The 71,448-nt window shown below is 33.6% G+C and overlaps 2 protein-coding genes across 2 annotated transcripts; one reads left to right on the plus strand and one right to left on the minus strand.

The window, feature by feature from the left end:
* Window positions 1-25,094: 25,094 nt before the first annotated feature.
* On the plus strand, window positions 25,095-48,388 carry LOC132555063 (uncharacterized). Its single transcript, XM_060219407.1, has 7 exons — window positions 25,095-25,122; window positions 44,564-45,260; window positions 45,510-45,655; window positions 45,948-46,110; window positions 46,654-46,790; window positions 47,514-47,661; window positions 48,097-48,388. Exons 1-7 carry the CDS (start codon window positions 25,095-25,097, stop codon window positions 48,386-48,388), a joined length of 1,611 nt encoding a protein of 536 aa, XP_060075390.1.
* Window positions 48,389-56,886: 8,498 nt separating this feature from the next.
* Window positions 56,887-60,613, minus strand: LOC132555415 (protein hairy-like). The gene is made up of 4 exons (XM_060219769.1): window positions 60,557-60,613; window positions 58,549-58,641; window positions 57,747-57,831; window positions 56,887-57,434 (listed from the first exon to the last, which is right to left on the minus strand). The coding sequence occupies exons 1-4, from the start codon at window positions 60,611-60,613 to the stop codon at window positions 56,887-56,889; spliced, it is 783 nt and encodes a 260-aa protein (XP_060075752.1).
* Between the last annotated feature and the right edge of the window lie 10,835 nt (window positions 60,614-71,448).

Raw genomic sequence — 71,448 nt, forward strand, 5'->3', positions numbered from 1 at the left:
TAAACACGTTGCATAAATAGCATTTTGACATTACAGAGCTATGGTCGTTTTTGTCTTTATATATATGATGTTATTCAAATTGCTGAATGCATAACTATGTGCAGGGATACAAAATACTGCTAGGGTATTCGATTTGCGTTTGACATCATACGGTAGTTTTAAACGTTGTCACTGCTACAGATCAACAAGTATGGAAATATATAATAAAGCAACACGCAGATATACTGACATATCAGCCAGAAGAGACTAAATGTGGCCGATGTATAAAACGTGATGTCATTGGAGTACTGACTTTGAAACAATATATATTTTTTATGAATGAACTCATGGGCTGCAGACTTCATATCAGTATTAACTCCCCTGCGTATATCCTAAGAGTATCACATCAAACTTTAGCTGATATCCTATTGTTATAACCCTTCCTGCCTTTTCTTTATCACTGGTAAATAATCAGGTTGGCCGAATATAATTCCAACCAAATTTTATTCAAATCGGTTTAATGATACATAGTTTGTTGCGCGTTTATATCTAATTGACACGTGATGTGGCTCTTAATTCTTAGTTCCTTTATGAATATTGATTTTCAGTGTCATGCAGTGGACTAAAATCGGTTTAATGATACATAGTTTGTTGCGCGTTTATATCTTATTGACACGTGATGTGGCTCTTAATTCTTAGTTCCTTTATGAATATTGATTTTCAGTGTCATGCAGTGGACTAAAATTATTATCATAATAGAATAACCTATGAAACCATAAATAGAACTCACTCATGCTAACAATTGTAAATGATCACGTTGACAAACTAAGGAATATCGTATGCCATCTCTATGATAATGAATCTTTTGCATAATAACGTGATTGACAATAATTTTCTTTTGTCGTGATTTTACAGCTTTGTTTTCTGAATATCTTTGACTTAAGTGAGGTAATTTCTGTCACATCAGTGTATTGATATCGCAAGTGACCAGTGGTCATTTTCGTAGAATGAAAATCCCTTAAAATGATATTGCATAACAACCACCTTGCCCAAACACTGGTTGATTGTTGAATATTCACGTTCATAGTATTAGGGTAGGTTTAACCATGATAGATACATAAGTGTAACATATAGTTCAAAGATGTTTATACTTACCACAATGGACAAAAGCCAAAGACATAAGGAGGAAGATGGACGGTATAAGCATATTGGCCTGAAAGAGATGTTGAATCTATGTTATCGATAAGTTATTATTATTATTATTACATTCTTAACGGCCCGTCAACTCATATAAGGTCTAAAACACACAACGATCCAAAAGGAAATAACATTAAACAAACCAAAAGGTAAAAGACAAGTGTTTATATTCTTAAATGGGTATGTTAACACAAAAGATTCAAATGGTATGTCATAGTCTATCATATAGACCAACATCTTTCAGGTATTTATTATATCAAATCAGGTAATTGGTAAGCTGAAGCAAATTCACTTGTCAGTATGAAATAGTAGTTTGATGATAAACGCATTCCAGCTCCTGATTAGCCCTAAAGAGCCTGAAAGGTTGACTTCAATTTGTTTAGAAAATCTTCATTTCGAAGCAGCCTTCTTTAAGACGAAAGTTTTATAATTCCTTAATTTTCCATTTTCCAATTGTAATGCTAAAATATTTCACATTTGCATTAGATAATTTTTTTAAGATACGTTTTGTGCCAGATTGACCACAAATACACAAAACAATTGGGTTGTATCTGGTCTAATGGGTTGAATTTGATAATATTTGCCTTTTTGGGCGCAAATACATTTTTGCTCGGAAATATACTCCTCCTGGACAGAGAATTTAAATTCCATCATCGATATTATTACATTCACTACACTAGATAAGTCTCTCTCCAAACAGAGGTGATACAGTTTACTTGTATTTTCATCATTGCCAATCCCCCATGGTCTGCAATGCATGCTCATTTAAGTACAGCCTCTCAATGCATGCGAGGTGATTGTTCGTGTTTGCCTTTCTTTGTAATATTGGACCATACAGAAGCATGCGACCAAAGGCCCTAAACAGGACATCCCTCTAATGTTTGTACATCTATATTTTTATACATATATGTAAATGATGCATCATTCTTAGTTCTCAAAAAACATGATTGCTGAAATATTTCCAGGACATGAAACTACTATAGTCTCTGTAGATACAAATGTTCCAAGAAACCTTCCTCTTACTGCACAAAAGACAGTGGCGGTTCCAACGATTTCATTTTAAAACTCAGATGATTATCTAAACATACCAAAATAAGTGAAGGAAACATGTTATTGTAATACAGATTTAGCTATTACAATGATATCCTTGGAAAATATTATATATGTCAACATTACAAAAGGAAAATGTAGGATCATAGAATGCAGCAGACTAAATAAAGTAACTCAATTTTTTAAATTTAAATTTTGATAGGGTATAAAATGTATTAAACATAGAAGAACAAAGCGTATCAGAAAGTATCATACCTTTATTGAAAACCAAAAGCCAAGTTGGCCTGTATCAAAAACCTGAATTTACGAAGGCTTTTTTTTTTAGAAAATGTTATTTTAGCAACTTTATGTTTCCAAGTTCTAATGTCTCATTTTGTTGCAAATATCTCGCTTGTGATTTTACATAATTTATTGTCTCTTCGTTATCAAGATGTTTATTTTAAGCGGTTGAAATGTCTGACTGCTGTGGCCGTAAAAGTGTATCACATGATGTCATTCAGACCACGACTAATACCCTTGTCGCTTTTTACATTTTAAGAGTCGAACATATTTGACTAATGTGACCTTCAAAGTGAGTCATTTGAAAAAAAAGTAACAAGAAATAAAAATGTCAAAAGCCGTTTCCCGGGCATGCTATATCAAATCATCTTGATGCATCGGTTGAAGAGCTCTTAAAAAGAATGAAAACCCGACGGACAACACATAATCATGCACCACGGCCTAGAATCACTTGCCTTTAAGGGAGGTGATCTAAATTACAACTCATATGCTTTCCTGCAAAATTTTACATGTTTATAAAAAATAACTATTTCAAAACAACGAGGATTATTTCATTATTTTTTTTAAGTTCTAGATGATAAATCTGCCTTTAAGAACATATGTTTCATAACTGAAGTGAAGTTTTACATTAAATAAATAAGAAAACAGTAAATAATTTCATAATTTAGCTTATTGTCACAACAATAATATCATTATGATTTGACACTTTTACAACACTTAGATACAGAAAGCCCCTTTTGAGCACTTATAACTGTTACCACAACTAAAATTAAGAACCATTTGTATACCTGCCACATACTCGAAACCTGTGTATTCTTCCAAGGATAATGTCTTTAACCATCACAGTTGTAATGTCCTTTGTTAACATGAATAATGGTATGGTCTTGTAATATTTAGTTGCATTAAAAACTTCATTGTGAGGTTTATTATTATTTATTTCTTATTAGTCTTAACGACCCTTCAACACATAGAGGATCATTAGAGCTATTAGGGTAATATTATCACAAGTATGCGTGTAACATAGCAACTGTATGTTATCTACGATTAACATCAGGAAAGAATTAATATTACCAGTATTTAGAAAAACGTGATTTCAATGTTATCACAATTCATAGTAATATGGATGGTTCAAAACCCTCAAAATATTTAATATCATTTGTGAAATATATCACAAATCGGAATATCCAACACTATTCAAATTCTAGAAGAAATATTTTCAGAGAGTATCAATAAATTATATGTATCATAATGCTTTTAAATATATACCATCATTTAGCACTGGTTGTGTACATTTTGGTTTCATTCTTGTTTAATTATTTATCTATTTTTATTTCATTTTCTGTTTTTGTTTATAGTAATAATTTTATTGGCATCTTTGTGTAAATTCCTAAAAGTACAAATATTTGATATTCATTCAGATATGTCTATTTGGGTTGTTCTGTACTGAGAAAAAACTGAATAATTTCAAAAATCATTACCCTAGAGTGTGATTGTTATATCAGATATACAGGATAACATGTACTGCGTCTTGCTTATTTCACCAACAATTATTGTTGTCGATCAAGTATGTGCAGGCTCAATTCAGATGTGTTAGCATGTAAGATACATGTCTTGGTTTTTGTGTAACCAGAATCTACAACCATGCTTCATTATTTCAAACATAAAAACATGGTACAATACAAAATAAATGAGTAAGATATGTAACGGAACGCGATGTTCATTTCCTACTTTTAACAATAATAAACATCTTTCACGATGCATGCTTAGAAGATAATCAAAAGATTCAACGTTAATGATATTTGGTTTCTACAGCAAGTGCCATTTTGACCTGTACTCTAAGAATATTAAAGAATGTGAATATTCTTTCTGGGGGACAAACAGCAAACCCCTAAGTAAACAAAAAATCCCTCTTAAATGAGACCTCTACCCTTATGAATCATTCTAGTGTTGATTTAGTATACAATGACAAAGCACCCAATAACCATGCTTGATTAACTTCAAAAATCGGAACAACATAGTTATTCTAATTCCCAAGTATTCATCTTAATGGTTGAAATTTGATAAAGCAAGGCTTAAAGTTCGATTAAATTCTGAAGTTAGTCTTCGCGTATTCTTCCATCTTTCCATGAAATGATATTATATATAATAATAATAATATAATGTTGATGATACTCACCATGCTGTGCGTTGTTTCGTTCCCAATTTCCTAGTGTTGCTTGGTGTCGAGGGACCGCGAGGATCAGGTTTTTATACCGAGAATGACGTAAAATATTTTTTAACCCGAGACACGTGATGAAAAGTACCACCTTCCAATTTTTTCTGCATATTGCGCAGGTAAAACAGCAATTTTCTATACGATAGTGCACAGATTTATGACCTCCGACGTATTTCACTTGCATGGGCGGCTGTCATAGACTCGTTTGGAAGTATTCGTGCATCTTGCATTCGTAAAAATGGGATACTTTTGTATCACTTCATGATTTAGCATCAAGACTACTCATTGAAATGCATATTTATGAGGAAGATATCTAGAACAAATGATAAACGAATTTGCTTTTAAAGCTAAGCCCAAATGTCTGTATAGAAAACAGACGTCACGTGCATTTGATTCAATCTGACGAATGCTTTGTAGCTACATAAAGACAAATCTAATGTGGCTTTAACATCCCGTTACACAGGGACGGTGTTAAATTTCTAACACGTTTTTACCGAAACTAAGTTTGATGTTTCCGACGGAATATATTTAAAATTGCCAGGACATCTGTTATAATAGGTCTTCCGTTCAACAATCCATTTGGGTGAGTTATTTGTTGGGTTTTTTTCCGCGCCAACGAGTAATGAAGTGCCTGCAAGTACAATAATTACGGAATAGCAATATACACTTCAGTAATATACTCCTCGTGATTCCTTTTACATATCTATGTATACATTCGATAGAATGAAATTTTACAAATCGCTCGATGAATTATTTTTTCTTCTCGGCAGTCTTCCCGAATTCACAATGCTTTTTGCCAAGGTGTTGGTTATTTGGCGAAATGTACTCAACGCTGTCTCTCTGAGATACGTTAAATTAAAAAAAAACTGGAAATAACCTCTAGACGTTTATCAGCAGAATATAGTGTTGCCTGGCTTGTTTAGTGATAAAAACATTTGATACTATAGTAATACGAGATGAACAGATTTGACATTTTTAATGCATTTAAACGGTTTGGAGCTCGACGATAATTGTTTCTAGAATACTGTGGATTTTTTACTTGTACTTTATAATTATCAAATCATTTATCATTACCCTTGAAATAGTTCTAACACTTTAATTAATATATTTCCACCCACAAGCGAAATTTAATACAGACACTATATTTCAGACTCACTGGACATTTTCCATATCAACTACTGTAGCACGCCTGCTATCAGTAACTAACAATTTATGTGCGATTGTGCAATCAACTTGGCAGCCGACAGTTTACTGTAACAGTGATGAACGCACTCCGTCTTTATAAAAATACATTAATTTTAAGCTTGCGTCGTTAATGTTTCTTTTGAATACACAATATATGATTCGTCTATGTTTACCTTTCTCTTTATAAAAACACAACGTTAATTGGATATGCATTTATATATTCCAAAGAAAAGGAACGAAGATTGAATACATCAAGAGACCTGTTATATTTTAAAATGCACTAAATATCGATATCAAGATGGAAGAACACAAAAAGTCGTATTGTGGGTGAAATCTGTCATTTCAATGTACACCGTAACCGGTTTATGAACACATGCATTACTATACTGTCATGATCCAGCATGTGTAAGGTATGTATGACCCTTCCGAAGACGGCCAAGGACAACAGGCTTAACGGAGTGCAATTTGTTATTGGTATATGTATTCCATTCCTCCCGCAACTGAGCTTTTATAATTTGTTTAACAAATGGTTTAAAATCGGTAAAAGGAAGTTTAAAAACAATAGGTGGTAGCGATAAAGCTTTCTTTGCGGCACGGTCTGCCTTTTCATTGACTGGTATTCCCGTGTGCCCAGGAACCAAGCAAAAAGCAATACGAAAGTTAAAGGCAAGTTCAAGATATAGTAGTAAGGTATTACGAATGAGAATATTTTCGATATTTCTATTGCTAAGAGTTTGTAGAAAAGAAACAGAGTCTGAATGGATAACAGCTTTCATTACTTTGTTTCTTTGAATATATTCAAGGGCGAGGTAGATAGCATCAAACACGTCTAGCTTCGTAGCGCACAAAAATAAGATAAGAAGGCCTTGGAATATCGAATCAACATTGACACGTAAACACCATAGGGAGATAGCTATCCAGAAATGGAAAATTCACCAAAGGGAGATTGAAATCATCACGTTTATTATGCAGATCGGAGGAAAGCTTTCCATGTTGGTTTCGTTTATCAACTTTTATGATAAATAAACTTAGCTTTACGAAAATATGTCCCATTCAGTAATAGTATAACAGGTCTCCAAATACACAGCTAACGTATGTGCATACAACTGTTGAAAAGTTTAGGTGAGGGACCATTAGTTTCTTAATATTTAAGGAAGTTTGGTTACTTTCTTAAATGTGCCATAACGAATCAAGTTCAGATAAAAAAAAATAGATTATTACACACGATATACGTACATGAACAAATAGGTATCGCTTTAATGCTCCATTTGCTTCAAATCAAACATACACCGATATTTGCCATGTCGTCACTTAGGCTACTACCATTGCTGCGATTAACATCACTTTTTAATTGCAAGACAACGCAATACTGAGAGAGAAAAAAGCTCGAAAAATTGAACACAAAGTCTCTGTTTAACGACTTTCCATATTTTGTTTTGCTGAGAGCCGTCTTTCAGTCATTCTTCGACACGAAATAACAATGGCATCTTAATAGTCCTCCTCTAGTGGTTTGTAAGCAATGCCTGCCGTTTATTCTCAAATAAGAGGGTCATGGTCCTTAACGCACATCTGATGTTCGAATCATACATTCCACTTGACATATTACAATTAAATTCAATATTATTCCGTCCTAATTCTTGAAGGCATTTTGGAGTTGTGGTGTTATTATAATCTTAGTTTAAACTGCCCTTAGGCAGAGAAGCGCTTATAGCTAATTTCAGCTAACGCTCCCCTATAGGGTCTCGTCCCTTATCAGCCTGGTGTGAAATCGATATTCCGAAAGTTAGGGCACCGCACCTTAGTCACAAGTGGTCGAATCAACTTTCCAAATTCAGGAACTGATTCCCTTCATCAAATGATGTTTCAGACTAAAGTTGGCTTAAATACAACAGAGAAAATTAGAAATAAGGAAGTAACATTTTAAATCAGAATATTGTCCCTGGGTGTTGAATCAACTTCCTGAATTTAAAAATTGGTTGTTCACCCTTTACTATATTCCAGACAAAACTTTAATGAAATCCATTCAATCAGTAAGGAAACGTAGTATTTTGAACTAAAACATTGTCTAACTTCCCTTTTTGAGCCCCATTGCTAGGTCCCTGAGGGTCGAACCAATTATCTGAAAATAAGTAATAATCTGTCTTACCCAATGATGAATTGGACCAAATTTGGTTGAAATCAATTGAGGCATTAAGGAAAGGAAGAGTAGCATTATAAAGCAAAACGTTGTTTAAATTCCCCTGTTGGGACCTCGCCTCCGGATCTCTCGCGGCGAATTTAGTAACTGAATACCCACCACAAAACGATGTTTCAGACTAAATTTGGTTAAAATCTACCCTGTCATTAAGAATTGATTGTAGACAAAAAATATCGCCGAACTTCCCATTTTGGAACCCCGTTTCCAAGTCTTTTGGGGTCAATCAAATTTCTGAATATAGCAAACGATTGTCCTCAACCAAACATGCATCAGACCAAATTGGGTTAAAATCTATCTAGGCATGATGAAGGAGTAGTATTTCAAGGGAAAGTTTACGGACGGCGAACGTAGCACAATAAAAATATGTCATCTGTCGATTTTTTTTATAAAGTGATTGACACATGTTTCTCAATTTTTTATCTGTACCTGTAGATGATGTGTTCTGCGTATCTAAGTTATGGAGATTCAAACTAGCATTGGAAGATACCATATCAAGAAATAAATCGTGATCAGTTTGAAGATTTTATTTATCAATGCATCCGATAATTCGCTGCTGCCCAGGAACGCGGACGACCTTCCCTTATCTAATCCCTTATCGTGGACGACTTTTATCAACAGAACATGTAATTCACCTGCTTAGTTTAATTTTTTATTACTATGAAAACTACAGGATTTGTGTTTATCTCGGAATAGATCGAATATATCATCAAGTAAGTAAGATATTAACCGAATTGTAATTGACTAAACGAAGAAAATGATGGCAATGAACACATACGACCTCATATCGAAAGTAACGTGATTTCGTGGCCTAGTGATCCACTGTAAAATGAAAATGAATTATATAATATTGAGTTGCTCACTCTGTGCCTCCATACGATAGGTTCATCATATACACCTGAGCAGCGAATCGGCAAACTGCGGGTGACTGTTGAAGTTATTTGTCAGGTAGTCTTTGTCGCCGGGCTACAAACACCTCTAAGTATGATCGTTACCTGAAATTTTCAACTATTTTACTGAACCAATGGTTTGTTCGTCCGTCCGTCCGTCAGTCAACAATATATTCGTGCTATTTTGATATCTTGGGGGTTACTTTTTTTCTCAAATTATATTTCTATGATTCAATTCGTACTTATTTTTGCGTTTCAAAAATAAATACTGACCGTAACAAAACAATCATTATGTTAGCGCTAGATTTAAGAAAAGAAATAAAAATGATGCCAGGCCTTTCGTTATGATGATTCTAATTTGCGACGGAATGGCATTTGACTTGCCGAATGATAGTTACCTGCTTGGAGATAATACCTTTCCATCTGGACATTGACATTTACAAATAGTTTTTGTACTGCAAAATAGTTCAAATGTACCTTACAGCTGTTCCGTCCTTCTAGATCTCCTAATTAGTAATAATCGTAAAACGTGTTGAAAAATAGTAGGAAATTATCGTTTTTAAACCGAAATTTTGGTGTCAAACAGTAATCGGAGGTAGACGTCGTAGTGCATGCCTTTCCACCTGTACTTGCCACGACTTCGTTTAGTAAAGCTGATGGCTCAGATAGCTTAACATTCATCATATACATGACGTTCGTGACACTTAAGTCCCGTAAAGGGGTATTTACTTCCGTGTCGTTTGTACAATATATAAGATAGCATGTAAAAGACACTGCTGGTAAACTATAAGTCCCGGGATTTCCTTCACCTGCATGCCTTGCTTTCATTCATACTGATAGTTATACGGTTCAGAATATACACATGTACTTGACGCTGTACTAAAATTGTTTGATATATGAAAATTAAGAAATTCATTAAATTAAGGAGCTGCAGCAATTTCCTGTATAGATTTTGATATTTCTTTCGATTACTTCAGAGTTTCCTCTTTCGCCTGCAAGGCTTCAAACTTCAGGTCCTTGTATCACTGGATTGTGGTTGTAACCTAAACTTCAACATCGAACTTTGCATAGAACCTCATCTAAATGTGATACTATTATATATTAGCATAAGGAACTGTCAAAAATACGGTCATTCTGAAAACTTTTTGTCCATTTTTTAAAAGGTAAAAGACAAATGCTAAAAAACTTAAATGGATACAATTTCACAAAAGATTAAAATTGTCTTATCATATAGTATAGACCAATCTCTTTCAGATAACCCCGAATTATATCTATCTAAACAGTTTCAAACAGGGTGTAACGTTACGATAAAAAATACTCGAGTAGACAGAATGTCAATACAGTCATATAGAAATTGTTTAACGGTGAATGGCTCATCAGATACTACGAACTATGAAACACCTGCATACTTCATTTTACATTTCTATTCGGTTGTTCCACTTTACAATATTTACGGTACTATTGCTGCAGTGGACGCGCATGTGCAATGCTACACTGATTAATTCTACATAAATTAAATAGATTACAAATCCTTGTACACTGTGATTTCCTTTGCGGAGTATGTCTCTAATCCAATAAACTAAAAATAAATAAAAACCTGTTTGTTCTTCTCAATCAGGTTTCAAGAGGTAATGCACGTAATGCCGAACGGATAACATTTTATCAATACTAAATCAAGATAGTGCAGACTTGCCTTAGTATCGGTAGAGTCTGATGATTTGAACGAGGGTAAATGTCGTATGTGTATGTGGCTCACCTTAATACAATATTTGTTGAGAATTTAATCAGAAGTTTTACCAGATTAGATCATTGTAAATTGTTTGAATGATATATATTTCTTAATTTGCCTTTTATATCGTTCTGATAAAATCACATTACTTCCACTCATATGTACCACTAGAACTTAACAGTTTTAACATTAAACATATTTACTTGCCAAAATTGTAACAAGAGGATTGATAGTATAGAAATATCAAGTAATAAAGTAGACGATTACCAGATACTAATAAAACTGAAACTTCTGATGTATACCGATATCATACTCTTGGGAGACATGATAACAAGGAGATCCGAAGATACAGGCACGGCTACAGACTATAAAGGGAATCATTTAATTGGCTGCAGTTTATCGTTTGTATTGTTTTCATAAATGATAATTAATTTTCTTTCACTGCATTAAAAACAAGTCGTAGAATTTGAGTTAGATTTTTATGAGATGTTATGTATTGTAATTTAAGAAAAGAAACTACTTCCCCATTTTGTATTATAAAATCATTCAATATCCATGTAACTAACCCCAAGTTTAACCCACGCCAATACATATACTTTTGCTTATTGAATATTTTTCATTACATTACTTTGAATCGGAACATTTTGGGTAATATTTAGATTGCTTGGTATCAATACGTTGCAACATAACTCATATTCAAACCTGTTCTAAACACGGAAAATACAAATGAAATGACGCACTGATTAGATATCCAGAGATACAGAAAGAAAACCGGCAAAATTCAATTTCAGCAGCATAAATTTATAATGTATTTGCGGTTTAAGTACCCCCATGATACTAAAAACATTAAGAAATGTAAGTACATACTTACATGTGGAATAACATATCTAAATATATTTGTATATAAATTTAGAAAATACACGAAATCTAAACACGTAACAATAAGTTCATTTTTATGTCAAGTGTCTTTAATTTTGTATTTTCTCTACTTTAGCAAATATAAGTCATTCATCCTGTCTTTTTATACACCTGGACATCCATACATAAAAATTGTGTCTTCATCAAAATTTGATATTCATATTAAATAATACGATAACCACGAGTAAAATATAAAGACACTTTCTGAAGACAAAATTTTGTAACGGCCTCTTTGCTGCACACATGTACTAAGTAAACATACATTTTATTGCTAATTTTTTTGAAAGAAGAACTATTTTGTACTGAATTACGTGTCATTTACGTTATTCATAAATCTCGAGTTCTCAACCATTAGAAATATCACTTGTTTGAGGTTTTAGGTGGACGTTAAACAAAGAAGTCCATAGAACTAGATAACTAACATTTTAATACACTGATGTACTTGTTTCAAGGGTATGATTTACATGTTTAAAATGGTCCTTATGTCGTGTACATGCACACCTGATCTATCGATGTTATCGCCCACTGTTTACCTATTACACATGTCTGTTACCGAGATAACCTCAAAACCTTGTACTCTCGTTTTTCTGTTTAGCTTTAACATCAAAACTGACACATAAGGGTGGACTTAACAAATGTTAACATATCAATATTCCAATAGACATTTAATAAAATACAGCTTCACGTGGGGGACAGGTAAATTCCTTAGCCAATATTATCAGAATCAAGTTTGTCAAATTGCAGTGCGAATTCCAGTATTTTTAAGTGTCACTGTTTTGGAAAAAAAATTAGCATAACTTTCATACCTGTATGTACATTATACTTACAACGTGACAAAACTTGCTATGCAAAATTCGAAAGGTATTGGCATGATTTTTATTACCATGCTTACATAATCCGTTCCCAGTTTCAATGATATATAGCCCTTCAAGCCTTACGCGTACCTCTAGCGTTGTGGTCTTTCCTGGTGTCAAGAAATAAATACTTTTCATAACTGCTAATCATTATCACAATTTACAGGGACTATCGGTACGTTACAAAATCGACTTAATAAACATAATTATCATTTTATGCTAGTTGTACGTGTAATTTTTGAGGACATATCCCTTTTACTCAAATTGAAGTAATCAAGCAATACCTGCAGATTGCAGATGGTGGAAGACGTTTAGTCTTCAAGGTTTGCTGTAACCGTCATACCTTGTTTTAATTCTTATGAATAGTAGCATGGTTCAGAGTGTATGCATGTTTACGACGTTCTTCCAAAATTATCAGACGTGTGCTTCTTACGACTTGCATTGAACTAATGGTCTAGTGCACCTCCCAATCTAGATTTCGATCACGTCGGATTTTTTCTCGTTTGCTTTATATGCTTCAAAGCTTAGGTCCTAAGCATCACTGCCGAGCCCTAGAAGGACGATACAGCTGTTAGATGTAGTTTGCTTCACTTTTTGGCTCTACTACAACTAACTGTAAATTTATATTCAAATTTTATTTTCCTTTTTGCTTTCCTTTTGTTTAATCTTTTCTTATTGTCCAAAAAATATGTATGATGTTAAGATGTTTGATATCGGTGTGAAAAAATACTGAATAATAAAACCGTATAAATAAGATTTTGTAGTTTCGATTGATAACCAAAATGTCATTCGGTGTACTGAATTTTTCGAATCCTGAAGTAGAGATTAGAAACAATTTTATACATGTTTCTACGTGCAAAACATTTAGCGGCAAACACATACATTCACCTTATTCACACGAGATACATGCTAAATGTCAACAAATTCCTTATCAATCTTACGTTCTCCTGACGTTTTAAGTCTCCTTAATGTGGCAGACGAGGAAAAATATGGTGTTGACAAAGTAGTAATTCAATAATACTTCAAAATAAAGCATTGCGTGCAGGTACAAAAAACGATGGTACTCATTTATTAGTAATGTTGATGATTACAATTAAAACTAAACCGATAGTTATAGTTTGAACACATAAGGGATTTACTGAATAACTGATCAGCGATGATCTTTAAATCTATCGTAGAATTTCACATTCCGTTCGGTCCCCTAACATCACTGACGAGTTGTTAATGAACGAAACAGCTGCATGATGCTGTATTATTTGACATTACTCTATTTAATTCTAAATTTGTATTCACTTGTGTCTTTTGCACAACCTTTTAAGACCTAAATGTATAATCTGTCCTTAAAACATCAAAGATGAATATTAAATGTGTTTCATGCTTTATGATGTTTTGTTCATGACAATTAAAACCATTTAGATAAATATATGACCGACATACGCATCCACTGAAAATACAAAAACTCTCTATTTTAATGGTTCTTTAAATTATCACAAAATGTTTCTTATTCCCAGGAGTATAAATATATCTCAAATAACGATTTTTTAATCATTATTTGTCGTAAATATTTTTATTAGTTAGGAATGTTTCACATTTTTCAACCCACAGGTGACAGTAGAAGGTGTGATTAATGGATATCAACAAACCAGGGTAATGTTGAGTGTTGTCCTGTGTAGATTCGATGAGTTCAATCATTTAAATGCTTCAAATAGCTTAATACACACTTCGACATCAAATTCGTCTAAAATACAACCAAATTTCATGTCTTTAAAGCTCATTGAGATGTAATTTATTCTCTGATTTACCGGATATTAATGTATTTTGTTATGTAGGAGGATGTTCTAGTAAAGCATTCCCTTGATAAGGCTTAGTGGGTTATATCGTCTGTGCATGTGTTAACCCTGACCCCTTGCACTCCCTTTTCTATGCTACCGTCTCAACGTCGGAATGCCATATTTTTCTCGATTTTCTCGTAAATGATTACTACTAATATTTAGTTCTTAGTATTAAAAGCATGCATCTGAATAAAGATCACAACGCCTACAGCAACACACACAGAAATAAACAATTTGATAAAAATTACTTACATCATACTTGACACGGATTAAAATATTTAGATAGTAGTAACTGATTTTGTAATGGGGTTCGTTTTGGACTTGATAACTTGGCGACTGATTGTTAATGATGAATAACTTTTGTTTTGCATTTATTGTCCTTTGATTACTTGTTTGTTAAATTACTGCAAAGGAGGTTCGTCGTGTTCCCACCTGTACGCTCTCATATATGTGGTAGTAAGGTGGAAAATAATTTGCATTTGCAAAGTGACAATACTTTGGGTTTTAGTTCATTTTCCAGTCGGGTATGTTCCTCTCGGGCTACGAATGGTCAGTTCATTTGTTGTGTGATTTTAGGATATAAAACACTTTGCTTGCAAAGTAAGATCACTGGAATTATGATTAATTTCGTGAGTCGTCGGTCACACTGTTTCTTATATATTTCTCTCTTTCATTATTTCGGTCCGATATGTTGTAAGGATGAGTGGTATGACTAGTCTTGGTCGGAGGTGTTCTCAAAGGTTGTATTTTGTGGCGTGTTCTCAGTAATGTTTACTTCTGTTGTTGCCACGGTGTTGTCTGTGTCCTGTTCAAATTTACGTTGTCGGTGATAAATATTTCATAACTGTTAACCTGTCTCGTCTTATAATTTCCCCTACAGTACCTCAACACAACTCAATTCGAGAGCGACAGTTCCTCTTTTTATCATTTATGCATGTATGGGCATTTCATCGAATCTCTTTATAGCTTAAGAATACATAGACAGTGGTTGCAAAACATTCTTCATATTTTTAAATGTACCGATAAATAATTTTAAATCATAGTCTCATACATTTGTGAAAGGTATAACCAACTTTCTAATTATCATCAAAACATTTTTTACTTGTTTACTGTCTTGTTTTTGATAATGTTCATATGATGGTATTTATTCTTGTTTTTTTTTTTTTCAAGCCTGTAACACGGGACGTCCATAATGGAAAAACGATCGATAATTCCGCGTCTTAGTTAATGTGGGCGTACCACACTGTCAATCAAAGCTGATTGTGATTGGTGGTTATCACGGACAATATGGTCACGTGATATCCATTCCAGTCATATCATTTCTGGATCGAGAGCGATGTTTGTTCTAGGCCCACACATGAACATTTATATATAAGATGACATGTCGCTGGTTTATCCAAAATGATACGTCCCTTTCGATTGGGTAAAATTGAATATATTGATCGACTATTTTCAATCTGATGTTTCGTGATATAGTTTTTTCAAGTACACCATACAAAAAATCAATATATGTTTCTTTTAAAATCTTCAAATACTTTACAATAGTATTCATAGTGAATCCAAAAGCTCGGGAAAATGTGCAATTAACTTATGGCATGTATACCACGTAATCACGCTTGTTTGACTTTTTAATACTAAATCTCGAAAGTTACGCATGTATTACGTTTAACCAAAGCTATTCCAATATTAGTCATTACGTCATTGAGAGAATTTAGTAACATTTTCCTGATGGTGTAGTTAATTGTTTTATCAATAAGGCAAGCACCATTATCTGCTCATAGTTTGAAAAGATCGTTGTCATCAATGTAAACACTTTCGTATTTGTCAGCGTCTAAGAACAGCTTTACTGAAAATACTTCGTATACACTTTAATATACTGTGGCAAACGCTCGATGGACTACGAATACAGTGTCAGAACGAGGCTTTGCCTTCAGTTTCTTGCAGGGTACAAAATGCGGTGAAAACCCTTATCCAGCGCCAGTTGTTGTACATGTACTGAAGGGTGCAGACCTACACATAAGACAGGATAGCGTATGTAATTGATACATTACGTTTGAATACTGTTTGGTTCATGCGTCGCTCTTTTCGACCTGTACAGGGTTTGGCAATGGGCGTATGAGCGTGTACAGAGCAACTCACGTAAAGGAAGACATGCGTTCGAGATGGCTAATATGATGAAAACCTTGAGTATTTTGGATTTATTGGTATTCCTCTGACTTCGAATTGAAAAGAACTCAAAATAATCTTGCAGTACATATTGCATCATCCCTGTTAAGCTTTTTTCACAATTCCTTGATTATTTTAACTGAACGTCTATGTTGGTATTGATCATAACCCTGTTTATATCCTGGTATAGAGAAATAAAAGTTTATGAAGTAATTTCTTACCGTGTTTTTTTCTTTGTGTTTAACGGAAACAAATCGGTGATTCTGACTGTCTGTCCAAGGGCTGGGTGTCGTGATGCAGTATCCAGGACATGACTTCACTAACCTCATTATGTGTTGACGATTTGTTCTCTCCCGTGAGCGAAACGATCTGAAAATTATCATGTCTATGTTTATAGGTTGAAATAAGCCTTATCGTTTATGTGCTAGTATGGTACCCAGATATACTTGTATCGAAAAATATTTTAATCAGAACCACTCCTAATATAAACCAGATAAAATGTCTAGTCAAAATTTGTTTTTCTTCGTTTTTTTTAAAAAAAAAATTATTTACTTTTTTTTCTTAAATGTATGATCCTCTGAGTTTCGTACTTGAATTAAAATCGCCATATAACTGTTTGTTCCATTGAAGCTTTTTCATTCCTGTAATAACGCCAAACCTTCTTATATAATCCCCCCCAAAAAAAAACAAATACCTCAGTTACTAAAAGTAAAAGCATTACAAAGTGCATACGTTTTTGAATATTCAACCTACAGCAATATGTTCAAGTGACCGCATGTGTCTGTTAATAAAAATACGTAACATATGATACATTATTTATCATTATTAAGTTTCTTTGATAAAGTAATTTTTTATCACAAGGTCTAAAATAGTACACATGTAGATATATCAGACGACCTTGATTGTCAAGTAAAATAAAACATGAACATTTTTATGACAGTATATGCACTCTTTATTGTACAGAAATTGAATAAATATTAAATATCACAGCATTCATTCATTCTTTATTAGAATATAAAACAATTTTGTAATGAATTGCAGCTCATCACATTGCTGGGAAATCAATGTGTGTCAATGCTTGCGAATCCATATCACAGGTAAAACAAATTACTTGGTTTTAACAAATATCTAGTGTCTACTTGATAAATATAAAACATTATTGAAAATCTAGTTGTAAGAAATATTAATTGTTCTCCTTCATTTTCACATCAAAATGACTGTTTCGTATCAGGAAAACACTTGCAGAAATACAGTCCGCATATCACCTACGGAGGAACCTCTCAATCAGAATTCCAAATGCGAGCAGTAGAGGCGAAAACACGTGTTTCATTGAACCGCTTTTATCTGAGTCTGCAAATAAAATAATGTCATCAAACGCAATGTTGTTATCAATACTACAAATAGTCAACAAAACCTACTTTATTATGGTATAATATAAGTCAATTTCATATATACGTTTGCTAAACACTACACATGTAGGGTTTTTCTTTTTTTTTTCAGATTCATGCTTCTTGATTTAGTCTCGGTTTTCAAGAGCCTTTAAATCTCTTGTATTTTATTGTTTACTGTTTAATAGTGAAAGGTTTGATAAATTCATTTAATTGCACAATCAGTAGAAGATGTACCTTGGTCTGTACATGTATACACGCATGTCGTCGTTGCATTGCAGCTGAGAGGGCACGCTGCTGAAATTTATCAGAAATTAAGAATCATACTAAACAACATAAAACATGCAAGATGAACTATTTAAGCAATTTTCATAAATGTGTTTGAAGTTTAAATATAAACAGTCGATAAACATACTGCTTTATTACATATAACTGTTAAATCTGATTGTAGAGATGGAGCTAGATATTTTGTTTTAAATGTACTTTTACAGAGTAACAAAGTCTTTGCTTTATCTTAAATCGAATCAAATGGAATTATTAAAAGAAGTGCAATTTCTCGTTAAGAGGTTTTTTGTGAGGTTTTTCGAGAGAAATGCTTAATAGTCAAACGATTTGGTGTTGAATAATTTGAAAAAATTCTAATGTAATAAACAGTCTTGTGCTTACATTTACACTTAGTTACAGAATTTAGAAAATATATCGTTCAGTAATATTTTCCTTAAATTCAAGCAAAAATAAACCTAAAGTCATGTAAAATATACAATACAAATAACTCCAGAATTCGCAGTAATAGATAAACACAAATGTAAAGCGGTGTCGGGAGTGTTTGGATAGCAGGGTTGCCGAGCACATATTTTAATATCTCTACAACTTCGTTGATGAATTTTAGCAGTGGCATGCGCCGTAAATGAAAAACACATCATCCCTTTTCGAATGTTCGTTGCTACCAATTGCATGCATGACATTTAATATTGATGCAAGTACTTTTCTGGAAACATAAGCGTCTTTTGAATGAAGAAAATACGTCACGGTCATTGCAAAACTAGCCTATCATTGTATCCTCTCCTAGTGCTACGTGACGACACTGTAAGACCATTCGAGGTTTGGTATGAAAAAATAGATTGCGATTGTTAGCTTAATACCACATTTGGTATGTTCACAAATGTTGGTGCCTATCACATGGCATGATATTAACCGAAAATAATTGCATTTGATACTTTTTTACTTAATAGAATTTCATACACCTGTTTCACATTTTCTGCGTATACATAAGGCAGCTAATTCGTTACTAACTGGACAATGAACAAAGATAAAATTATATACGCTGAGAGGTATGTATCAATGTAACCCTCGGATGAGAAGAGTTGGGACAGGCGATCGGAGAGCATTGGATATCAACATACAATTTCGGAAAATAAGCGAACAGTGAATAATCAAATAACCTTATTGGTTCAAAACGTATTTCATTAGGTAACGATGTAGTCGTAATGAAAATCAGTGGCGGACACATTAACATTATCAGCATACGCTTTCTACTACTAACTTTACAATCCGTCAGAGAATGGAGATTCAAATAACAAATCCACTGCCAGCCGATATTAACCATATTTTCTATCAATCGAAGACGATCGAAATTTCAACAATTTTAGGTATATTCAAGTTTTGTTTACTTGACGTCGTCGTTACGCTGAATTATGCCTGATCACGCACGTCAAAGTGATAACCCCGCGCGGAAAGATAGTTCAATGCATATAAAAAAGGCATATTTATGAATTTGCGTTTATAATCTTGTTTGCTACAATAAATAAAATCGCAAAACAGTTTTCTATATCTTCATATGAAATATTCAAGTAAATCATAAGTGATTATGTAGATTCAACGGGCTCGCTATTATACATTTGTTTTCCGCCAGTGCCGAAATATAGTTCAATGGATATAAAAAAGGATATATATGAATTTGCGTTAATAAACTTGTTTGCTACAACAAATAAAATCACAAAACAGTTTTCTATATCTTTAGATGAAATATTTAAGGAAATCAATAGGCGTGCTATAATACTTTTTTCTGCCAGTGCCGAATACAGCAAAAACAAAAATATAAGTGGAAGGTGTATTCTGCCAATGTTATGCGCGCAGGGTTGAATTATTTCTCAATCTTTTCTGTCGTATAAGGTAATAAACAATTCCGAAATTTAATACGGAAGCAATGGCATAAACATTTTTTCATACGTGAACTTTGATTAGGAAAATAAGTGTTTTGCGCTTTTGATGTCCAAACACCTCGACACCACTTCTCTCAATTGTGTCAATGTCAATATATTTTCTTTATCAAAGGCTTCTTCTAAACCCCAAAAGAGGAATCTGCGTGCTGACGCTTTCTCTCGAACATACCAGAACCAGTTCCAGTGCCACCTCCTGACGATCCAGTTCCGGTGCCACCTGCTGACGACCCAGTTCCGGTGCCACCTCCTGACGACCCAGTTCCAGTGCCACTTCCGGACGTCCCAGAGCCAGTTCCTGTACCGGTGGCACCTCCTGAAGACCCAGTTCCGGTGGCACCTCCTGACGACCCAGTTCCGGTGGCACCTCCTGAAGACCCAGTTCCGGTGCCATTTCCGGACGTCCCAGAGCCAGTTCCTGTAGCACTGGCAGCTCTGGACGTTCCACTGCCTTTTCTAGACGTACCAGCTTGCGATTTAGCGATGCATGTAGGCGTGGTACACTTTCCTCCATTACCACATGATGCGTTTTCTTTGTCAGTCAATTTACAATATTTATTGCCTACAAAGACATAATTTTGACGAATTATATATCATCGTGTTTCAATTGATATTCCAAATTTATTTTACTTTTGTAAGTTTGCAGCTTGCATTCATCAACAAACGTCATTTGATTTTGTCGTCATGTTTTCCATAGATACAGTGCAGACTTGTCAGCGGATATAACGTGTTAATAGAACGAAATAGGAATAATAAACAAATTCGCAAAGAAATTTTAATACGATCATAAACTTGTTATTTATTTGATTACACTGAAAGATTTCTAAATCAGACAAAATCGCATTTTCAGACTAATTTGCGTTTGTATAATATTACTTCCATGTCTCTCACAAACTTAAATAAATGGAATCATGAAATTGTGATTGAGAACCCAATTGTTTCTATATGATCATTTAAATATTATCTTTGCTGTATTATAATACATTTGATGGACATAAATTTGTAAAAATCAAAAATGAAAGCTAATAAATTATTAAATCGATAAGTAAGCATAGCATATATGTTCATTTTTTAATCAAATATTTCAGTTAGGGATTATGTGCTTGATCTCTATATGATATCAATACTTTTATAAAATATGCAGAAATCAGAATTTAAAAATAATATTAATATTACCCAGGAACTTTTCTAGTGTACTTTTCTGATAACTAACTATTGAACTGTGCCCTTCAATAAATCCTCAAGAGAGATAAAACATCTGACATATGACTTGTAAACTCATTGGCAATATCTTAGGAAAGAATAAACAAAGTTTCAAACAGAAATCGTTTATTGTTGATTTATTTTTCCTTTGCAAACATGGATAATGATAGATGTTGCATTGGTAATTTGGTATTTAAGTAAAATTCATATTTATGAAAATATGTTTTTAACAATTCATACACCCAAGGTGACATCAGGACTTTTTTCTACAAACGTAAGGCAATAGAAAATCCTCGGAAGCTGTTGTTAATGCTAATAAAGTCAACTAAAAAAACAGTTGCTGGTTTTCAATTTTAGAAAGTAATCTCTCGTTGTTATGTCGGGACAATAAGAAATTTATACTTTATCAGGTCTGTCACATAACTTAACTCATGTGTTGTATGACTTTAGTCCGTGTATCCGGTGAAAGGAGAAACGATTGGACAATACCAACTTATTTACGTTTACATATCAATCAAATGTTCGAATAGAAAACATTCATGTAAGCGAATACTGAATTAAGATATAGGAGAAAGGAATATTTACTCACCCTGGCAAACTGCCAACACCATCACCAACATAAACAAGATCAGATTCATCTTGCCCTGAAATAGGTTAATATATACTAAATTTAATTGTTCATCATTTAATGGTTTATGCAATTATTATACGTATTTCACTAGTAGGATAGAGTATTTTCAAGGGTTCGAAGTATGAGTGAAAAATATTAATAAATTGTGTCATGAGAGTGAAATTAAGATATTTAACGTGAAACCGTTAATATTCTATTGCTTATCTGAAACAAAAACGGAAAAGCAAAATTATGGTGAGTTTTTGTCTACTTGTAAACGTACTATGGAAATTAACTAGTTTTAATTAGTGTCACCATCCTGTGGCAGTGACTTTCTCGTATGTTAAAAAAGTAGCGCGTTGACATAAAACGTGAAAACATTTAGCTTGGTTGCGTGCATCTTCAGGAAGGATGAAAACGAAACCGTCTAACCAGTACAAACTTTTAGACGAAATCCGATTCCCACATTTCCAAGAGAAACTAATTTTGAGCTTGTTTGCTGACGGACTGTTATCGGGCATTTTGTCAAATTAAGTGTTTGGACAACGAAGTGTTGAAAGTATTTTTCATGGATAAAGTCTATATCTGTGCGTGGTTTGTTAAGTCTAGTGCTTTTACAATGATTTCCGTAACATGTAGAAACTTTCTAGAGCCGCGTTTTTCAAATGTTTATATTGATATGATCTATAGCTTTACATCGTTTCTTGTAGGGTATCAGAAGCAAATTTTAATTTCGTTTTAATATCATTCCGTAAAATATATGATGTATACGTGCTTGGTCAGTAAGGGTATTTTCCATGTGAGCGTGACGGAACGACGAGTGTACAAATGTATTTGATTGAAGTATTATTACACGTTTTGTTGCTTGGATGTACAAATAATAAAAATGAACATAAATTCATTTGCTTTATTACTATCATTTCAGTTAACAGATTAAACTACACTGTTTGCTGCTATCGTAGCCCTTCTTCGTTCAACCGTAACTCAACGTCAGGAAACTGATATCGTCAACCTTATTTATATTATTTCGAAATTCGGATAAGTCGAAATACTTTCTACGGCTCCTTAATTTTCGAGACAAGGGGTTGCGATTGTATTTATATATTAATGCGTCTTAACTACTTGACGGTTATTGAAGATTGAAAAAAAGAAACCTGTAAGCTGCGTTTAAGCCTGTTTGATTTCGCAAAATATCAGTGCTATTTATTTTTCTTTCATTTTCTTTAAGTAATCGAGTAAAATGTGTTCATTATCATCAAGACATCTCTTCTTCCATGCTGTTTTCATTCCTGAGGACAGACTTCTGGGTACCAGTATATTTCCATACTTACACAATTTATCTAACTTATAGAAAGCATCTTTCCAGCAGACAAAAAATAAAACTGTTATGTCCACTTAAGTGATTAAAAGTATAATCTAGTAATAATGATTTTGATCGAACTCGACTCATCAGTCATTTAAATTTTATTAAAGTACATGTGTATTAAGTGTTCATATGTAACTGTATAATGTATGGGTTCTGTGACATGACACAGCGATCGAGACGTTCATATATTAAGATATATAAAACGATTTGTGGTGTTTTCAGTTGTGTACGTAAAAACGAAACGAAAAAACATATGCATGATATTTATATATACCTTGTTTCATATTTCATTATTGGCCATACCTTTCTGAATTAAACCTTCATTTTGCGATTACATGAAAACTTTTCGTAAAGGTTTTATGACACCCTTTTAAGTTCTGTGCACTAAAAATATATCTGAAAAACATTTGTTGCCGATTCAGTGTTCTACATCGACTCGGCGAGAGCTTCTCAGTGCCGCTATCTTGTTACAGCGGACCAAGAAGCAGACGATGTTTTTTGACGTGATGTCGGTCCTAAAATGTTATTTCTCCTTTTTTTTCATAGTGAAAACACATTTATTTGCAGGTAAATTTCAATCGACAGTTTCACCGTTCACCATTTGAGCATGATCGATATGAAGCTTTGTAATATTGACTTTTTCAAACATTTAAACGTCACAGACGTCAAATAACGTATAAGACGGCAAGTAAACACCGTACAATATCCCTGTGCGGTCAAACCATCTAATTTCGTCACGATAAGTTATTGTTTAGTTGCTATTGTCATAAACATGAAGATAAATATAATCATATAAATACTTATTGAATTATTATTACAAGCTTACCGGTGGCAGGCATTCATATATAAGTGTATTTAAACTACCACTTTGACCAATACGGATGTCCTATGATACAATAATCTAAAAGCCAAAATGTGTGTTAGAAAACAATTTTGATTATTGATTTGTTATTCACCAACATAGCGGTGATGTTCATAAAAAAACAGTTGTCAATGTGAATAGCACAGTAAATGACCACAAAGCCATATTTTGAACCAATTATTTTCGTACAAATGTACAACAACATAGGATAGCTTGGATAGCACATAATAGGCCAGATTATGTTGGAATGAAACCACCCGAACTCTTTAGACAATGGCGGCCTATGGAGTTTAATGACACACAGCGTCAAAAGATTCATCAGGTAAATCGTTTAACTTTAAAACTAGATGGAACTAGTCATCGAAACGTCACATTCAATCTTCTGGTTCTGTTACAAGAACCTTCATTGTATAGAAATAATCAAACTGAAGTAAATTTTTCCAAAAAAGATGGAACCGTGTCAACAAAGAGGAGATTAGGTAAACTTATATTTTATGAAGAAAAGACACAAAACAAAAAAGACAGAAAAGGTTCCAAAATCTGTTATTTAAACAAGGACTTAAGGAACACAAAAATTATCAAGTACTCTGATGTTGTCAAGATAATATGCAAAAAAGTCCTTTGCTCCGTCGCCTATCAATCCATGGATTGTAATCCAGATAATGATATAATAGCATATCTCTACACATTTTTTAACCCACAATATCTCGTAAATCTCCATCCGTACCCGATTATTCACATATTGCCAGACGTGGCAAAGCTAAAGTGATTTATTTATCTACTCTTCCTAAAACCTGCTATTAGTCACGAAAAGAATCAAATAACGTTCCAAAATAAACATAAAAAAATAAAAAAAAAAAACTTCATCTTCTGCAGGAATGATTGTGTTTTTGTCCAAATTTGGTCCGCAACTACCTTGAATAAAAGAAGCATTTTTTATCATCGATAGGATCGCATCATGGGGTGGGAGGTTGATGACGAAAAAAGTAAACGAAAAACAAATCATTCTTATCATTGCATGAAGGTATTCGTATTTCTGTTTTTTTATTTATTTTTTTTGTTCATGCCTTTTTGGGTCTTGAGGGGGAAGGGGAATGAAATAACTTTTGTTAAAATGGTCGGCGCTCTAAACAAAGAAATATAGCAATTCTTTTAAATACTTTATCTTCTGTCTGAATTACTGGATTTTGTACGAATTTGGTCCGAAGCATCCTTGAATGAAAGAGACATTTTTATCATCGGTGGAATCGACATCCTGGTGGAGAAATGGGAAAAGAAGAAGAACGTAAATACATAAAATGCTTTAAATTGATCATCTCATTGCATGATACAGGTATTTTGATAATTTTTGGTCAAACTTTCTATCAGATAATGCCCGGAATAGAACGACCCTTTCCGATATTCATCAGCAGGAAATTGGTGTACCACAAGGCAGAAATATTTCTGTTACTCTTTTTGGACTTAAAATTAACAGTATTGTCAACACTTTATCCCCTTCAGTGGAGGGCGCTCTTTATGTCGATGACTTCATTATATGCTATCGATCTAAACGTATAAAAACCATTGAAAGAAAAATACAACATTGTTTAAATATATTTCATATTTGGGCAGATGAAAATGTATTTAAATTTTTACAAGCAAAACCTGTTTGTTAGCATTTTTTGTCAAATGCGGAGACAACACGGAAATCCAAATCTCTCTCTTTGTGGTGTACATATTCCAGGAAAAGATCTTTCCTTCCACATACAAAATATCTTAACGCCAAATGCCTCAAAACATTAAATATATTCTAAAGGCAGTCTCCCTCACTGGTTTGGAAACTGATAGAAAAGTTTTGTTCAGTCTTTAAAGAGCTTTCATTAAATTAAAATTAGACTACGGTTCCATTGCGTATTAGTCTGCTAGACCTTTATATCTCAAATTATTAGACTCGCTCTCGGATTTTAAGACCACACCTACAACAAGCCTCTATGCAGAGGCTAACCTTCGAAATAAATTGGCTTTGCAATACATAATTCAGCTAAAGTCAGTTTCTTCAAATCCAAATCAAGTTTGACCCGAAATATAAAACAAAGACCATTCCACCATTCGATATTCGAATTTCAGCTCTTTTTACAAGACATATATATATATATATATATATATTGATATTGTCCACATTCTGTCATTTAAAACGATAGAAATTCCACTCTGACCAGTAAAATCACTTGAAGTTGACTTTCCGCTTCATAAAATGGTCAAATCAGACACTGACGGATGCACTTCTTTTCATCCTTCTCGAAATTGCAGAATAGATATAAACACTTCTGCATTTATATACTGATGGTTCAAAAGAATGAATGCCGGTTACCGACCAACGCCTAAATATTCCCGGCGGAATCGCGAGCTATCTACCTCGCCCTTGAATATATACAAACAAACAGGAATGAGAGCTGTTATCTTTTCAGGCTCTCTTCGTTCTGTAATGCATAGTCTTGGAAACAGAAATATTGAAAATATTTTCATTCGTAATACATTAATACTATATAGTGAACATTTCATTAACTTTCGTTTTGCTTTTTCTGGGTTCCTGGGTAGGCCTACATGAGAATACTAGGCAACGCAAAAACTGATCGTGCCGCAAAGACAGCTTTATTGCTGCCACCTGCTGTTTTTAAACTTCGTGTAACCTATTTTAACTATTTATTAAACACTTTTTAACAACTCACTGGCAGAAGAAATGGAATCTTCATACCAAAGATAAATTGCATTCCGTAAAACCTAACATCGGGGAATGGTCTTTATGCCATAGAGACAACAATCGAGACGAAGTTGTCCTTGCTCGTCTTCGGATGGGTCATACATACCTTAAACATTTATCTTTGTTGAAAGGCGAAGATAATCTTCGGTTGATAGCGTGTCATGAGCTAAGCATTTTTATTGGACTGCATTGACCTTCTGCCTACTCGGGAACATTTTTATCGTAACGTTACAACTTGAAAGACCCTTTTTGAAACGTTTCCTATTTATCAAATTATAATTTGAAATATTGTAATTTAAATAATGTCCTCAGCCCAAGGCTATGTAAAACAAAAGAAGAACATTTCCTTCCATTAGTTAATTGTACAATTAATAAAATGTAGGAAGGTATATGTGTTAATGACAGGGACAAATAAATTAATGATATTGCAAATGTACGTATAGATAGTATTGTACAGTGTAAGAGCTTATGTAGCTAGGATAGAAATTAAGAGTCAAAGCATAATTATCCCAATCTTGTTACATAAGCTGTAGCAATGTTTTCAGAATAGAATATTTAACAACTGACTTTTCACACTTCGTTAAAGACGACGACTCCTGTGTGTTATGATGCAAGCCGTTAACATTTGCGGGAATGAAAAACGAAAGTTTTCAAAGTAAAGTTCAGTCACTCTATGATTTATTGTCGATCTAATTACAAACCATTTTTAAGTTAGATTATGGTCTGTGTGCATCTTACTTACAATAAGATAAATGGAATTGGGTAAGACGCTTTGGCTTTCAATGGTATCAACAAAATAACGAAAATCACCATTATATGCAAAATGAACAGTGTGGTAACCCCAATTAAAATAGAGTACAAATTTGCCAAAATCTTCCGTCAGAAGTATATATTGAAAAAAACATTTTTTTTTAGTTTTTTTCTTATTAAGAAGATAGTGTTACTCAATATCAGTGTAAATTGTAGGTCTCTTTTAAACGTATGATTTTTGTTTCCATTTCTACGATGATCAAAGGTAAATTCACACAAAAAAAAACAACCATTCAATTTGCAAAAAAAAGGGGGGGATCGAACTTTTCATGAATAATTTCAGCTTAAAGGAGATACTAATTTCATTCATGATTCTGAACAACAAAATCTTGTTTCACTGCAGTTTTCCCCTAATTACTTAATCAAAATTTATATAAATGTATATTATAAACCATATTTGAAGTCAAACTTTTACATTATCTGATCAAATTATTGTATCCCTCATGCTGTACAATGGAAGAAAAAAACTCTTATTTGTTTAAATACAAAGTATCATTTAAACCTTAATTTCCATTAGGCAAATGTTATGGTAATGATTCCTAATAAATGTGTTGGCGATTTGACTTAACATAAAAAATATACCCTCATTTCATACCATCATGAACAGTGTCATTGACTTTATCATTCGCAGTAATTATTCAAATTTTAAAAAAAATGGCATTTTGATTAACCAGAAATTTTTCATTAATGATATTTCTGTTAAGGATGATATAGATACAGGGATAATTTTGATGAGGTTTTAAGCATTGCCTATTAAAAAAAGTGAAAATACCATTTATTGGAAAGTTATTCAAAGACAAAAAATATTTAATGAATTTTTTATTTGTGGAATCAAAATTTTACTTCTAAATATCTTAAAAATCAATTTTATTTTAAATTCATTAAAAGTATATTATTCAAAACGACCAAAAAATTAGAAAACTCGTTTTGGCCAATTTGACAGGTCAGTTTATTTCAAGCGCAACAGTTCCTGCTTATTTTTCAGCATAATTGAACTGTATTTTAATGTGTCTTACTTCTGTCAATTTCACATATCAAGTCTTACATAGGAATTAGATATTACACTCTAAACATGTCTTTTATATGTGACTTTACTTAATTTCTTGATCAAACAGAACAAAAGAAATCTTTCCAAATTTTTTACTTTCGTACGCCTTTGTTCCTGTTTTAATTCAGCTACCGTCTTTTGCAATAAGTATGAGGTTTAGGTTATTGTTTCAGTTAAACAGCGGTTTTACTGTGCCGTTTTAGATGATTTGATAATTTTGATAACTGACAAACAGTGTTATTAAAAGTTATAATGCAATCATTCATGTAATTCTAAAATGAAAAATAGCTTTAAAAAAAGCGCTAACCGTAATAATCTGCAATAAAAATATAATTAGCATATACTTTTTTGAATATTTGTTGTTACATTCAAACAAATAATACACAATGGATCGTACCTAACGATAACAAAATGATAGTTTGATTAAGTATTTAACAACGACGAAATGCTATACACATATTTCCTACAGTATTAACATATAATATTTGACTATCCTTGACTAAATTAACCTGATACTTACCATGCTCGTCCTTCTGTTTCTTGTGAGCTGCTATGGACGGACACTTGGTGATCAAGTCTTATATGCAACTGGAGAAGTTTGTATCTTCACCGTGATTGGTCATTCTGAATATATTACCACATTGTAAATATCTTACGTAGGCCGATATGTGGGAGGAGCTATCATGACATGTCTGAATCAAAATTGTATGTTCAAGAGCACCCCTCTCGAAAAAAAGTGCTGTGAATGCATCCCTTTAGTTCAGACTGGAGTTACTGCACAATACCATTAAATTTCGAATAGAAGAGGCGTTAAGAATATTAACATATGCCTTTAGTAATATCTATCAAATACAAGTATGTGTATTCTATTAAGATTTATTCACTTTTTCAATATTACTCATTAGGATCTCCTTCTTTAGTCTCTAATCGTTACTGTTCATTTGAAACAAAATTGAAATATGTTGTGAATATTCACACCATTGTGATGAATCTATCATTGAAAGATGTATAGATATTTGGTGAAGTTAAATAAAAAGTGAAGGTCACATGTTTCGAGGTTTAAAAGTACTATTTGTACAAAATCATAATATCTTAATAATACGACTTTCCTGTTCACATAAAATAATTGGAATACTTACTGATAGACAGAAACCCAACATGACAGTGTCTTTGTCTTGTTCATCTACATTATTTTAGTTTAAACTGCGTAAACAATCTGGTTCAGCCTTATATTGTATATAATAACATGTTTCCATCATCGTATGAATATTTGATATTTTTTTCATTATCATTTTGTATATTTTTTTAAAATGTTTTTGTTATGATATATAAATTTTGCTTTTTATTTCACAAAAAAAGTGTTACATCCTTGAAATATAACGGATTTTTTCCTTGCAGGAACAAGGAAAAGTTTCTGTTACCACAGGGTGGTCGGGTGGCGCAGTGATAACGCACTCGCCTTTCACGTAGCCGACCGGGGTTCCATTCCCGACCACGTGGGTTTTCTCCGGGTACTCCAGTTTCCTCCCACAATAAGACCCCTCGCGCGCTTACATCCGGGCCAACAAGAGTGATTAGAATAAGTTGACATAACTTGTTGTAAAACAAATAAAGTTTATTATATATTATACAGAAATTACCATATTTCCTTCAGAAAACATTTGGAAACCCCTCAGTTTGGTGCGGTAAGGTAAGTAGATACCCGTTTTTCTACTTTCAGTTTTAAAACTTTTATTTTGACAAACTAAATGTACATTGTTGCAATATCATTTAATCGTGCATTGCTAATGGCTGTTGTAGATTGTAGATTCTTCCTAAATTAACTGTACAACAGCCGCTGTTCGATGATACTTCTTAATATTCTGGTGTTCTTAATCAACAAATTCCTACGTGAACGAAGTGTAAGCACGAAATAGCATGTTTCGATCAAAGAGAATTGGTCTACGCTTTCTAGAAACCAGCACAATCAATTGTTTAGTAAACAGAGTCATTAAAACAAATTTTCTAAACTTGTTCAATGTGTACGATTCAAAGTTATGGTTCTGCGGCAACGCAGATAACTCCTATGGGACTGCAGCACCTCTCCATCTGGATTTTAATTTTTCTTTCCTTTACTTTAAATTTTCACCAACAAAATGCTAATTCTGGCCTAAAGTGAACATTTACATACTATCGGCACTCTGGAGAACTGAATGTCTCCTTATAATAATTTGGATATGTGTTGGATATGACAAATGGTTTGTGGACGTTCTTTCAGCAAATGCCTACGATACTAATCTGAAAATGAACAGGACAAACCTGGCGACACAACAGACTTAGACTTATCAGTTCTAGAACAAAATGAAACATTGCCAGCGGCTAATATATATCCCCATCCCGACACCCTGTCGTCCGTCCAATTTTGCTTCAAAGGCACTGGGTTGCTTGCTTAGCATGGTGCTGGAGATATCTGCGATTCAACACTGAAGCCTCTTCTGAAGTGCTATTCACAGATGAGTCTAGAGTTCATCTTGATAGCAGCGACGCGACGGTCGTATCGGGTACCGTCGTCCAGTTGAACGATGCAGTGACGTTTGTGTAATTCAGTGTCTTCAATCAGACGGAGGGGGCATTATAGTCCAGCGTGGCTTTACATCGCACAGAAGGGCCCCTTTGATGATTGTGGAAGGCATCCTTTACCGGTGTGCGCTACCATTACAAAATTATATGTCATTACGTTCTTGCAATGAATCGTAAAATCCAGAGAAATATTATTCTGTAGCAGGACAATACACGATATATATACAGTAGAAGAACGCCGTCGTGCTACATTAATACATTGCTATGTTTTGATTGAGATAACATGGAACGACGTCTCTCATAGACCTCTGTGTTAAGTGTGACTCAGTAGAGTGCGACCGTTACATTATATGATGGATATAACATTACCGTGGTAGAGTGCGACCCTGAGATGAATATAACCCTTATATTGTGGAATGAAACCCTTATGATAAACATAACTTACCGTAAACATAAATTATCATATTTCCTTTTGAAACATTTGGAAATCCCTCAAACTAAATGTACATTATTGCAATAATATCTAGTCGAGCCTTGAAAATGGATGTTGTAGATTGTAGATTCTACCTAAATTAAATATACAACAGCCGCTGTTCGATGATACCACTTTATATTCTGGTGTTCTTAATCCAAGAATTCCACGAGCTACACTTATATAAGAAATCAAGTATCCACGAAATAGCAGTTGTTGATAAACCAAGAAAATTGACCTACGCTTTCTAGAAATCAGCACAATAAGTTGTTATATAGAGTCATCAAAACACATTTTCTAAAATGAGGTGTTACTTGGTAGAGCGAGAAGACCCTTTTGATTGATATAACCCTCCTTTAGTAGAGCGAGAACCTTATAGCTAGTCCTTTCGAAGTAAGATGAGATCTTTAAGAGGAATATAGTCCTTCCTGCAGTAGAGTGAGACCCTTATGATGAATATAACCCTTCCTGTAATAGCGAGAGACACTTATGATGAATGTAACCCTTCCTGTGTTAGATAGAGATAGTTATGATGAATGTAACCCTTTGTGTGGTAGATTGAGATAGTTATGATGAAAATAACCCTTAATGTAGAGTAAAACCCTTAATGTAACCCTTCATGTGGTAGTGTGAGATAGTAATGATGAATGTAACCCTTCCTGTGCTAGAATGAGACCCTTTTGGTGAATATAAACCTTCCCGTGGTAGTGTGAGATAGTAATGATGAATGTAACCCTTTCTGTGGTAGAGAGAGATAGTAATGATGATTGTAACCCTTCCTGTGGTAGAGTTAGATGGGTATGATTTATGTAACCGTTAATGTAGAGTGAGACCCTTAATGTAACTCTTCCTGCGGTAGAGAGAGATAGCTATGATCAATGTAACCCTTCCTTAGTCGGGCGAAAACCAAATGATGAATATAACCCTATTGTGATAGAGGAAGGCGACATTGATGAGAATTATATCCCTCTAGCTGTAGAGGGGGGCCTAAATGAGAATAAATCTCACATTTGAAGATGTGATCTCTGCGACCAATGAAACTACCCATTGTAGAATGTAATCCATACCGTACACATAACTATCCTATTGTAGAGTGTAATCTCGTGTTATAAATATGTCCCTTCTGTTATAGAATGCAACTTCTGTAATATATGTGTACCTTTAGTTTTGAGTTATGATCCCTATTATAAACATATATGACATAACGGTCAAATATTGATGTTTAGGACCAAAATAAATGGACGAAGCTGACTGCTTTTCGCGAACATTACTCGCTCATTATAACTTTGCAGTATGCGACTTAATGTTACTTTCCGTTTCTATTTTAGCCGGTAATAATATAGGAACACAAAATAAATGTCAATGTTAGATTACTCTTTATTTACATGGAAAATGTGATTTCTTCATGTCACTATAGAGCACAATTTGCTGCTCAGAGAGAACTTACCCGTAGTGGACTGTGATAAGTTACAACTATGGTGCAGCTTACACGGACCATCTTGAAAAGTATCGTTCCACTTTTTAGACGTTCGTTTGGTGATTGAGTTTTTTTTTTTTTTTTGTTTTTTGTTTTTTTTTTTTTTTTTTGTTTTTTTTTTTTTTTTTTTTTTGTAAAAAGTTCTACTCAATAATAAAATGTGTGAAATAACGATTTGATCAATGTGATATTCCCCTATTTCATAGGCAAAAATGTAATACATTCAAAATATATACACCCCATGAAGAACTTCACTCATTTATAAAGTACTATTATATCTCAGGCACATGCGAATGACTGCGTTCTAAGGTCATTGTCAAGGTTACCATCAATATTTTTAAAAATTCGTGTTATTTCTTGAAGGTTTCTATAAATCAAACTTTACACTCTGATAAAGGATCATAATATCTCGGATGAGTGAGTCTCAAGGTTAAAAGGTCATAGGCAAAGTCACCTTACTACAAAAAAATTATTTCATCGTGTCTTTCGTGTACACACATGAGAATGGAAAGTGAAGAACGCAAACCTCTGGCCTACAACACAACCATTCGGAGCAGTTCTTCATCAAGTCGTCTATCAATTTTGATAATTCCCATTTCACTCACGTGACTGATTCGCTTTTTCAAAAGTATGCTTCCCTTATTTAAGATGGAAGCGTATTTGTTCTGAATATCACGATTTCTTAGTGAGATAAAGGTTGCTTAATTGAAATGGCCAGGACGAGAATGTAACGGAAATGTTACAATCTTGCTTGACCTAAAGGTGAAGGTCACCAAATTATACTGAAAGCACTTGCCGATGGCTGCTCCTCTAATATTGCATATATCATCAAAATGGTTTAAAAAGCTATGACGATTAATTGCAAGGGAAGATATAACGAAAAGAGATGTAAAAAAGAGATATTTGAATTGGTCACACTTTCCTTTTTCCTTATCTATTCATTCATTTGAACTTAAACAGATGTTTATTAACCTTAAAATCGGCAGCCATCTTGGAATGCAGCATTTCAGAATGCTATATAATAGTAGTGATTAAATGTAGAATGACAAGTTTCACAGCATGTGTTTATTATGGAACAAACAATTATTTAAATACAGATCGTATAAAAAGTATGTGATTCAGGAGTGACCTATTGACAAAGCGGACAGCAGGTAAAATTCTTACGGCTTATTCTGAAGAGCCTAATCTGCTGAAGATACAAGGACAGCGAGTTTATGTACAAAATGTTAATCTGCCGGTGTCGTTAATATTGAAGAACTAGAAATAAAAACAGCATTCAGCATTAATAACGAATATTTCATACATGTTGATTAACATTTTGGTTTCGTCCAGCCTAGAATTCTTTCATGGCGATTCTTTCCCAAATCGGAAAAATACGGATATCAGAAGATAATTGATCAAAATATAGATAATATTTATTCAAAATAATGAGAGGAATTCTTTAAAGGCTGTGCAAAACATAAGACGAGAATATCGCATTTCAATTAAAATTTAGAATTTCAAGAAAGAAAATTTAGAAAACAGCATACCAACACAATTAATTAAGTTACGTCATACCGCTTCTTCGTCCTTCTAGACATATACAAAGTTTTTTGTAATCACGGCGGCAACGAAAGAGTTGTTTGTTAAAATCTGGATCTAAAATTTTATTTTTTTATAGACGTGAGGTTTACAACATGTCTTTTTTATGAACCGGTCTGTCTCAAGACAAAAACTTCACAGAGATTTATTGTAACTTTGAAGTATCAACGAATGCCAGACCTGTTCAGTATCTAAGCTACCGAAGGAGTTATATCGAGTTATTTAAAGCCATTTTCGCCAGGTTATCTCTTAGTCACGTAGGCATAAAATTCCAATATAAAACACTGAAATGTTTGAATATCAGAATATTGTAATTTAGCAAGTTCAGAATGGTTTTAAGTTTTTCAAACATTTAGTTTTGGCTAATAGATAAGGTATCAGTAATGAGTCAACGCTGGGCCGATTATCTTCTAATTATCTCTGATATTTTAACGAGTAGTTAATTAATAGGCCTAAACGTGATATTTATGCTTAACTAGATAAAAAAAAACACTTGTCCTGATAAGAATAACATTTCTGAAGGGTTTATTTTCATTAAATCGTGTTTTTGCCATTATTGTATTAACTCTTCGATCATTTAGAATAACTATTGTAGGTTTTTGGCTTGTGCTATATTTTGTTGTAAACTGAATTAATGCAGGATACTTGAAGCAATAAATTAGAGATTGACCTTATTCAGAATTATAATCAGTGCAAAGTTTATCTTACCCCGTCGTTGCTGTTTACTTCTCTTTGTTTTTTTATTTTTGCTATTTCATTTTATCATTATTTTGGATTTTGAAGATTGTCATTAACATCATTAAAGATTTGATTTGATCAATACTTTCAGCACATATTGTTCTACTTCATCATTGGTTATATTTTAACACCAAACTATTTGTATACTGATAACTGTTTTCTTACAACAAATTACATTAAGTATTCTTATTTTTAACGCCTAGGTTGTATATCTACATGTTATTTTCAGTAACGCGGATCATTGTATTCGTTATAACTGCATTGGTTTTCATAATATTCATAAGAAAGTACTACGTGTTTGTTCTTACAAGTGACAATAAGGGACGTAGTTTACCTTCATTTTCATATTTCAGATGTACCAATATATATTTAAATTTCATTAATCAATGAAGAAGATAAAAAATCAATAGATGATGAAAGTAAAACTTGATCGAAAGAAAAGAGGCGATTCATCAGCCAAGAAATTCAATTAATGTAGTAATTTCCTTATATCTGATTATATGAAAGGAATACAAAATGAATGTGTATATTCTGAGTCGTGCTACCATTTAAATTGATAGAAACTTGACATTCAGTTTATGTTACTGTGAACGTCGGACAATAAAAATCATCCCTCAACAGTCTATTTTTCTAACACCAATATCAAACACAGACAATAGATTGTTATTTGTTCGATTTGTAAGCTGAATAGAGAAGATAAATTCCGGGTTACTGCTCTATCCTTGTATATGTGATACTATTTGAAGAGTATGAACGTGTACATGTAAATCTTTTCTATCGATAATGTCGCACGCACTCTGATTACCTATTACACAATACCGTTACATAGATAACCTCAAAAACTTGAACTCCTGTGTACATGTAGTTTTAACACCTAAACTGATCCATGAGGATGACTTTGACAACAGTTAACATATCAATACCTTTTAATAAAAAAATGTTCGACGTGTGGGTGACAGGTAAATTCCTAGGTCAATAATATCAGTGTTAAGTTTATCAGACAGCTGGGCAAAATTCCAGTATTTGCAAGTGTCACTATGTTTTTAAAAGCATTAAGCTTTCAGTTCTCACTTCAATGATTATAATACTTACAAGGTGACTAAACATTTTATGGTAAAATCGAAAAGCATGATTTTGTCTATCATCCGTTTCCCAGGTTTTCATTGATATAGCCTTTCAGACTATACGCGTACCTACAGCGTTGTGGTCTGGCATCAAGGACCACATAGAAAAGAAATCAATATTTTTTCAACACTAATAATTATCATCATGCAAGCTTACATGCAAGAGACTTTTGTCAAATCGATAATGTAATATATTTTGTACATTTTAATTCTTGGGTTTCGAAGTTTTGGTGAAAGATCCCGTTTATTATGATACACCACTCAAATGTATTAAAACCAATACTGCTGGCGCTAGTGGACTTTCAGTTTCCGAGATTTGCCGGAATCTGCATGCCACGTTTTAATTCATTCGCATAGTAGCACGGCTCATAATGTACACATGAACATCAGTTATGTAAAAATTACAAATTGTATCGCATTATGGGGGTAGTGCATTTTCCAGTTTAAATTTTGACATTTCTTTCGATCACTTTGCATTTTTTTATAGGCATCAAATTTCAGCTCTAAGCTTAACTGGCGAGTTTTAAAGAAGCGAAACGGATGCATTATGCAATTAGATTATCTGTTTAGCTCTTCTGTATCTATTTGTATTTGTATCAGAAGGTAATTATCTCTTTTGTGTCTTTTGTACAATCTTTGAATATTTTTTTTCTTATCATAAAAATATGGATAACATTAACATATCCTTGTCTTTGTGACCGTGTGTGTACCTGTTGGTGTATTGTCTCTGTCTTTATATCGGAATCTGTCTGTTTATACAAACAGTGCATATTTGATGGCGGTATAAACGTTACTTAATAGGTTTGTTTAATACAGGGCCATATCACTATTTTCTGTAGACAGTTTTCAACTGATGAAAAATCCCAATCGATGTACAGAATATTTTAAAACCAGATATTGTAAAAACGTTACCGTACACGTCTCTACATGTAGAAATATGAAGTGGCAAACACAAATCCATCTACCTTCCCATGAGATACAACAAATCCGTTATCAACTGCACGTTCTTTTGACCTTGGGAGTCCCCATTATGTAACATATCAGGAAGTGTGGGATCCAGGTAATCTCGCAAAAATCTGCTCGGTGTTGACATAGTAAGTCAATAATTCTTTTAGATAAAGTATTGTATCCAAGTACCATAAAAACTTAAGTGCATTCATTTTTATCTTAAAATCCTTATTTGAAACAAATGGATTGGGCGCAAGTTACTGAAGTTACATAAAACTCTCTGTCGCATTATTACAATCATCTTTCCACAATTAAGCAGATGACAAACTTAAATAACATATATACACTAAAAGTATATATATCAATATACTACAACCACATGTTAATAGTAAATTCAGGTCATATCCTCACTTGGCAAATTATCATATCTAAAATTTCTTTAACTTTCATACGCCTGAGAGAGAGAGATAGTGAGCGAGAGAAAGGGGGGGCAGTGGGTGCAGACAGGGAGTTAGAATCTTTTTTGTGTCAAAAATGTATTTCTTGGTGTTAGTAAATATAATTTCGTTATCTTTGTCAGTTATAGCTGAATCACCAAACAACAGAGTTTGCACGCTGAGTGGTATAGAAGCATTCAACTATCTGTATAGTTCAATGCGCTGTTCTGCATACAAGTTACAATAAGACAAATGACAAGCTTCTTCACAGGTGTAGCAACAAGCCCATCGTTAGTCATCAATTTGATTGACTCTGATAAGGTCATGTTTAAAATACTAGATTTATTTCTTATTCTGCAATGTAAGATGATGTATTTTCTGTCATCTAGTAAAAAATAATACGGCCGATTCGAAATGTCTGACGATTTATTTTTTACTTCTACATCCCTTTTTGAAACTGTTGAATTTTGTAAAATTCTACATTACCTGAAAGGTGTTGGTCTATATAATACACTATGACGAAACATTTCAATATTTTGTGTTAACATACCCATTAAAGATTTTTAACATTTGTCTTTTACCTTTTGCATTGTTTAATGTGATTTCCTTTTGGATCGCTGTGTGTTTTACCGTATGATGGTCCTAATGACATTTTTATGTGTTGACGGGCCGTTAAGAATGTAATAATAATAATAATAATTTTAACCTCCGTAGAATGCTTTTTTTGCTTTACAGCCTTTTTGGATACATATTCGGTATGATGGTTCCATTTACCATGGATGGCTGCATGTAAATGCTTTTGACGGTGAACAAAATCCACACTTATACTATAGATGTCAATGCTTCATTCCTGTTAGAAATCAGCAGATCTTCTGGTTTGGTAGGATTAAATTTGGCTTACCATGTTGGGATAGAAGAAAGGTCCCTATTTATTTCTTTTTTCAATAACTAATGGTGATTCGTTTGAACATAACAGAGAAGTGTCGCCAGCAAATAGTATTGAGATACAATCACAATTATCGGTTATATTATTGATGTACAATAACAAAAGCAACGGACAAAAAACTGGACCTTGTGGAACGCCTGCGTTTGTTTCCCCTACAAAAGATCTGCATTTTCCTACAAAAACGTATTGTATATACATCGTAGAGCAACTAAAGTAAACGACTCCTCTCTATTCTCTTTCTCTTTCAGGGATTGTATTTAAAAAAAAACACAAAAAGTATCATCTTTTAAACAGAATCACACTCAAGTCTCTGATGCCATGAAACTATTGCAAAATATGAACAAAGGAAAGATTTATTAGGAGACTCATAAAAAAGTAGAAAAAAAAACGTCATAATGTGCTAGTGTAAAGAACAGATGATTCATCACTGGAGGAAATTCAAATAACGAATTCACGAATCAATACTTGGATGATAATATCGTCTGTGCACGTGTCAGCCCTAGCCCCTTTCACTCCATTGGGTATAACTGTTTGTATATTACCTTGTCAAAATCGGAATGTTAAAAGTTTCATGGAACAGCCAGTGATTTTTAAATGATAACTCAAGGTCATTCTATAAATCTTTTTTCTTTGTATAAGAAGCAGGTAATTTTGGTATAAATAACAACTATAAAACCGCCTAAAATCAACACGTATAGTTCTTAACAACTGGAAAAAATACCTACCTAGGTACGGTTACATAATATTTGGAAAGTAATAAGTCATTTTATCATGTTTATGAGAGGAAATAAATTTTTCCGGTGCAGGTGTTCGAAAACAGTTTATCGATTCATTTTCTACCATAAAAATTAACAATCGATTGGTTTAACTGTACAATAAATATCCCTAATTTTGTTATTTCAATACATAATTTTGTCTAAAATAAGAAGATTGTTTTAAGAATTTTGTAGTGAAATGAGTATGTAAAATTCTGTAGTATCAATACGTATCTTCAACTAGACGGACTTAATAGCCAAATAAAAGGACTGGAGATACGAACATGTAGTTTCAAGGATATCTAAATAAAACGATGAAGCATGTCCATGGGTACACTCAAATTAATTCTTTTTGAACCTTGCCATGCTGGTAGAGCGTAAGAATTATACTCGCCTCAATAGCATGATGATCAGAGACGACAAAATTTGGGAGCAATGTCTTTTCTCTTCTCCCTTAACAAAAGTATTTTCTTTAATGCGTATACCTCACTTTTGACCATTGGTGATTTTTGATCGGGGTTGCACATAGTGCAAATCCGGGTTATAGTATGGTGAAGGGCGGGGAAAAGGGGTACCAGTTTTGTAGAACCAACTTCTCCTAGAGTTTTTGACGTAGAAGCTTGAAACTTTGTAGGATGTTTAAATATATGTTGACAATGTGCGCCTCATATTATAGATTCATTCCAGACATATTTTCTGGATTTTCCGGGCTTTCTAACTTAGTCGTTTTCTGAAACTTTTCTTGTTATCACAGTTTCTCAGAAACTACTACGAACTGCACCAATTAATAAAATACAACAAATGTTCTCTCTTATATCAAATATTCTACAAACTCAACAATTGAAATACCTTTAACTGTCTTATAAATACCATATAACATTGCACTCGTCCCGCAACCCGGCAAATTGTGGCTTCGCCCAATTTTTTTCATAAAGACATTGGCGTTGTTGAGCGTCTACCTAAGCAAGAAAGACTACGGGTTAAGTCCTGGGACCGAGTCCTTGCATTAGGTATTCTATATGTTTACTCTATGTTTAGCTTTGAATGCCATGATAACTTGTACCGACTATGACACTTCAGTGTGATTGCACTATAAAAGTGTCCTTGGAGCTGAGTTCGTGTGTTGCAATGCGTAAAACACCATTTAGACAAATAAGATCATATATTGATAGAGTGATTATAGAAATACACTAATCAATGCACTTACACCACCCATCAGTTAAATATTGGTTATTACATGTGGTGTTTGACCTAGTGATGGTGTGATAGACTGAAAAAATCCTATTGTTTCCATTATGACGCAATAATGTCAAACGAATTGTAACGTCACAAATAAAATCGATATAACGTGACACTATTTCCATTTTAGACTTCATATCAGTCTCTTTAAAAGCTGTTTTCCCAAATACTTACATAAAAATGCTAAAAACATCCTCTTACTCTCGTTTCCATTTCACAAATGATTTATGAAGCTCGCCACGGTTTTTCATTTTTTTCTTTTAAAATCTAACGGGATTAGAGAAATAATTCTCAGACTCGGTACATCTGTACACGTACCTTCCTCTGTCTAACAGCCGTAAATATCGACAGTGCGTGACAGTGTTCGTATGGTGAGTCGGTTTTTGAGTCAGGACTGTCCTTTCAGTTTCTTGTTTTTTCACATTTGCATATATGTTGATTTTGAAAGATCAAGTTGAGGATGTATTACGTCATATTCTGTACGTCCGTTTGTAAAGACAAGTAATAATTATATGGAAAGTCCCTGAATCAATTACACATAACAAAAAAAAACAAATTTTATCAATTAATGAAACGAAATATAAACGCATATAACACATGTGTCCCTGACAGTGGCGTAGCAAAACATTTTTAGGAGTGTATGCTTTCAAGAAAGGATCCAAGGGCGAAGCCCCGGTTAAGGGGGTCTAGGGGCGCAATAAGGTTAAAAAAAGTAGGGCAAATATATCTCAATGGAATTCGAGTGTATGTTTAAGCATACAAGAATAAATTATTGCTACGCCTCTGCCTGAGCCTACTTTAATTTGATAAACTGCAATGAAAAAATTAATATCTTTATTTTTTTATTTATTTTAACATTCCCTTCCCTTGTAGTCAATTCGGATATGTTTGCTTAATGTATGATCCACACTGGTCATTTGTCTGATGAACGTCACACTCTAATCTTCTGGTTCTTTTAGAAGAATTTCTATTTAATAACTACTAATATGTAATTAAATTGAGACAGAATATAAAACAAAATTTTCATTGTATATATGGTTTCCAAGGATACTCAATTGACGCTAAAAATTTGTTGTTGTCGATTACTGCGATACTTCGAACTAAACCCCACTCGAGTAAAGCTTCGTGTAAACATTACAAGCTTGTAGATGTGTTTTAAGTTGAGGGACAAACACTCTTTTTATCACTTATGTTAGTATAGGAATTTTCTTAAATCTCTGCAAAGCTTTCGTGGACAGACAGGGTCTTATATAAATTGTGATGAATAATTGTTTATTTTTGTCTCTGCTTCAAACAATTGGTCACAGATAGGTACAACCCAGCTCTAATTAAAACGAATTCTTAAAGTTTGTGTTTTGTTTGTTGAAATTTGTTTTCTGTAATGTTTTGTATTTCAAAGCAAATTATAACATTTCAAAATCACATTAAACATTTGATTGCCAGCGTGATTCAACATGTGTGAAATGTACCCGCGTGTAATGACGTCCGTGGTGGAAAAACAATCGATGATTCCAGGCCTGAGGTTATGTGGGCGTACTACGCCTGTCAATGAAAAACCCTGGTTGTGACGAATGGTTACCCGGGACTACATGATCACATGATATTCGCTACAGTCATTTCACTTCCGGGTCGAGAGCGAACATTTGTTTGTTCTAAGCTATGACTGCATATGTGTGGGTTTATATGTACGATGATCTGTCACGGGTCGATCCATCATGATACGCACCTGGTGACTGGTTATAATTTGATATACTTATCACTTCAACCATATTCACTTTTTATAGCAGAGCATATTTATGTTAAATGTACCGCACACGGCAAAATCTCAATAAACTTTTGTTGATAAAATCTTCAAATATTCTTCAATACCACAAGCAATTATCGCTGAACCAAAGAATTAGAAAACTTAGTAGTTCAATTTTAATTCATATCATAGTATATGCGTTAATTACGTAGTCCCGTCTAACATAATCTTTTAGAAATAGATCTCGAAAGTAATATTCCGTATGTCGTGGCTTATGCTAATTAGTAATAAGTCAAACCACTGAACATTTGCTAACCAGTCTGTTGGATATTGCGAAAATGTGTTACTCTTTATCGGCTAGCTTTTAACGATATTTATATACGTGCTTTTGTTATCGTGCTGTAACATGTATGCAGTTTTAATCGAATAAATGAATTTTACAAGTAGATACAAAAACTATGTAAATGACGATTACTAGCAATTCGTAACCTGTTCACTCGATTTCTTTACTTCCGATTGACTTGTCAAAAATACACATGAAAAGGAGTGAATGTGGGCCTTAATTCAAATTTATAACTTAGATTTTAGTGTTCCTGCATTTGAAATGACTTCCTTAAGACTGATTTTACCATATAAGTTGATTTTACACACGAATTTTTTAAAATAATGTATAGACACATCATGCAAATCGTGCAAAATGTGGGTCAGTTTTAATATCGTTCATTAAGGTGTACAACATGCCGCAAGGGGTAAACGCTGCGTGCATGTACCACGAATGACAACTCTGTGTATTCAATATTTGTCGTCACTCGTCATCATCGTGTCAAAAAAAAATATACATATCCCGAATTCCATTAAGGAACACACTGGTCAATTTTTGGCAGAGGTCAGACACGTGATTTATCATACTGACCTCTGGTCATCTGCTTGACCTTATAGTAACCAAGGTACATCTCCACCCATCACCTGTCACATAGGTGACTAGATAGGTAATGTTGATTGACAACTCACCTAATAGATATGTATGATGGAGCGACTTTTTTTTCGTAAGATTTACCTTACATTTTCGTCATACAAAATGTATTTCTAACCATCAAATGTCAAGAAATGATGAGTTCATCTACTGTTGACGAGATATAGTACTTAAATCAACCCATCTCTGGTCATTTCGGAGCTCATAGCTCAACCAGTTACACAAAGTACGGGATTACTTATGTTGAAAACCAGGAATACGACAAAGTTAAACGATATGATCACGTTGATTTTAGGTTCGTATATCTTTAATATCTCGTACAATGGCGCATCCAATTATTGGAATTGGCTAATTGCTTCTATCAATAGTTAATCTGTTTCAGTTTCCTTTTAAAAAATGACGGATTCACTTTTAATCGCGTAAATTGGAATATTTTAGCATATTTTCTGTGTCACTGTATTTGTTATCTTTGCACATTCTTGGATATACTAGTTAAACTATCAGATTTAAGTGCCGAGCGATTATACACTGCTGTTTAAGTACACGTATTTCCCTTTAACATTGGTCAAAACAATGTTTCAGAAATTGCTGTTTTTCATTTATTATATATAATTCAATCAGATTATGTTACTTTCGACTTTGATTTTTATCGGGCATCCACATCATTTACAGAATGTGTTTAGATAACCTACTTAAATTATTTTGAATATAAAAGATTTGCTTTTTCAATTTTGATTTTTTCCTTCTTCTTTTTTAAATCAATGATGAACAAAGCACTTTGTACATTGAACACGTGTATATGCAACACAATACTAATCTTTTTTTCCTTTTTTCAGTCTTCGCCCTTTTGGGGTCGTGTTCAGCACAGCAAGGCCAACAGTTTCCAACAGGGCAACAATTTCAGCCTGGTCAACAACTACGACCTGGTCAACAATTTCAACCAGGACAGCAATTTCAGCCCGGACAAACGCAAGCGGGACAACAATTTCAGCCAGGACAAACGCAACCAGGACAACAATTTCAACCCGGACAAACACAACCGGGGCAACAATTTCAACCCGGACAAACACAACCGGGGCAACAATTTCAACCCGGACAAACACAACCGGGACAACAATTTCAACCTGGCCAAACGCAACCAGGGCAACAACTACAGCCTGGACAGGTTCAACCCAGCCAACAATTTCCTACAGGGCAAGTTCAACCTGGGCAACAATTTCAGCCCGCGCAACAATTTCAACCGGGCCAACAGGCTCAACCTGGTCAACAAACCGGTCAAATGCAGCCTGGACAACAAGTTCCAGGACAGACTCAACCAGGTCAACAGACAGATCCTAATCAACCACCGACCATTGACCCAAATGCAGTTCCTCAGCCAGGGCAGTGTATACAACAGGTACAGCAAATAAGTGTGAATTGTTTTATGAAACAAGGGGTCCCGATACAGCTTGCTGACGCCATTATTACAAACGGAACCATGGTCCAGCTTCCTCCGAATGCCAATCTACCAGAACTTCGGAACGCTCTTTGCGCGTAAGTAAAAAAAACAACATACTCTATTCCTCTCAACATTATTTTTAATTTGCGTTATAAAATTTTACGTCTAATTTTATTATTTATCTGCATATATTTTACTTTTTAGCTATCATATAACAATGTTGAGGAACAATCCTTATCATAAATCAGTTCGGAAAGAGATTGGATTTCGTCCATATGCTCTTTTCATAAAAGTGATTAATCGAAAAAACAAGTCACCCAAGCAATGGTTGATCTTTTTTCCAGGATCAGAACAGACCTTATTCAGTGTATCATTCCGCCGACCTTAACTATGCGAGACCAAGGGGCATGTGTAGACAAAAAGGAGTTCAACTTCGCGGAGGGACAAATAGTAAACCGTATTAATGCTTTGCAGTCTGTCTGTGGAGCAGGTAGGTCAACTTTTTTTACACAGTAGCATTTTGTATGTCACTACGAGATTTAAATCTACATTTGTTGGAATAAACATAATGAATTTTAAATATATCATCTGTTTGAAAGTTTAAATAGTCATTTAAACTGTGGACAAATATTCTTCAGAACATTTTTATGGCCTAGTATATTGATTAATTCCGATTAATGATAAAAACAGAAATGAGAAATTCAGTTAAAATGCGACATATTTTGAAACGTACGTCCCTAGTAATGATTTTTGTAAAAGTAATATGTTTTTTAATTTACTAGGTAATCTTTCGCCAGCTAGTGAATGCATCAAAACATTAAAACCTGATATGCAGAAATGCCACGATAAAGTCGGGTTTGAAAAATCCATGTTTGTGAGCAATTCTTCCGCCGTGAAAGGAGCCCTGATTGGGCGAGACAAACCATCCGCCGTGAGGTTCTGTGCGTAAGTAAATAAAACAACGGTTCAGTAGTATCAGACAGTGGTGCCCACAGTACAGTTAGCAATTTCATGCCTTTCGCTCATTTCAGACATGAAGTCAAGCATTGTAAAAACATGTCAATTTCATATAAATATATCCTTGTTTTTATTTTCTTGTAATTGGTAATTTAATAGTTTTGTTAATTATCCAGGTCTTTTAAATCAAGAAAGTTATAAACAAACATAATCTATAACGCAGTGAATGACTCGATATTTACGAGTAGACACATTTTTGTCTGAGATTTATTCGGTTCAAAATTGTTTCGGAAGCAAAATAAGAAGAATATCCACAATTTTAATTACGAAATGGACGTATCGGAACTTAACTGATGATTTTTTAAATATTGCTATAGAAGCCATTAGCATCATGATTTAAATCTGAATTTCAAATTTCTTTCATGAAGAATCAACAACATTGTTATTAACTTTGTATTTGACAACGCAGGGTCTTTCCGTCTTTTTCTACATGTAATATTCCGATATTTATATATTCCATTCTTACTTCAGCTCTCGTCTTGAACTGTACCAATGCATGAGGGGTGTAATTGACGCTTGCCCGGGGGCCCCGGAATACATGTTACTGACAGGATATGATCACGATTCTATGGAGAAGAGTATTGAGGTTTTGTGCCAGGATATTGATGGTAAGTACACAGCTTGATTATTGATCTTGTAGTTTATATAAAATGTTTTCTTTTTCGATTCTTAATATTTTTTGGAAAATTAATTTTTAGTAGTATGGAGGTAGATAGCCGGGGATTATGTATAAAGAAATAAAATAGACCAACCCATCCTATCGCGATCCTTTATAAAACATCGTGTCATAAGTGGGGGTTTTTTTTTTTTTTTTTTAACATAAGCTATATAACATATATTACACAATGTATCATATATGTTGTTGTACATCATAAGGATTGATGTATGATATTTCTGTCATTTCCCTACACTTTCAACCTGTTTCTTTCTTCACCGTTCTTATTTACAAATTCGTTCTGTTGTATAAAAAATATTTATATATTTATGTCTAATGTTGCTGTCACATTGTTGAAATAAATTGTGGAGGAGAGAGTTTCTATCAGTTGTCATAACTTGTATCAAGACCTCCTGCTTATTTTAGAAGCAATAGAATATGTTTCAAGCGAACTAAAATCACATAGAATAAGGTTTATTGTTTCTTTCGCGACAAAATAGACTTTCTCATTGTACTGTAATAATGATCTGAATTTTATAAAAAAAAAAGTATATTCAAAGACCAATTCAGACAGATTCTTGAGTAACTTCAGTATCAAATATATCGCGTGCATCTTTCAAATTGTCTTTTTATTCCCTGCAAGAAGTACGTTCAGCTTATTGTTTTAATATTACAGTATACGTGAACGGCCTGTCGTGTTTCCAAGAACCCCCTCCCTCAGTCATTACTTGTTTCGATAACATGATGGCTAAGATGATTGAATTAACGGCGAAGGAGATCGAAAATGTCGTCGACAAGGAAAAGTACTTCAAGGAATATTGCAAGTAAGTAAAGCAATTAAAAGTCATAATTCATATTGGTTGTCATATAAGTACAGTTACATTCAACCTCACCAATTTAAACTGTGAATTATATTACATTTATTAATCGATGGTATAAAAGACACAAAGTTGATTAAGAGACTAGTTCACCCTCTTGCGGATGAGATAGGGTGATCTCAGTCCGAAGGGAAAGATTATTAAGTTGACAAACAAATGATATAAAAAGGGAAGATACAAAGATACGTAGATACATACAAAAGTACCTGAAAATGACAAGAGAAAAATATCACCATGGCACGAAGCCTTTTCAGTTGTAAAATATTTTGTTGTTCCAAAGGCGCCAATGAAATTAATATTATTCCAAACAAAATGTATTGGCAGTTGATGAGGAGTTCAGTGTTGCTTCAAATTAACTAAATGACGTCAAACTTTTTACAGGGTGAGAGTTGAACATCTCCAGTGTGACATGAAAGGATGGAAGGACAAATGTCCAGCTGAAAGCGTTGGACTCAAGAACGAACATGAGTGTACTTTACTTCCGGCTCGGTGTCAGAAGGACGCTTCGCTCAACCAACAGTTAGAAAGTGTATGCAAGGTCTCCAATTTTGAACGGAAGTTACGTCAATTGCAAGCAGGCAGCAAGGGAGATAATGCGGCTGGTGCGGTGCACAGTTCAATTATTGGAACAGCTATTGGATTAATAATCTCTTTGGTTCTTGGTGCTTTATAACGTGAAATTGTGTATATTTCTTAAATATGTTAGCTTTACCATTTCATACTATGTTTGTAAATATATTACACATACTTAACTGGTTCTTATTGGGCTGTCTGTACATGCGTATTGTACATAATAGAAAAAAAACAGCAAACGTTTTCTTTCGAGAAGCTTTGACATTGAGTTGTAAAGTCCCTTAGATGTCGTGATAAATCTTTACACACGTGACACGTGTCTAGTGTGTTTGCAATTTATCTCGATAAAGTGTTTATTTGAAATTATGTATTTTTTAAGTAGTTGGTTTATTGATAATTTCATACCCCTTGTATTTAGACATATCCATGTAATGAGAAATTATAGATGGCGAAAGATGGAATTTGTTGGCATTGGTTTTGTTGTCTTAAGGTTTCTCCTCGAATTCAATGTATTTGTGTACTTTGCTTTATTGACAGGCAAATTACTGTACACATTTTGTGATTTACAAACATATTTCTAGTTTCTTTGTATCAATGTTTTGTGGTCGGACATTGTTTGTAAACATGATAGTTGCAATCTGATCTTTGTACGAAATTACAAATAAAAAGCGTAATTCCCGGAAAAATTTTGTTTTGTCATACATAAACGGCTATATTTGGTGTCAGCTAGACTATACTGGGGCATTAAAACCAGGCTGATTAAAAAGGCAAAATACTGCGCAGTCGTTACGGAAGGAGTAAACATATTTCTCCGGGAAAAATGATCTTACACAAAGAGATGTTCGTTGATAAATACCATTCTGAAGAATATTACAAGATGAAGGAAATTTTAAAGATAAATATAAATTTCAGATAATGCACTTATGTACGTGGGCAACATTGCATACAGTGCTGATATTTATTGTAACAATGTCTTTGATATTTGACACAAAAAGCAATCCCGTGCAAGCGCATTCGACAGAAAAGCAGTGTGAAGTGTGAGATTGATCGATTTCTTTGGTCTTTCGTTATTGTCCCGAAATGCTTATCCGGACAAGGAGATTTGACATTTTGACCCGAAAAGTTATTCCAAGCAAGTACTTACGTTAAGAAAGCAGTGTATGGAAATTTATTTTTATCAGTCAATGTGGACTAGAGTGATTGCTCAGAAATCTAGATTTGTTTGAAGCAGATTTTTTTTTATCAACAGTTTACAGTGACCTTGACTTTTGACCTAAAAAGTAATTCCAGACCAAGCACCCTCGAATAATAGGAGTCGTTGAAGTTTAGGTTTTTTGATAGGAGGGCGGCAAGTTTTATATGACAACACGCCATCTAACGCAACATATCGGATAGACTCCCCACCTCCTGCAGCATCAAAATGTTAGTGGACCCTGGTAATGTCAGCGTAAGGAAGTTCCATTTCATATGGTACTTTCTGAAATTCCATACGCTACTACGGATTAGGTAAAATAAATAATTACCAGACTGAATTTTATTTTTTTAAATCTCGAAGTTACAGTTCGATGGGAGATAACTCTAGCTATCAGTATGATGCGGTTCATTGCTTTTAAGTCAGCATTGGAATGACTGCCTTAAAACGAAGAGATTATGGAAGATATTTTTTTAATGAACGGCATTTCTCGACGATGGAACGCTTCAGATTTACGACTAAAGGATTTTGCGTTTCCTGCTATCAAGATTTGCTCTCAAGATTTATGTTTTTTTAAGACATATGTCTTGACAAACATTCCGAACAAAATACTGATATACAGTGTCCTCAATTGGCTCTACACTGAAGGTTTTATTGCAGCAAAGGAATAGCCATGTTATCTTACACGAAACATATATTTATCCGGCAACTAGCGCTGTAATTGTTTGAATACACCTGCTACATATAATTTTGCTGTATTAGGCAGTGACGGACTGTATTTTAGCACGTGCGGTAATTCGACAGAATTACTTTCTGAATTCACTTTAAAATTACGTTTAATTATATAAATAACTGTTGAAATAAGTGATTTTATATGTTATAATGGATAAATTTAATGATGAAATTTCAAAAAATCGCTGTTATATCCGTTGAAGTTTGGAACTACATTTTTGCGCGGACCAATCATTTTGGCGTGCGTCATCAGGCAAAATTTACCAAAACGTGAACGACAGGTAAACCAAGAAGGAACAACAAAACTATTTAACTTTCAATAGTCTGATTTTCAATCAATGTGGCAAGATAAATAGAATTCATGGTCAGTGTCTTAAAATAAACAACTGCATTTTGTCTCAGTACAGAAAGAGAAAGAGGACTCGTCTTAACAATCTCCAAAATACAGCTGATATTTTAAGATGCATGTATTATTTATATATTTGAATATGACATTACAATGTATAAAACAAAGTACCATAACACTTGTCAATGTACCAGTGTACTTTTCTGTCCTTTAACGTAGACTTAAACCGAATTAAAATTAACATGAGAATCTGTAATGTTAGTCGAGTATGGAACTATTATATGTTACGCCCAGAGTTTAATTTAGCGGGTTTTTTTTAAATTCAGAATCCACCGCCAGTATTAGCTGTTCATATATACATGTATAACTCAGCTTATCGTCCGTCCGTTTTTAAATTTGTAATCTTTTGGCTAGAAATGACAATTTTCACTTAAGAAGTAGCTTACGCGTCGTAGGATTGCAAATTGTGAAATTTTACCACATGTGAAATACTTAACCTCATATAATTGTTCGTGAATTTCAGTTTTGGATAAGGGGTATACATTTATTTTTGTTTAATTTATAGTTGCCTATTTTTTGTTTACCTTAATATGTCGGTTTTTGTAGTTTTAATATAATTATTTTTTGTCTATTATTATTTTGAAGTAAAGTTTTATTTTCATTCTACAAATAAAGAGATAACTATTTTACGAATTTCTTTCTTTCCGTAAACAATTCCGCGAATTTTTGCAGTCGTGTTCATTAACAAAACAACTTGAACACGTATGAAACTGACAAGACCGTTCCGCTACTTGTAAGAAGTTTATTGTAGACCCGCTCTAAAAACACGTCATTATAACAAGTTCCGCCCACTCCCTCCTTCCCCCGTCGATGGCGTGTGGCCTTCCAGATTCTTGAGTCGATAATCACAAAATTGTGTCATTGTTTGACCCTCGTCAGACACAGGACAACGTATTGAATACTCCTGATCAATATCTGGACCTCCGCCAGTGAATAAAGATATCGTATTTTCCCTCTGGCGATTTCTCATCCGACAAATGAGAATTCTTAACGTTACAATTGGACACGTGCGCTTGCGGTAGAAATGAAAGTTTAAAATATCATTGATCTTAACTACAGGAATTCAACTCTTTTCTCAAACAGAGAGGAGAATTATATAATACTGACTTTCTAAATTTTCGTATCAGGTGTGAAATGAAATCATGACTCAGGTGGCATTCCCGTTATAATTAGCCGGTCAACACGAGAGAATTTCAACAAGATCAGTTACAGCCTGAAGTCCATCACCGTGACTATACAGTTTCATATGACGGCACTGGTTCCGGTTTCAGATTAGCTACACGAGGGTAATGCCTTAATCTTTAATCGAAATAAAATAATTAAATTACTGTGTTTTTTTTTTTTTTTTTTTTACACTTTCCTTCTCAATTAGACGTCTACAGATATATATGTACTTATTCGTGATACAGGATCACAAGAAACCCTCTACACCGGACACACTAAACAGCAATAAAATCAGAAATTGTGACGTTGGATTACATCATGGACATATGTCAGATCTTTGGATTTAGATTCTTGAACAAATACAGTCGATGCTGTAACCTCATTTTCCGGGAGGTTGTTCCAAGTTATTACGACATATAGGGCAAAGATTTGCCTACGAATGTCAAGTGTGGAGTGTTGAGAGAATATTTTTGTTGGAAATCCTTTCAAAACTTACTTGAAAATTTTGATGAATATCTATCACACACGTTATTTCTGTTGCACAAAGTTTCTAAAAATAGACCTCCGACTTTAGATCTAGCTTCTCAGTGACGTTGACCGAATAGATCTCCAGATATCTTTTGTATGAAATTTGAATCGGACTATAATTTGTTTACGAATGCTTTTCTAGCAAAAACATGTTAAGAATAACGAATGGCAACATTAAACCGGACTTTAAAACTACACATGTATGCTGTATTGATATTAGCTCGTTTTCATAACCTCACGTTTGTTTTCTTAGTTAATGAATATACACGTCATGGAATTGTAATGTTACCATGGAGACCATAGATATAAATCGAACGTGACATCAAGTTTGACTTAGAAATGTCTATCTTCTATCATACTTGCTTAAAAATCGATTTATTATGGTAGCAATGGATCTTCAATTTGTTTACATCTGATGTATGGTGTATAATACTCGTCACAAATTTTTCATTTTAGCTCGCGAATGGCTTGCTGAATGATATTTTAGGACATCGTTTCATAAATTCACATCTATATATATATCCGCATTAATTACAGCTTTGTGAAGTTAGCTCGACATTCTACATTTAAAAAATCAGAATTTGATTGTAATGCACCTCGACATATGACTTTCAACAATTAAATTTTGAATGTTTCGCAGTTCGCCATCCATCATCGCAGCGCGACATACGTTTTTTAAACATTCATATTTCAAATGTCATGCAACAAGACATTTGGCAATCAACGTTAAGAATTTAAATGTTGGTAAGCTCGACACACCTGTACGATATTCAATGTTCAGAATTCAAATGTTGCATAGCTGGACATTCGACATCTAAAATAACCAAAATTGTGAATTTTCTGATTCTAGGGTCCGGTATATTCTCGCTTTGAGAGAGAATAAAATTTACTGTCATTTATATAAGTAAAATAAATTTTTAAGTATAAATTATATAATCAACATAGAAGTAGGAACCAAAATGAGGCTAACTTGATCAAAATCGTTCTACTACGTGGTGCAAAAGATCTTACTTTGTGAACAAGATGATTTCTATGACATCAACAAAGGAGATAGCCTAAGGCCTCTGGTCTGTATAATATCTTAATATATAAACATAGTATATTATCAAAAGTTGCATTCGAGGGAGTATAGATAATATTCACTAATGCAGTTCTAATTGTTATCTTGAATTGTAAAAGATTAACAAGGAAGACACAATAATATTTCATTGCTGTCCGTACTTCCTGTTTTAAAGATGACAAACAAGTGTTCGAGGCCGATTCTTCTTACGAATGTCCTCGTATCACAATCAACTCAAAAATCCATTGGCGCAACATGTACACTCCATAACACTTTATTTTTTTTATTTATCTAAATGTGTATTTAATGGGTTTACGTCAACAAATACGGCATTTCGGCCTTTTTAGAAAATGAGTAGAAGCGGAAATGTATAAAGTGATTGGAGAGAGTGGGATACAGAGATGACGTAGAAAGGGGCCGTCTATACTATTAGTGATTGGAGACAGTGGGATACAGAGATGACGTAGAGAGGGGCCGTCTATACTATCAGTGACTGGAGAGAGTGGAATACAGAGATGACGTAGAGAGGGGCCGTCTTTACTATCAGTGACTGGAGAGAGTGGGATACAGAGATGAGGTAGAGAGGGGCCGTCTATACTATCAGGGACTGGAGAGAGTGGTATACAGAGATGAGGTAGAGAAGGACCGTCTATACTATCAGTGACTGGAGAGAGTGGGATACAGAGATGAGGTAGAGAGGGGCCGTCTATACTATCAGTGACTGGAGAGAGTGGGATACAGAGATGAGGTAGAGAGGGGCCGTCTTTACTATCAGTGACTGGAGAGAGTGGTATACGGAGATGAGGTAGAGAAGGACCGTCTATACTATCAGTGACTGGAGAGAGGGGATACAGAGATGACGTAGAGAGGGGCCGTCTATACTATCAGTGATTGGAGAGAGTGGGATACAGAGATGACGTAGAGAGGGGCCGTCTATACTATCAGTGATTGGAGAGAGTGGGATACAGAGATGACGTAGAGAGGGGCCGTCTTTACTATCAGTGACTGGAGAGAGTGAGATACAGAGATGAGGTAGAGAGGGGCCGTCTTTACTATCAGTGACTGAAGAGAGTGGAATACAGAGATGACGTAGAGAGGGGCCGTCTTTACTATCAGTGACTGGAGAGAGTGGGATACAGAGATGAGGTAGAGAGGGGCCGTCTATACTATCAGTGACTGGAGAGAGTGGTATACAGAGATGAGGTAGAGAGGGGCCGCCTATACTATCAGTGACTGGAGAGAGTGGGATACAGAGATGACGTAGAGAGGGGCCGTCTTTACTATCAGTGAATGGAGAGAGGGGATACAGAGATGAGGTAGAGAGGGGCCGTCTATACTATCAGTGATTGTAGAGAGTGGGATACAGAGATGAGGTAGAGAGGGGCCGTCTATACTATCAGTGACTGGAGAGAGTGAGATACAGAGATGACGTAGAGAGGGGCTGTCTATACTATCAGTGACTGGAGAGAGTGAGATACAGAGATGAGGTAGAGAGGGGCCGTCTATACTATCAGTGACTGGAGAGAGTGTGGTACAGAGATGAGGTAGAGAGGGACTGCCTATACTATCAGTGACTGGAGAGAGTGGGATACAGAGATGATGTAGAGAGGAGCCGTCCATTCTATCTGGCCTGTTTTAAAACTATTATTTGAATGGTGACCATTTGCCAATTATAGTCCTACTCTAACATTAACTAAGTACTAGGGACAGAGAGGATGAGGAAAGGGACCATGTATTAAATAAATTTCGATTTAATAATAGTAGTCGAAATTACTAGATAAATAATTGCTATTGCTAACCTAACCCTAACCTTTGGCCTGGCGTTATCACTTTTTCTGCCACCATTTTAAGTCCCGTTACACTATGTGCTTATAAAGAAAGACGATAAGATTCGTCGTTATCCAACATCAACATTAATAATATCAAATAAGTACTATGTAAAGTCTTTCCTTGCAACTGAAATATTGTATGTATATCTATGAAACAGACGAGTTCATAATACTTGTCCTACACATCAGTGAGTGGTGATGAAAAAGATCTTTACATAAATATTCTATACGGCAGTCACACCGTATAAATATAACATGATTTTCGGTGTGCTTATGATGTATGCAATAAGTTATGCGAAAGATCAACTCGGAAAGGACGGAAAAACTGGACTTACCAAAATTGTAGTTTACAAAAAGAGATTATTATAAGACTAATTTGACGATAAATCTTGTACTATCCTGTGCCCGACAAACAGCGCAAAGCCAGAGAAATGATATCTGATCGAAGTCTGACGACGGGGCCTAATATCAATATCGATAGTCATAACGTTTTCACACTTTTCAGAAACAACCCAATAAAAAGTTTAAAAATTTGTGATATATTTTTAACATTTTGGTATAGATATATAATAATTAGCTATAATTTGTTAAGCAAGCAGATGACGAAGCAATCTGAAGAAGACTTGTTTCCAGTGGACACCTTTGGCTAACGTCCAACACGTTTGAGGAAGGCGGTTTTTAGAATTCGGTACTATAAAGACTTTTGATATGTACGGAAGCGTATTCCGGCCACGTTGTGTTTTATTTTATCTCGAAATTTTGAGATAGCAACTCGAAATTTTGAGATAGCAACTCGAAATTTCAAGTTAGTAATCCAAAATTTTGTGTTAGAAATCCGAAATTTTGAGATATTAACCAGAAATTTTGAGATAGTAACTCAAAATTTCGGATTTCTAACTAAAAATTTCGGATTTCTAACTGAAATTTTCCGTAGATATGTACTTTTAAGCATAAAACATTTTTTTTCATTCTCTTGATTGATTTTGAAGCATTTAGCTCGTTAACAATGTAACAGATGATAGAGATTGGAGAAGAAGCTGACGATGTTGTACAGCGTGATTATGACGTCACAAAAATAATGTTGAATAGGTCAGAAATAGATTATATTTACCGAATTTTCACCAACAGTTTAACAACCGTGTTGTAACAAAACAATAACTATACAAATTGATAGAAGGAGAATCAATTTGAAAATTATTCTTGGGCCCACATAGCCGAAATACACACACTCAATGGAACAGATTATTTGTAATTCTGGCTGTTGAATTTGGGTCACAAAATGTATGTTTATAGAGACCAACCCGCTGAACGGTTGCCTTCAGCATGTGACCATGAGAAATAGTTCATTAGGTTGGCCCTAACACCTCTGAAAAATTGTTTTGACAGATGGTTTGTAAGGCGTAATTGTATAATATTTGACTATTTTTTATGTAAACACATACAAACGATTTATTTTTAATAATTTTTTATTTTATTTATATGAAAACATATAATAACGATCATAAAATATTACTGATAAAAGAAAGTACAATAAACACTCCTCAGAGAGAACAACTGTTATCCTGATATTGGAAGCACATTTTTCATTTCCTCGTCAAAATCAAAAACCACTGTAAGTGTATAAGAAAAAGGTGGCTCTACGAGAAACGATTAAAACTTGATTGTTTTGACAGAAAAAAATCTGAGTCTACCACGGTCTCCATACATTAGAGTCTGCGATCCCTTGACTACTTTGATCACAAAACGGTGTAGTACCGCTGTTCATGATCTGCATATGTCTACCGCTTGTAGTAGAAGGTAAATCAAATGTTTGCGTCATCGGAAGTTGAAAATGCGACACGGATGATTGAATGTTAGGCACTTGATAAGAGACAGGAGACACTTGAAGTTGCACAGGAGACGTCGAAATATGTTTCGGAGACACTTGTATTTGATATTGGGGAATGATGTCCAAATTATTGGTATTGCAATGCATAACATCAACTTCCTGTTTGATATATTGCGCAGGTGCGCATTGACTACCAATGAGATACTGCTGCGGAAGTCGATGTTGACGCTGCTGAGAGCTGGACTCAGACAGTGGAGTTTCTACTGGTTGATCGTTGGTGGCCTGCTGGCTCAACAAACATGCCCGTATGTTGTTTTTTTGATAAGGAGACAGATTTGATCCGTCGACAAAGTTGAAAACATTTCGAAGACATTCCTTGTAGCCTTTCTCATAGTCTGACCTTGAACCTGTAAAACGGACGTTTAAGATATTACTAAATGGTTAAAACAGCAGGAGATATATACATGTATGTATGATAACGGAATATTTGTTTATGAATTTTTTTATAACTCGTCCTAACAAAGAATTGAATTGAACAAAATCCCTGTTACCTGTCTCTAAGAAACGCGAATGACTGGAAACAAACGACAACTACACTAGTTAACGAAGGGTCTTTATCATTGGTAGTTTTGAATGTTTAAACACTGAAGATACATGTAGTATATAATGATAGAAGATAAATTCGTTTAAAAAGACGAGAACTATCACAAAATATTTACCTTGTCTTTCGCTTGTTCTACGTCTCTTTATGTACTCTACAGTTTTCTCTAGTACTTCCGCTTTCTCTAATTTCACAGGAGATGGCTGAAAAACGAAAAAAATAAATAATAAAAACATGACCTCTGGTTATAGTACAGTCAAGCATTTTGCTTTAGCACCTTAAATATAATTTTTCGTAGTCCATTTTTATTTAATTTGATATCGAAAACATATTCCATTTGATCAAGGATGTTGATGGTGTTTGGGCTACGATATTTATTAATCCATAAAAAGGACCGAGACATCACGTATTGTTCTAAATAAGGAAGATAAGTTCGACAATACGCCGTTATCCGTTAAAGAAAATTTCAATAAATAAGGCCCAGACATTAAGACTTGTTCTAAATAACGACAATAAGTTAAATGTTTTTGTATAAACTTTTTTTTTCATACATAACGATTTTGTTCAAGGCGCAAGACCAAGAAACACCGTTATACGTTATAGACATTTTCCACAAAGAGGGCCCAGACATAAGGTTTTGTTCTAAACAACGAAGATAAGGTAAATATTTTGTATAAACACTTTGTTTTCATTCGTAAAGATTTTGTTCGAGGCGGAAGACCAAGAAACGCCGTTATACTTTACAGAAATTTGATGAGACACAGACATATCCTAGGGCACCTTGTACCAATCAAAGAAAAAAATCAATGGGCCGTTAGACTCCGTTATCAATAAATCATCGGAAGCTTTTAACTTAAACAGAATCAATAGTACACAAAGATTTAATTGAAACTTGTATGTAAGTACAAATTGTTACGTACTTCTGAATCCTCCGGCAGGATAAGTGTTTCTAACTGCTCAAGGAATAGATTGATCCGTGCACGTCTCTGTCTCTCGGCGATGTGCTTTCGGGTCTGTAACAATACAAAATGTATTATACTATTAATATATATATATTGAAGAAAAATACATATAATTCTATATAATGATACCTTTTCCATTTACGTTAATTTGACTGTTAATTGGTGTTTTGACAAAATGTATTATACAATATAAAATATATATATATATTGAAGAAAAATACATATAATTCTACATTAATGATACCTTTTCCCTTTACGTTAATTTGACTGTTAATTGGTGTTTTGAAAACAAGTATGTTACAATATAAAATATATTATTAATGTGAATATTGAGGAAAAATACATATAAAAATACATATAATTCTATATTGAGGAAAAATACATATAATTCTACATTAATGATACCTACTTCCTTTATGTTAATTTGACTGTTAATTGGTGCATTGAAAACAAATATGTTACAAGACAAAAATTTTGTAAGAATTGTGTAAGTTTACATAATCATTCATACAGTTTATAAAGTCGTGTTTTAATAAAATTGCTTTAATAGATATGAAAACTAATATTTGAAAATTTTAATTAATAAGTTATATCCTCGTTAATGCAAAGCAGCTATTTTTAATGCTTTACAGTACATATAGATTACCTGACAGAAAAATAAAGATTTTAATTTCATACTCAAAACACTACGAAGACGTACAACAATTCGAATAGTGAAAAGACACATGTCAAGTATATGTGTGTATCGTTTTATTATTAATTTAGTAAAATAAACACGAGTAAGCGATGTATAAAACTGAAATTAATATGCTGATATGTTTTAAGAAGTGATAAGAAACGATACCACGAAACAGTATTGAACAATAAACATATATATCATAAAATAACCTTTGTACAATGTTCTTGATGTAAGGAATATTTTCTTCGAAATTGTCCTATACGGCTTTATTTATTCGTTTCCAGAATACAACAGTTTCCGCTTAAGTTAGTCTATATCATAAAGCGTTATATCCTCAGGGGTATACTTAAATATATATTGTAACACAGCTTCCTACCTAATGTAAATTTATGGGGCGTTACCAGCCTTTGAGGTGTTCAAATGTTTGTTTTTATGTACAGGCGGTCGACTTTGTGACGTAACAAATAGGTTACGCCCCACTCGTGTAGAAAGACTAGCCATAAATCTATGGTAATAGATACAGATAAGTCACATAGGTAAAACTATTTATCTATCAACCCGTTACTGCTAATGTTACAGTTGTAGATTTATTTTATGAGTAAATCGCTTGACAAAATTGACTAACAGTTGAGTTTTACTGAGACCGATTGTTGACCAATCTGTTGTTTATCAATCCTAATGTAATACCCTATTTCAGGAATCATTAATACAGTAAACAAATGCCTTATTAACCTGTTTTGTGGTATTTTCATATTTTTTATCGACATGCGGCAAATTATGTTTTTCATCATAATATTTTTTTTATTTTGTTCTATTTAAATATTTATCTGTTTCTTTTAATTTTTTCTACTTTTTTCAATTTTGTTTAGATTTTTTTTTATCTCAAAGTAAGATAATTAGAAATATTGATTTGATTAGAAAAATATATTGGAAATTGTCAAAGATATTGCAACAAATAGGAAAAATGAAAAAGAAGACATGATATGTATCAATATTTGGCGGTGTTGTTTAGAATATATTTAGTTCAAATACAAGTGTGCATAAAGCAGTGCCCTTCAAATCTATTATAAATGTTTAAGATATATATGGGATTATTTTCTGTAATTCTGTAAATTAATTAAGTCTATCAATTTAGCGAATTAGAAATTGACTGACAACAACATGAAAGGAAATTTAAATTATATATTAAATCATGCTAGCTAAAAGAAGCGTTAATACAAATTTATCAGATATATATTTTTTAAAAATTAAAAACATGTGTAAATTAGTCACATAAAAGCAACTTACCAAACATTTCAGGTTTTCCTTTTCCGTATGGTTAATTGATGTTGTCAGGAATTTCATCGTTTTTCCTAATAATATATTTTGATATTATGAAATAAGTTCTTGACGGCTGATGTAGTACCAACAGTAACCTTGTGACCAAGTCCAACTACAAAATGATGACCTTTTTCTATCTGGTCTCTGCTAAATACCGAATCATCCTACCCTTAGGGCTATTCTAGTTCTTTTCACGCAACACGTGGCTATTATTCCGGAATCTGATAGCATACAAACAGTCTGTAAAGAAAAGCAGTAACTTGCTTCTGGGCGTGTGTCCGATTTGGATCCGAACAATGATTTATCTCTGAAAATCACTGATCGGCAAGATTATAAATCTATTTAATCTTTTGACTGATTGTTAAAAATGCCCAAACTTTTACGACCGAACGTTAAGTAGGGATAAAGGCTGGACAAGACTTCCTCAAAGATCAAAGAGCAAGACGTTAATATGAATTTGGAATTACCGCTTGACCGTACGTTAACGGTACTGTTATATCATACATCCGTATACCTGCACGCGTATTAAATATGGAGTATTTATTTACTACCTGGCTCAGGTGCAAAATATCTGATTAACAGTAGATAAATTACCATATGAAAGCAGCCGGAAGAAAGAAAGATTTGTAGTTTACAAATTGTGTATATTCAATGTAACCATTTCTTACAGTTACTCAGCTCAATTCTTTGTAAATTAGCTCATTTTTGGGTTCGACAATTATTTTCTTAACAGTTTGCAGAATTCAGATATTAAGTCTAGAGTACAGCAGGGGTCCATTTTTGGATGTCTTTTGTTTCAGATGTAAATGTATATAATCTAGTATAAAGTAACTGGCCGACGATATTATTGATATACCCAGAATCAGTGCGGATATTCTTAATAGTGATAAAATGAATAATTCTATTATTTATTGAATTTTTACATTAAAATATTAAAAGGGTTTTTACAAAATTAATAGAAAGTTTTGATATTTTCATTATTTTTTTCTTATCATTCAAATCACAACATTTTTGCATTCAAATTTTGTCCCTTAAAGAACACTATGGAAAAAATACTCCCACCCCCACACACACACGCACACACCACCACCGCCAATCCTCCGCCTCCCTCCTTCCCAGTTTAAAACGTTTATAGTCGGCATTAAAACGATAGATCTTTTATCTTCTTTTATTTTTGACAAAATGACATAAACATTAGTGTACATATACGAATTACATATATTCACGTTTATAGTATAAATATGTGTCTCGTGCAGTATATAAATTATTTGTAGTTTATTTATGGAGAAGAGTTTTTCAGAACTTGTCTCTGATCCATTTATCTGTTTCTGATAATAAAATATGTTTAAATCAATCAAAATTTCTAATTTAAATACTAGTGTCCCAGACGGGGAACTACATGTATATATGAATGTATAATTAAAGTTGAACACAAAAATAGAGAGAGAACGTCAAATTTAAACCAATATCAAAGTTACTGTAAAAATGTTAATGGAAAATGTTCCTCGTTTCTTTACCAATAACAGCACAGTTTCATTTCCTATGGTAGAAGGTTTGAGATTTGTTTACTCCATGTCCACAGAACTCATTTTCAATAAAACTGGGGTTAAAAAGAAAGAAACGGAGATTTTTGAAAAAGTACAAGGAGAATAAGACTGTCGTAGCCCTTGTTACTGTCTAAAACACTGACATACACATTTTCACCAGTCTCCAAGTTATAACTCACACACTCGTGGAGATTAAACGATGTACATAAACTACATAATCCTTTCTGGTATGCCGTTTGGTGTTTATCTAAAAACGAATCGGTCTAAAACTTACGTTAATCTTTCTAATGTTGGCATTTCAAACACTTTACAAATAGACAATGTTATGCCTCTGTAATTATTCGGGTCGTCTCTTGGCTTATTATTGACTTTGTATCAGTTTATGATATTTTCCCATTTTTCGGTCGAACAGTATATATTCTTACTTAATTACCAGATTGAATAACCTTGCTAAGTATATATAAACGCTTCACCCTCGTTAATCAGATTCTCATATACATCTCCGTCAAACCCACCTGATTTTCCATTATTTTAGCAATTTAAATATGTCTTTCATTTAACTACTAGTAACAGGACTGTATAAGAAAACACCTCTTTCAATATATATGTTAGTCTCAATGTTCTTCTTACTTTGCATAATGTAATTATAAACCTCCTCATCGAACTGATCGCATCGAACGTCTTTGAAAAGAATTGAGAAATTAGTAGCCCATACTTACCATATCTCACCAGTTTCCCGGAAAGGTTTACCGTTAAACTTAATTTCTATTTGTGCATATCACGACTTAGAATTTTCACTTTTAAATAAGTCCCATACTTTCTATTTGACCTGATCTCTTTATTTCCTCAGAGTGGTCCGACATGTATTGATTGAATGCCTTTCACAAACCACTTCTAAAATTACTTTCGGATTTTTGTATCCTCTTTAACATTTTATGGTAGAATATCTAGGTTTATACTCAATTAATCATTGTTATCTCTTTAAGCACATGCTTTCATATACCACTTTTAACTCTTTACTCCGGTTGGGTTAAAGATAGTTTTTATACTTAACTCAGTTTGGAAATGTAAGCTCCGAGGCTTTTAGTGTGCATAAAAGGTGTTCTGTTTTAAACAATGCCACTGGTATTTGTAATAGTTTCAGGTAATATTATTTGTGCCAACATTTCATTAAAAACAGTTCTATAATTTTCAATATATCCGTTTGATATAAATTTCTTCCAGTTAGATCTATTAATCTTATCGCCTTATACTGTGCTGGGATAAAATCAACTTCCTGTCCTTGACTACATTTTGTAATTTGATAACGAGACACCGATTTAATTGATTACTCAGATTTACATTTTGATAGCGAAATTTTTACTCTTATATAAGGTAGTGTAGACATCTGTTTTCTTTCTGTGAATTGTTACTGATATTTTATCATTTTACCATCCTAAACTTCTATCTCTGAATTACGAGACTCTAAGTTTCAAAAATATTTAACAGGCATTCCGCCTCCATCCATCTATACTGGTTTTAATGTAATCATATAGTCAACTTTTCCTTTCTGACGTTTTCTAGATCTGTCCTCTTCTTTTTCAAGAGCTATACATTACATGCTTGATGATGATTATTACTTCTAGTTGCTTAGTTTATCCATTTCCGTCTTATTATAGCTAAAATACGAGATGGTCAATCCCAATATTTCTAGTAGGATGGTATTGAATGATAATTATTTACCTATAGAACATTGTTACCATTCAAATCTCTGATTTCTTTACGTAAATTGAATTAAGCAATATGTAAACATTATTGCTACACCTTACAATTAAAGCTATATGAGTTCAATAAAAAGACTCTCGCGGTTTATAGAGCTGTTGTTTTTAGCTCACCCGGCCCAAAGGGAGGGCCCAAACGGGGGAATAGAGCAAATTCTTTAAAATCCTATTCCTCCTCTAGGAATGATTGGATTATAGCCAAATTTGGGCTGAAGCATTCCTGTGTAATGAGGAATCAACTATTACACCAGGTGAGCGATACAGGCCCTATGGGTCTATTGTTGTTTTATTCAAATATATTCATATGATTGTTTACTTGATTCTATGTACAAATACCCACGGTTTTGATGTTGTTAGGTTTGAAGATTTTTATCGTTCTAACACCTCGGTCTTAAGACGTACTGTTCTTTATATTTTTTTCGGGGTAGTATATTTATCACCAAAGGCTGGTCGAGTCGCGCAGTGGTAACGCACATGTATTTTACCTATTCGATTTCCGGGACGGACGTGAAAGGTATGGGGTTACCTTCCCTACCACCTGTGTTTTCCCACAGTACGACCTCGCTCGCGTTTCCATCCGGGCCAACAAGAGTGTTTAATATATGTTGGAAAAACTTGTTCCGCAATTGTTGTAAAATAAACAAATTATTAATAATATCATCAAAGTTTCACTGGAAATTTAAACAAATTAAATACAAACAATCATGCACACTCACTCAGTGACAAAAGTAGAAATAGATATATAAATGATGGAAAACTAAAGATAGAATAGAAAAGAAACTGGAAATTTTATCAAATTTCAGATTGTTTAAACAGAGCAGGGGTCCTAGCACTGTACTACCGTTACATTATTGATGACAGACCTATTAATTGTTGAGTTGAAAATGTCCATGTTTCTTTCAAAAAAGCAAAATTGAACCCTGATTGTCTCTTGAAGTTATCATTATGCTAATAGAGTTTAAACTAGGAATTTAACACAAAGGATAATTGTCCAGTGTCTTTCGATCACTTTGGGTTTGACTTAGTCGCATGCTTGGACTTCAAAATGTCAGCCCCTTTACATTACTGACGAAAGGAAGAAAGGCATAATGACATTTTGAAGGCTTCCTTTTGGAGCCAGTGCACTCCCACCATCGACCTTTCTGTGTGTATTTCTTTTTCGCGGGCTATAACAGGTTCAAGTTCAAGTTCAAGTTCTTTATTACTTTAAGCCATCTGGCTCATCAGTAGACACTTGAATATTTACGATGTATAGACGTGACATAATACTTTCGCACCACACCCACACAAACACACAAAATCTAACATACAGTGTAGAGAATGACCTTAATACAGGTAAAACATACCTAGCCAACATTTTGATTTTTGGGGTATATAGGTAAGGTATTTTGTTGGCCAGGTGAGACTAGGAGTGGAAGGTAGAACAATAGGAGATAATTACAGGTAAGGCTATAGACTGCTTCATAAAACTTCCTACTTTCAAGAGAAAAATATCTTAATTTAATAACTACATGTATTTTTATTTCACATTGAATGCATTTACAGTATTAACTTACTTATATACCCTATATATAAGAAACATAGCTACTATTTTTAAATTATAGAAAAACATTGGAATATCAGAAAGTACACATATAACTACTATTTTTCAACTATTTCAATTATATAATTATATACACATATACAGACACATAAAGTAGCTTGATTTCAAACGTCCTTTTGAATAGGAGTATTATGATGTTCTGTGCATCCTCTATATCATGAATTAAAATTACCTATTAGTAATTCAATGGTAAAAGCTTATAAATGGTATTCCGATACAAAAGGAAATGAATTCATTCAATTCGGTACTAGAATTTTTTTTCCACAGCAGACTTTTTCATAACTCAGATACTTCTTTTTTGATGCAACACATGGAGTTTATTTCACTATTTTACTGTAAATGCAGTCGATGGGAAGCAGCATCAGCATAACCGAGCACATCAATTTGTCCATTTCTGTATTGGTCCTTCAGTTGACTAAGGCGAGAGTCTATGTGGCGGTATTTTCTCTTCTTTGGTCTTGTTTTACCTCTGGTCGAAAGTTGGATCATCTTTGCTTCATCGGTAGTCTGAATTTTCTGCAGAAGCTGACCAGCCGCAAAGATGTTCGGGTGCGCATGCTTGCAACAGAGCTTGTTGACATTGCTGTGCCATCCCTCAACATGATTTGTTGTCCGTTGGCCATCGTTGTCATAGTGGTCTCCAATAAACTCTATCATTTCGTCTTGTCCTGACGGAAAACTTGTAGCCTGCACGAAGAAGATAGTATCCACCCCTTCCATTTTCTATGAAGATGATGTTAACCTGTGCGTTAGACATCATGGAATAAGAACGATTTGAAAATATGAAAATTAACGCGAGACCTTTGATATGTTTTGTTTTAATCCCAACCCACCCAAGCCAAGAAGAAATGGTAACACCCATCCAAGCTGTGATGTCTTCTGTCATCACATCCATGTTAATGAGTTACAACAACACTAGTATATTAGGTAAACATTTAGTTACACAATTACCACGAACGGACTATCAAATGATAAAGTCACATTTAAGCAATTAATGTTAACAATATTTAATTATATTTAACAATTCTATCAATTATGTAAGTGATTTACAGAAGACACAACAACATCTAATAGAATATTATATATTTTAGAATAACTAGTAGCACGGAATAGATTATTTTTGCGTTTTCAGTTCTAAATCATTTTGAAAAAACAATATTTATTAAAACACTTGTAAATACATTTCTTATTGATATCAGAATTTAAACTCTTGAAATTAAGATTTTAGAATATATTACATAATGCATGTATATTTTATTAAGGAAAATAGTTGTCTCCAACACGGAGAAATAAATAATGCACTTATTATGACATTTGATGCTGAACGGATGTCTACATGTCTAAAACCCGCTAATTTGCCGAGTATTGGAGTGATATCAGTCAGTTTAAATAAAAAATGATATAAGTTTTGATGAAGCTTGACTTTATTGTAGTTCTCGACATCATTAACAACATCAGGTGACTGTATCGTCGAAACTCTAGTTATCCTAACTGGTCTTCATAGAGCTATGCACACTCCGAAAAGCATCAAGATTGCTTTGTTTTGTCAATTCATGGATATGTGATGATAGAAGACCAGGGTTAATTTCATGGTCTATATTCAAACATTGAAACAACACTAAACTTTGGTATCGATAATTAGGTCATTCCATTCGAAGAAGAAATGATAGATATTTTCACAGGAGGATCCGTAGATACAGACAGGGTTATCAATAACGTTAACTCTAAATGCATCATAATTAAGTGAACTACAGATATGCCTTAAGTTTGTATGATGTGATAATGCTTAGTTTGCCCGAATCTTATACATACTGTCGCGGCAATTCATTGAAAAAAAATCATTATTAATGCAGAGTATTTTACAAGTACAATCCTGCAAGTACACAACGACAATGCTTCATATGACTTAAGACAAAGGTGTTTGATAGCTATATATCAAATAAGTAAATCTATATACATATATAATAAAGATTCGTCTATAATTTAGAAGTCATATAGGCTACTTCTCTCCTCTTGAACGTTTTTCACATCTTCAAAACTTGATTTGTGTTCCTCATTATATAAATGATTATTTATCACATCAATATGTATATACGGATGGATGGACGGACAGCCCGTATACAACAAAAATGTAAATTGTGTAGTTGGTCCTTCCATGTTCATTAATAGTTATACTCTGATTAAACTAGCTTTGTTACAATAATATTTAACATAAATTAACAAGGGAAAACGACTACATTCATATTTAATGATAACAAATTCAGGAAAAAATGTATTGATAATTCAGTAAAATGTCAGAGAGTTATCTCCCCTCCTCAAGCCTTGTTATGCTGATTGTATCTGATCACTTGATATACGTTACGGTGTGCCGTATTTAACAATACATGGTTAAGTCTTAAAATGTCATCAATCATGACCAAGTTTCAGTGTGAGAGGGATATCATGTACCAGGGGTTAGAGTAGTCCCTCCTCCTGAAACGATTTCCGTTTTTCACAACTTCAAAACTCCAATTTTTATTCTTTGTAAACGATTATTTTTTATGATGTTTACTCTAAATAAGCTGTTCAAAATTAAGGAATATATAATGTCACTACCTCGAACATATAAACTATCATAAAACATGTATAGAACATAATTTTTTTTCAGTGCTGTCGAATTGAATTATCAATCATCCATTCCAACAAGTAGATTTGCGACGCTTTACATATGATGTACTGAAACTTTGTACGAGACTTACGAACCTAGATAGGATGCTATGTCTGTATGTTATGTTGACGGACGTGAAAGACGTCATTTCCGTTGTAGATGAAGAATCAAGAAGAACAACTCTGTCACGATGTAACTATTGGATAAGAAGCTTAGGTTTTAGGTAGTATAGTGTAATCATTATACTACGTGTGAACACATGTAAGTAGAAAATGTGTATAGTATGTACCTTGCTCAAACTGTATAAATAAAGTGTATAAATATTTTTACCTGGAATCTGAAAACCAATTCGGATCAGGAAATGTAATTTCATTTAAAACTAAATAGTATGTGATATCATTGAAAAATATATGTTATTATGCACCTTTTGGTTTAATTTAGATCTATTGTTATAGAAGATAAAATGGAGCTGAGAAGTGGATGCTAGGAACTCTTTGACAAGCCGACTTCAATTTCAGTCAAAACTGGTGCAAAATTGGTTTATTGAAGAACTAGTTTACTATTTAATATGTTGTTAATTTTAGCATCACTTTTCTTCTTCAAAACCTTACGCTGTAATAACGATGTTCCCGACAGAATAGTCATTTTGGACTAAAATCATAGAGATATATGTGGTATATACATGTACCTTTGTTCGAGGTCATTCAATTTTAACAGTCGGACATCCTATAGATCTACAACACACTATAATTTTCAAAATCTATTCAGCGTAATTTCATCATTTGACTTTAATTGGCAGCAATAGCCCCCAAAGTACATATTAAAGATACATTGGTAGTTTCACGTGGCAGTTGTTCGCCTTTATGTTACGACTTTAAATATTGTAACAAAGGTCGTTATTAATTTCGGACTCCGCTAGGATTCGAATTCGGGACCTCTGGCTTATTAGTGTGACACTCAACCGATCGAGCTAAAGAGAAGTTCTCTGTAGCCGAGCGGTATTTTGTGGCCAGTATTTTACCAGTGTTACAGTATCATGATTCACATACGATATAATTCTGTCATATGAAATTCAAGTTAGAAGTAATACTCTCACGGCAAATGTTGCTGTACCATGGTTAGTGCGGCACTATTTTCATGTTTCCGTTTCTCATCGTCCCATTTAAGACAAACTTTCATATAAAGGAAGCGGATCTTCAATTGAGGTTGACTAGGTCAACTCTTTTGTTTTTTTTACTAATCCAACAACAGAATTACATATAAAACAATATAAGATTGCTTAAAGTCGGTTCATGTGTATAATGGGTGTACAAAAAGACATCTTGAATTGGATTACGTATCTGAAGATGTATTTCAACAGGAAGCCATTTTTTATTATTTTGAGCTACAATTTCTCTCTCAAATTGACATGCTGTAGTCATGCTCCACTGACTAAGTTATTGCGACTCCTTAAATCTAGACTACAGATGTTTACGTAGTTTTCGCTCGTTTAAAGGACGAGAAAATATTTATAAAAGATCGAAATACGTATCATATGTATGTGTTAAATTGTTGAATATTGAATAAAATATCAATATAAAATAAAGGACGAGGGACAACCATTGAAGATAAATAAATTACAAGGAAAGGTTCATTGGGCGAAGGGAGATAACTCTTATACATTTTTATTCTAGATGTCAATTGCACACTACAATTGACGTCACCGTAATGATTATATGTAAAAGATCTTTTATAGCCAAGTGATAGATAGCGCCACATAATCATATTCATTTAGCTTGAATTTCTTGTAACATTGTTTTTAATAATTTTATTTACAGGATCACCCAATTAAAAACACAATCAATCCGGATATTTTAAATCTAAAAAAATTCCTTTAAGGACGGCACTCCCATAGCTGTAAAATGTGTGATTTTTGGATGAACGTAATGCATTATAACAAGTGATGAAAGGTAACGAACACAATCAAATATTTTGTCGATAGATAAACTTTGTCGATATTTTAAATCATGTTTCGCGTGGGATTTATTTTACGCGAGGAAAGTCAATTGGAATTCAAAATCCCTAGAGATTATTTGTACATCAAAATTCTTGCTGACATCCATGCTGCTCACTAATATCGGAGTCTGTATATCTAATGGCCCATCACTCGCGAATTTAAAGTCATTTCTAGAACACCGTTCGCGAAACTGTCTATTCTCGAATATGTCTGAAGAGGTACGTTCGCGAAATAAAGTATTCGCGAAATCTAAGTGATTTGCAGTATATTAAAGAAAATTGCCGATATATAAAATGTTTTCGATAAATCTAAGATTTTGTCGATATAAAGAATGTAGGCTTCGGATAAGATGAACATCACAATGACGCTGAAATTAGGGAAAGATTCCCATCACTTTATTTTCAAAAATATTATTATTTGATATCACACAATGTCAGATGCATTGCAACCGTTTAAGTGGTAAAAAAATCTCAATTTACAATTAAGATATTTAAGTACTTTATTAAAATTTAGATTTTCATCGTAGATGTTCATAAAATAGATCACAAAAGAGACAAAGAAATAGTACAGTTCACGTTATAGATATACAGATAAGTTCTATATTAATATTTTCGTCGAGTGAAAAATATCTCGCATGATATATAAAAGGATTAATCAGAATCAAACGGTTCCATAGAATATGAAAATGTATAACATATAAAGACTCCTTAATGCACATGTTTCCTTATTTCCAACTCATTTCTTAATTATGATTTTAAAAACTCCCAAACGTTAAAACAGTTCATCCCTACCTCGCCGTAAAACCGGTACATTCATAACTACCATACGTATTGTGCTAATAAATTTGAAGTACTTCCCGTTGAAATTGAGACTATGTATTGCAAAATCATCGATGCATGTACAATCAATACAGTATGAACATATCATTTCTAGATATCAACTTATTTACAGAACGAATAATATTTTATCAACTGTATCTTAATTATAACACATCTTTTATAAAATATCAAAATAGACAAAATTGAATACCCTTAGACTAGTGGATATTTCTTTAGATTACCATTTATCTATAAACTCAAGTGCAATATTTGTTTTCGGAAACCGCAAAATTGAGCCCCGCGAAATTATACGATTGTAACAGAATATTAACATGAAACGATAAAGAAACACTACTTCTTTAATTGTAAAATATCTTGTATTGAATATACATAGCAGTATAAAAAGTAAGAGGAATATTAAAACACCTTACTTATTCCCCCAATAAATGATAAAAATCTGTCGTTCGTGACAAAAAGCTTATCCACAT

Source organism: Ylistrum balloti, unplaced genomic scaffold (assembly GCF_031769215.1).
Source record: "Ylistrum balloti isolate Yb309-2 unplaced genomic scaffold, AGI_CSIRO_Ybal_v1 Utg369646, whole genome shotgun sequence".
Classification (NCBI taxonomy): domain Eukaryota; kingdom Metazoa; phylum Mollusca; class Bivalvia; order Pectinida; family Pectinidae; genus Ylistrum; species Ylistrum balloti.

What these genes read in the sequence shown, in the direction of transcription:
- LOC132555063 (XM_060219407.1), top strand. Translation starts at nt 25,095, where the DNA reads ATGGGGTGGGAGGTTGATGACGAAAAAA. An exon ending in TCCGCCGTGAGGTTCTGTGC is followed by an intron (nt 46,111 to 46,653) that starts GTAAGTAAATAA and finishes TTCTTACTTCAG; the next exon opens with CTCTCGTCTTGAACTGTACC. An exon ending in TACTTCAAGGAATATTGCAA is followed by an intron (nt 47,662 to 48,096) that starts GTAAGTAAAGCA and finishes AACTTTTTACAG; the next exon opens with GGTGAGAGTTGAACATCTCC.
- LOC132555415 (XM_060219769.1), bottom strand. Translation starts at nt 60,613, where the DNA reads ATGAAATTCCTGACAACATCAATTAACCATACGGAAAAGGAAAACCTG. An exon ending in AGGAAAACCTGAAATGTTTG is followed by an intron (nt 58,642 to 60,556) that starts GTAAGTTGCTTT and finishes GTATTGTTACAG; the next exon opens with ACCCGAAAGCACATCGCCGA. An exon ending in TAGAACAAGCGAAAGACAAG is followed by an intron (nt 57,435 to 57,746) that starts GTAAATATTTTG and finishes TCCGTTTTACAG; the next exon opens with GTTCAAGGTCAGACTATGAG.